The sequence below is a fragment of the Gossypium hirsutum genome, chromosome A02, assembly GCF_007990345.1.
Source record: "Gossypium hirsutum isolate 1008001.06 chromosome A02, Gossypium_hirsutum_v2.1, whole genome shotgun sequence".
In the NCBI taxonomy this organism is placed as follows: domain Eukaryota; kingdom Viridiplantae; phylum Streptophyta; class Magnoliopsida; order Malvales; family Malvaceae; genus Gossypium; species Gossypium hirsutum.
The window spans coordinates 17,215,001-17,287,089 of record NC_053425.1 but is presented as its reverse complement, the minus strand read 5'-3'; the positions used below and the strand labels follow the sequence as shown (position 1 = coordinate 17,287,089).

Here is a 72,089-nt window from a genome sequence, read left to right as displayed (position 1 = left end):
AATGGTGAGTTCATGATTAGCTGGAAACAATTTTATGATAGTTATCATTGTATTGCACTAAAACAGTTTTGGCCGGCAACAATAGTTCGACTTCAAAAATCCACAAAAAATTATGGAAGTTGAATTAGAGGCTGAATAAAATATGAAATTAAATCTTATTGAGCCTAGTTTCACATAGAAGAAATGGTATAACCAAAAGAATTTCATATTGTGAGATATTTGAACTTTCGTGATATAGGGTCATAATGATTTTGGATTCCCCTGTTCTGATTTTGGAAAATCATTAAAATTTGTATGAAAATAAATATGGATTAGAATTCATTAGTCAAATTTCAAGATAAATAGACGGGAACATTACCTGAATCCAGTACTATGAGATAATTAATTTTTAGTAAAGAAAAGTTGAAGCTGTCAAATAGCAGAACAGGGGTAAATTTAAAGAATAAACTGTACTTATTGGCTAAACCAAAAATTTTGCAAATTTTATGGTAAGAATATATGCGAGTCTAGTTTCTGTAGAAATTAGTAGATCTTAATTTGGAGTTTGTAGCTCTAGATATAAATAATTTAGTAACTATGACTGGAGAAAATAGCTTGACCAAAACATAAGTAAAAGTGTAATTATGATTGTATTACCTTGAGAAGCATGTTAACATATTGTTTATTATTTTCATATGGACTTGCTAAGCTATAAAGCTTACTCCCTCTCCTTTCTATTTCTTTTAATGTTGTTAGGTTAGCTCGAGGTTGGAGATCATCGGAGTCAGTATCACACTATCAAATTATCAAGCCGGGGTATTAATAAACCTTAAGTGTTTTCAAGTGAGTGGCATGTATAGAGACTTAGGACTTTATGATATGTGTTTCATGATTTGGCCAATCGAGTTGGCTTATAATGATTCATTTGTATGGAGCCAGGAGATATGGCTTATATTTGATCATTGGCTTGTGAACCTAATTGATTTTGCTCGACTGTTCTAATGTATTGACGATGTGCATGATGTGATGGCTTGATATCTATGGATGTATGATATGGTATGTATATTTGATGGATGAACTTCGATTAATAGATGTGACCATATGCTTAGTATAAAAGTGTAAATTTAAAGTAAGTTAATGATGTTAATGAAGATGACAAGGCTAAATGAATATGGTTTGGTATGTCTAGACTTGATATAAAATGAGTATGAGAAACACAAGTATGATGACATGCAAATGTTATGCTTGTAACTTAATTGAGGATGTTTAATCTTTAATTGGATATCGTGTTCTATGCCTTTGATGTTGTATAGCTGTGTGAGGGATTAAGGTTGACCAAGGCTTGGAAAATAGCCTAAGTGTTGGCCACACGGAAAGAGACATGGCCATGTGTCTTAGCCGTGTGGGGAACACGGCCTTAGCAGACGAGCGTGTGACTTGGCCCTGTGACCCCATTTCATTGTTGATGTCATAAACAGAGAGTTACACGGGTTGAGGACACGGGCGTGTCCCAAGCCACACGGGCGTGTGACTCTCTAAACATGAAAAATTCCTTAAGTGTTGTAAAATTTCCAGAAGTTCTCAATTTAGTCCTGAACCACCCCTGATGTATGTTTTGGGCCTTGTAGGCTCGTATAAGGGACGATATGAATGTGTTTTAATGTTTTTGAATTGGTTGAAATTTTATGGCCCAATTTTACATATATGTGTATGATTAAGTTTGGTAATGCCTCATATCCTGTCCCGGTGTCGGACACGGGTAAGAGGTGTTACACCAACACTTAAGCACATTCACAAACCATATCAAAGCATTTAAAACAAGTTCGAATCATGTCTTAAACATGACATAATATTACATACAACTAATGTATCCTTAGGTACCTCAGATGACAATTTATTATCATGTTAATCTATCATTCATACTTACCTATTTACCAAATGCATATATGCATGATCACATTCAATCTTCAAACATGATAGATCCACTTATAAATATATCAAAATATGCCAAACACAAGTCATTCCAATGGCTAGTTTCATTCAAAACATTTACATGTCAATATTAGTCAATTAACCTATACATGCCATTATAACCATAATTGATTTACCCTATATATATACCAAAATGGGCAAATGGATAGTGTGAGTGATCTTTGCCAAGCTTCCAATCCAATGAGCTTCCGAATTACTATAGAATAGGGGAACATAACATAGAGTAAGCATGAAATGCTTAGTAAGTTCTTACAACATGGTATATAACTTACCATTCATTTAAATTCAAGATAAACATGCAAGCCAAAATCAATCAATTTGATCACGAACTCTAACACATATCCTCATCACCCTTGCTAGTCACATATTTCATATAAATATTAAGAAACATGTATACTCAACAATAATTAGATTTCCATGTACATATACTTTCCACATCATGCATTTATATAAAATATACAAATCATATCCCTGTATTTCAAGTACATTTTCATAATAATTCGTCTCGATTTTAGATTATTTCATGTTGGAACTTTTCCTATTAAATCATTTGAAATATCAATGTCACACGGGTAGTGTACTCAAGGTGTACAAATCTATAATCATGGATGAACATATTCAATAAACAAATTCCATGTTCCTATATCAACATCTCATATTCCATATATCATGTATCATTATTTTCATGTATTTCAGGCAGAAACGTGTAATAATTTATTTCGTGTTCATATTTTCTCATGTTAGGATTATGACGTTGAATCATTGAAAACATCGATGGATACACAGGTAGTACACTCGAAATGTACAAATCAGAAATCCGTCAATTCATATTTGGGGGTGCTCATTAAAGCACATGATCGGGAAGTCCTTTCTCCAGCCATATAACAGGAAACTCACAAAGAGCCATAAATCAGGAAGCTCACAAAGAGCATATCGGGAAGCTTATCCGGGCTATATAACGGGAAGCTCATAAGAGCCATAATCTGGAAGTTCACAAAGAAATTTTAATCAGGAAGCTCACAAAGAGCCTTTAATTAAGAGCTCTGGATAGCCACATATCGGGAAGTTCAAGCGAGCCGTATCAGGACACTCACAAAGAGCTGCATTTCTGTCTGCAACATATGCAGAATCACAACTGATCATAAAACAAGACGCTCACAAAGAGCGGCGGTATATACGCAACACATGCAGAATCAATATCGATCAGGATGCTCATAGGAACCATGTAACATGAAGCTCAAGAGGGCTTATAACGAGATGCTCGTAGGAGCTGTGGTGTGTCCACAACATATGCAGGACTACAACCAATTCAGGAAATCCTGTATCCATCGAATTTCATTATTCAAACAAGATTTAACATTTATCAGGCTTTGTCAGATATGTGATCAATTTCATGTATTCATAGCATTTATACAATTCAAGCATATAAATATACGCAATTTAGTTACACGAACTTACCTCGAAAAATGTTTGTGTACGTAAAATCTACTAACCCGGCACTTTCTCTTTTCCCCATTCTAACTCTAAATTTGGCCTATCCGGATCTATATGAATGAATTTAGCATCAATTCATGTTCATTTCAATTCAATTCACATCTTTGAAAGAATTACCTTTTTATCCCTAAACTTTTAATTAATTCCAAGTTAGTCACTAGGCTTAGAAAATGAAATTATGCAATTTAATCCTTATTCCATGCCTAACCAAAATTTTCATATCATATTTACAGCCCATGTATTTCAAAAAATTTAGAAATTTTCCATGAATTTTACATCTTTACAATTTAGTCCCTAAATCACAATTTCATCAAAATTCACTTAACAAAAGTTGTTTATCTTTCAACAACCTTTCATTTTCTACCATAAAACTTCATAATTCATCTATATTTGTCCATGGAAAAACCTTAATACTTTGATATCTTTACAAATTAATTCCTGAGATAGCTAAATTAAGCTATTATGATCTCAGAAACATAAAAATTACTAAAAACGGGACAAGAATACTTACCCAACTGATCAAAATAAGCTTGTCTATCTTCAAACTTTCAAACTAGGGTTTCCATGGCTTTTCATTTTGGCAAAGATGATAATATGATAATATGATGATATTTTTATTTATTTTTATCATTTATCATATTTTATTATTTCACTTTCCAATTTCATCCTTTTTCTTTATTTTATTTTCCATGGATGATTCATCATCCTTAACCACTAAGCATTTTTAATGGCCTATTTGCCATATAAGGACCTCAAATTTTGAATTCCATAGCTATTTAATCCCTTTAACTATTAGAACTCAACTTTTGCACTTTGTGCAATTTGGTCATTTATCAAATTAAATATGTAGTCGGTAAAATTTCTTTACGAAATTTTTATATGACATTACTATCATATTATAGACCATAAAATAATATAAAAATAATTTTTTCTGAAATCAGATTTGTGGTCCTGAAACCACTATTCCGATTTCACTGAAAACAGGTTGTTACAGGAAGCGCATGTAAGTATTAAATAAAATATATATACATAACATAGTCATTTCATATTTAGTATTTAGTATTATGTATATAACTATATTTTTATCACGTTCATATAGTTTCAATGGATAGCATACGAGGATCTGGTAATTCGGGCAGTAATTCCAGATGAATTCTTTCAAAATCTGAACATTTGGCATGTTAAGGTCCTATTGGTCAACTATGCTACTGTAGAGATGCACGAAACGAATAGAGTGTTGTGGTAATTTTGATTCCAACAATCGATTCCCGTGACACCTGAGTGCTTGATGATGAGCACAAACTCGACTTACAACAATCGAATATGCATTGGCTGGTATTCTTCTCAGAATATATCGAAATTTTGAAAAAAATCCGTATGATCATATACCTACTCGCGAACCAATCATCATTCTAACGTTAGCATGCGCGCTGGATTACTTGTCATGGTTTAGGATCCATGGCAAGCCATATTTGCTCTCGGATGAGTAGAGGTATCGACAAATTCGTGTCGAAAGGAAACGACGAGGCCTTTTAAATCCAATGAGAAGGGATGATGGCCCATCAACAGCGACCACACAATCACCAGCCCAACACCTCAAGCGACGATACCCACACCACAGCCCCTTCAAATTATGTCAGGTGCGTATCCTAACCCTTATATATTTCCTTTTCCCAATCCTTTGCCAGGTTGGAATGCATGGCCCGGTACATCTTCTTTCCCAATGACTCTGACTCAACCGATGATATATAGGCCATCATCGCAGGAGGGATCGTACGAGGCACTGTCAGGGAGCCCATCTCATTTCCAATCCCCATCACCTTATAGGATTCAAGCACCTCCACTGTGGGTGATACAAACACCTTTGTATTCTTTATTCTATCAAGGTGGGTCATCCTCCAAACACCCACAACCACAACCCCCGCCAGAGCAACCACAACCCCGCCGAGAGCTGAACCAATAAGGAATCCAACGTGTAACCATCGACCACCTCGATGTGGCACTAATTCTGACCGACAAATACATTGATTTTTTTAATATATTTGTACAAACAGTTTTTATATTGTTTCATTTAACAAAATAAATTTTTTTGAATATTTTAATATTAAATTATTTTTATATTTTGTCCTATTTAAAAAAATAGAAGTTCTTTTGAATAAGACAATAGAAATAATGAAACATAGTTTCATTTAAGCAATTATCAACTATTTCGATTTGGACATGTTCGAATTGTATGACCTGGGTTCATACACCATCCACACAACTTCTATTGGTTCGTTCTTTCCCAGATATCCATATTATTACATATTCTACTCGAGTAAGGACAACCTTTTGGTTTGCGACGCAATTCTCTATCTGGTAACAATTTAAACGGAGCAAGCGACACAGACGGCCACTTACGTTTATCAGGGACCGGTGGGAATACGTGTCTCCACACAATGTACATGCATTCTATCATAGCTCATGGGATCCAAACGGAGATTCTGACAAGCTGCAATTGCATGAGCGCATGGATAACAAAGTGCATCAAACGTCCCACAGTTGCAAGTCCTATTTCTCAGGTGTACATGATATTACCCGCTGATAATACCTTGGTTCAGTCTATCGAACTTTGTCACACAAAACCATAGGTTGTCGTGATCATGACACATTATGTGCATGGTGTTGGCCCGCGCCTTTGCCTTGTTAATTTCTTGCAATATCTTTCGGCACTATACATGGTATCACTGCGTTTGCCCTTTATAACTTACTGCTCACTTTAGAAATAGTGCTGCCAAATGAAAATATGTCTCTTACACAACCGAGGTTATCGACAAATGATGCACTCATTTTAGAATAGAATTTATACATTCAACCAAGTTTGAGGTCATATGACCATATCGTAAGCCACCGTCGTATGCTTGTGTCCACTGATCGAAAGGTATGTTACAATGGTATTCTAAGCCTTGATCGTTAAATGACCACAAAATTGCCAACATCTCATAAAAACAATCCTTATTGATCTCGAACCCTGTCAATATAAGTTGTTAACGAAAATTACATACCACTTTTCCATTCAGAATAAATTGAATATTACAAACAAAATTATATTAATAGAGATTAAATACCCATGTTGGTCACTTGCCGTCATTCCGTGGTAGACCGATATTGCATGTAGTAGTTGGACGTAACGTACCTTAGACAATACTGATGGTGTGTACAATCCTATAGGCTTCACTGTCACTCAATTACGGCTAGTATTCCAGTGCCCCAATCTGATATAACGCAGATATCAGGTTAGGGGTAGACATGCCTCTTTAACCTAGAAAGAAAGAAATCTCAGTTATCACCTAACTCCCTCGGTGTTATTGCAAATGCAATTGGAAGGGTTCTCTCACCGCCATCCTGTGCCACAGCTAGCAATAGCCGAATGGTATATCTACCATATATAAATGTACTGTCAATTTGTACCAATGGCTTGCAGTACACAAATGTGTCCCGACATTGCTTAAAGCTCCAAAACATATGCTTGAACACTTGGTATCCACGGAGCAAGCAGTCATTGTTGTTCACAGAGCCCATTTCAAGGTCTGTTATACAATTTAGGACGTATCTCTCTAGCACCTGACACTACTGCCGCACCTCATTATATGAAGCGTCCTACCCACTATACATATTTTCCAATGCCTTCTGCTTAGCTATCCAAGCCTTGCGATAAGAGGGCGTGTACCTCAATTGGCTACAAATATTAGCAATTAAGACCGACATAAAAGTCCTGGGATCGGCCTTCACCATCGATAGTATTAAGATAGCTATCATATATAAATCCATCTTGTGATGATCTTGTGAAACACCTGTCAGCGAAGTACGTTAAATAATGCAACATTAAGTAATAACACTATTATTCAAAAACCCTAAACACCCAGTGATACTGTCCTGGCAACACAGGTATGTGGACCTTTGTCTTTTTTTATCTCCCACAAGCCTGTGTTTTTCCTAACCGAAGCCATGATTTTCTACGAACATGTATCGTTTTACAATGCACTCTTGGCCTCAAACTTCTCGGATTTGGATTTAACCACATGGTAGTTAACCCAGTTCATGATGCTATGTTGTTTCAATGCACCAAGTAAACTATCCTTACTGGAAAACTCCTTACCAACTTCCAATTCTCCCGAATCCAATGATGAACTTGTACGATCATGCATTCTGTGTGGTAGATCTAGAAATTCCAACGCATCATCTGTCGATAGATCGACATTATGCATGTGGGCTGGAGGCGAGCACACTATGAATCACTGATCTTCTTCTTCTTCATCTGAACCCCTCACCGTCTTTACATTCGATTGGAGCAGGCTCCAGTTCAAAAAATAATGCAACTTCTGCACTATCAAGGTTGAGCTCTCGAGGTGGATCCACATCAGACTCATCATCCAACACACTATCATTTGTAACATACGAGGTCCCCTTATCGGTGGATGTCGTAGGGAGCACATCATCCCTTCTTGTGGACGTTTTGTAACGTCCCCAATCAGATATAGATTGCCAACCACTAGAAGTTGATGTCATTCCCTAGTACGTATTTCCAACATCGAACATCAACCCACCGGGGTACATTCCCCATCTACTAACCGAGTGTCGTACAGGAGTTGTGTATTTCATACTGCCACCAAACACGGGCGCTTTTGTGTTCTGCCTCCCACTAACGAAGTGTCAAGTAGGGGTCGTGTATTCCTCTCGAATAACAGTAGATTTTTAAGTCACAAATGCTTCATTTGGCAATGAAAATTGTACATATAACTCAAGATAAAGTGATCCACTAGCGAGATGAGTCTACACCATCGCCTCCAAGCTACGACCATCTTTGATATCAAATGAGTCATATGTCACGAGATCAACCGGAGTACAAAATCGATACTTAATAGACAAAACTCTCATTGGCCTTGTTCTGAATATTTTGCGCCTAAATCTTTTACAAAGTTCTGTCAAATCTATGTTTTAGTAAAAAACCAGTTGCGTTTTTTTTCTCATATAAAAAAACAACGCCATTCTCGGTGTCACAGACCTCACCATCATAGTAAATAACAACACTAATACATTCACTCATCTTCAATTTCTATTCTGCTTAGCCTTTCTTATTGTAACTTATTTAACATGAGAATGAAATTTGGTCATTTATAGCCTAAGGCCAAGCAGGAACTATTGTAGAAAAAGAGCGTTCACGTGAGACCTTTTTTTTGCTAATTTTGCTGACAGTGCATCCTGCATGAAGCATTTTTTAAACTATTTTTTCAGAACCGTCTTCTCAAAATTATTTTTTCAGGAACTACTGCAGAAAAAGAGCGTCCATGTGGGAGCTTTTTTCAGTAATTTTGCTTATAGTGCATCCTGCTTGAAGCGTTTTTGACACTATTTTTTTAGAATCATCTTCATAAAAATATTTTTTCAGGAACTACTATAGAAAAAAAGCATCCACGTGAGAGCTTTTTTTAGTAATTTTGCTGACAGTGCATCCTACTTTAAGCATTTTTTACACTATTTTTTCAGAACCGTCTTCTCAAAATTATTTTTTCAGGAACTATTGTTGAAAAAGAGCGTCCACGTGGGAGCTTATTTTCAGTAATTTTGGTGACAGTGTATCCTGCTTGAAGCGTTTTTGACATTATCTTTTCAAAATCGTCTTCTCAAAATTAATTTTTTTGAAACTACTATAGAAAAAAACAAAATCCTTCTTCTCGATATAATTTTTTCTAAACCCTTAACCTAAACCCTTTTACAAAAACCCTAAAAGCTAAACACAAAATCATTTAAAAAAAACTAAGCCCTTATTTAATTAATTTTTTTAAAAACTCTAAACCTTGATTTATTTTTAAAATTCTTAAACCCTAAATAAATAAAACCCTAAATTATTTTAACAAACACTAACACTACAACCTTAAAACCTTAAACCCACAAACCCTAGGCACCAAACATGCAAATAGCCCTAACCCTAGAAAAACACAGGCTAAAATATGTCCCTGAGAGAGAGATTTTACCACGTCAGCCAAGCGCGTCCACATCAACGTGTTTTGTGTTGACATGGCAAAATCGCTCCCTCAGGGATGCATTTTGCTGGAATTTCCCCTTAAAACGTTCCTATGTAGACGCGTTTTAGTGTTTTCGGCCCATTCCAGTAAATAATAAAGAAAAGTGGCCCATTTCCGTAAATAAAGTTGGAAATAGGCCTTTATTAGTAAAATAGTCGAGAAATATGAAAATATTATATAAATAAAATAAAAATTTAGAAATTATAAAAAAAATTTAAAATATATAAATACTATAAAAAGCTATAAAAAATATAAAATTTATTTAAAAAGTTATAAAAACTTATTAAAAGTATTAAAAATTTATAAAAATTGCAAAAAAAAAAACTATAATTTTTTTTTTGCTATTTTGAAGGTTTGGATTTGGTTTTAGCGAGAAGTTTAAAGTGCAATGGTGATCAGACTTTTATGGGTTCCAAGAACGGTCTAAGAGACAATATATTTAATATTTGGTGACTTAAGGTCAGTGATAGGTAATGCTTTTAATTGAGGAGAGGTGATGTGAGGGAAGTTGATAAGTATGAATTGAGATATGATGTAGGCACCGAGTAAGGGAAAACAAAAAAAAAGTTATAATTTTAATTATTTTTTTAAAAACTATTAAATATTATAAAATTTTAGAAAATTATAAAAAATAAGAAATCATAAAAAAATATAAGTTGTTAATTATTGTATGTTATGAATATCTTAATAAGTGGATGTTCATCATGATCAGATAAAGTTTTAATTTATTTTAAATTCTAGTAGTTATTAGAATTAGATCTCTACTTCTATTATACTTCTTATGCCTATAAATAAAGACTCTGATCAAGCATTGTAATTACCCTTTTTGATCAACAAATTACATTATCTATTACTTTCATATTTTTTTTGTTCTTTATTCTTTCCATCTCTCTTTATTTTATAACACGTTATCAACACGATAATTCTCTATTTTCTCAAAATCTTTCGAAGTTGTCCCACAAATCAATCTTTAGGATGTTGAAAGATTCAATCTCAAAATGGATGCTCATGATAATAGTCAAGGTGATGACGATGATGTTAAAGATCTTCAGATATACTTTACTATGTTTTATTTATTATATCATATTTATTATAATTGGACAATAATCATGACAACATGAATGGATAGATTCTGATTTAAAATCCACGTATGTTTACAATGTTGATTATGAAATAAAAATCAATAAAGACGTTTAGAAGCCTGTCTTACCAGATTTGTTGCATTCCTCGAAGTGAAGGTAAACATAAAGAAAATAAAAGATATACTCATGGACCACTAAAAGAGGGAATATAGTAATAAATAAGAGAACAATAAGAGTTCTCAAGGTAACTCTTCAAAGGGTAAAGATAACTTATGTTATCAATGTGATATGAAATATTATTAGCCAAATATGATATTTTGTTTTTGTTAATATTCTTTGAGGAAGGATATGAGAATGTAGTAATAAATTCTATCATTTTAGATAGAAAGTATTTATCTTATTTGGTACTAAAAAAAATAAATATTATTTCAATATTTGATAGTACAAAATTAGTTGAAAGCTCTAGAAGAGCTAATATATTAATATCTTGTGATGGCTAATCCATTGGTTTTAAAAGATATTTATAATGGTTCTTATATTGAGATTTTGAATGAGAAAAATATTATATTTCATATTAATCAGTATTGCTATAAATATCTATTTTGAAAGGATGAAAAAGGGAGGATTGAGTTATTAATTACTCTTGTTATTAAATTGAATTGATTGTGATTATCTTTGTGATATTCTTTTGTCATCATCCCCATTAAGGGGTTGGAAGCAAAATATTTGATTATGAAAGATCTATTTATGAGCAATAAAAAATGATAATTTTATCTAAAGCTCATTATGGTTGGATGCACCTGGAGTTGAATTTTTTTTTTTAGATATTTGAAGATTTTGGTATATTCCCTGAAGCGAATATTGTATATAATTGTTTGGAAGTTATATTTATTTTGTTGACTTAGTGACATTATAATATTCACATTGATTTAGATATTTCCAGTAGTAAATGTCACAATAGCACTTATATGTGGATACAAAGTAAAAAGAATGATAGTAAAATTATTAATTTGTTACAATTTAGTACAATTGAACCACATGTTAAAGTAAACCAGAAGTTTACTGATACAAATGTGTTTACTACTTGGCGTGACCAATTAGACCATCATGGATCATAAATGATGCGAAAATTAATTGAGAATTTATATGGACATTCATTAAAGAACTAAAAGGTTTTTTAATTTAAAGTATTCTTATTTGTTATTTGTTCTCAATAAAAATTGATTCTTAGAAACTCACTAGTTAAAGTTGAGATTTAATGTCTTACATTTCTAAAATGAATATGGGTCCATTCATCCACCATGTGGATGGTTTTGATATTATATGATTTTAGTAGATGCATATACAAAATAACCACATATGTGTTATCAATTTGTAACTTGTTGTTTGCAAGATTGATTATTTAAATAATTAATTTCAATTCATGAAATTAAGACAATTCATCTTGCTAATACTGATAAGTTTATATCTCAATCTTTTATTGATTGAGTTTGAAAAACTTTTGTAAAAGTTTGCGCATAATGGTTTAGAGAAATTATTGATTGAACACCTCTAATTAATGTCTAAACAATTACTTATGAGAACTAAACTTCCTATTTCAACATGAGATTATGTTGATTTACGTGTTATACGCATCAAGCTAATAAGTTATAAATACTCCCCATTACAGTTGGTTTTTTATCAAGAGCTAAATATTTCTCATCTTTGAATTTTTGTATGTGCTATATGTTTCAATTGCTCCACCACAACGCACAAAGATGAGTGAATCTTCAAAGAAAGTTGGGAATATAAATTAATTACAAGTTTTTTTTATATTATTAGATATTTTGAATGTATTGGAGATTCAATTATGATATGATTTGTGAGTACAATTTTGATTCAATAGTTTTCCCGACATTAGGGGAAGAGAAATAATAACTTGTAATGAGTAGGGGGAGAGTAATTTGAACCAAAAGTTCAATAAGAATAACTCATTACAAGTTAATTGTTAGATATATTTACAAACTTAATAAGAATAACCAAGTGTTATATACCATCTAATATTTTTATTTCAATCAAAGTCCCAATAGGACAACCAGTTGGAATAAAATAATAGATTGATCGGTTCCAAATATGAAAATTCTTCTAGGTGGTCATATAGTGGAGGCGGGTGCTCCAGAAGAGATCCAAGACATAACTAATAAGTAAAACTTCAGAAGAGATTCAGATACCTGAAACTAATTTTTAAAATAATGAAATTAAGAGATCTCGATAAGTTATGTCAAATTGAGAAAATGTGGAACCGATTAATAAAAGTGGTCGATAATAATTTTGCATGCAATATTATTATTGAAATAATGAAATAAAAGGAGGATCCTGAATAAATCTATTGAGAAATATAGATATAGATTAAATTGATCAAAATAGAAAGACGCAACTCAAGTATAATTAAATTTATGGAGTTTTTAGACCAGTAGTCCAAATATCTAAAGGTATAAAGGCAGTAAGGGTGCAATTAAAGTAGTTTTGCAAAAGCAGAATAAAAATATGAAGTATTTCACTAAGTCTTGGCATTGATTATGAAAAGATATAACATTTTTTTGTGGTGAATGCAATAACCTTTAGATATATTATTAAATTGACAATTCATAAAAGATTTAACTTGCGTCTAATGGTTATTGTTACAACCTTTTATGAATCACTATATAGTAAAGTTTATATTAAAATTTTTGAAGGACTTAGGATGCTAGAAGTATATTGAAATTCTCGAGAAATTGCTCATTTATATGAATTGAAATAATTTGAATATATGTGGTAAATTTGACTTAGTGAATAGTAGTTGAAAGAGGATTATAAAATGATCCAAAATACCTATTTGTGTTTTTATAAAAGAATCATGATTAAAGTTTGTTATGATTATTATTGAATCTCCTGAAAATATCAAAATATATTTCCCCAAATTTCTCTCACTCATGACTTTTAAAAGAATGGTGATATAAATGGTTAGCAATACATTCAAATAGTCATTTGAAAAACTAAATTCAAATAGTCATTTGAAAAACTAAATTCAAATAGTCATTTGAAAAACTAGTATTCAAGATTGAATACGTAGAATATGAGAAAGTATGTAATGTTTTCATGAAGGGGAGTAAATACGCATTGTACTCTATTTCCCTTAACCGAGGTTTTGTCCAATTCGGTTTTCCTGGTAAGGTTTTTAATGAGGTAGCATATTATGTGTATTATAGATCGTGTACCCTTTTTCCTTCATTAGATTTTTATCCCATAAGGTTTTTCTTAATAAGGTTTTAATGAGGCACATTATCTACCAATGGACATCCAAAGGGAGTGTTATGAATATCTTATTAAGTGGATGTCCATCATTATCAAGATAAAGTTTTAATGTACTTTAAATTCTAATAGTTATTAGAATTAGATCTCTACTTCTATTATACTTTTTATGCCTATAAATAGAGACTCTGATCAAACATTGTAATTACCCTTTTTATCAATAAATTACATTCTCTATTACTTTCATATTTTCTTTTTTCTTTTTTCTTTACATCTCTTTTTATTTTATAACACTACAACATTTTTAAAACTACCATTCCTTTTAAATATATATTTTTTAAAAATGTTTATATAATCCTTAAAAATCAATAAATCCCTCCTAAAATAATTAAAAAAATAGATTATGCCCTCATAAGACAATTAAAAAAATTATTAAGTTTCTCATGTCAGATATTTTTCCACATCGAATGTCACATGAGCCACCACATCATCATTTTTTTCATTCCAATTGTTACATCACCTACCTCGTTAGCATTAACGGGTCATAAGGGGCTTCAATGAAAATCCATAATATAAGGGTACGATTGATTGTTAACTTTTGATTAAAGACTCAATTAATTACACTTTCAACTATGGACTATATTGATTTTTTAAAATTATATTATAAAGATTTTTTAGTACTTAATCCAAAATTTATTTATCTAAATTAAACTTAAAAATCAATAGATAAATTTAATATATTTAGACATATACCATTAATCTATGTATATTTTTGTTTAATTGTATTATAAGTTATTTGATTTAATCTAAACATTTTCATAAAATATATTATTTATCTTAACATTTTTATTATTTAATTTAAATTTAAGATAATAACGCATATAGATTTAGTAATTTTTAAAAGTCTAAAAAATCTATATAAATGATCACAACTATTATATAAAAATTATTTTAAATAATAACATCTCAAGTTATTCAATTTTTAATATATCATTTTTTATGTTATTACTTTTATGTTATTACTGTCAATTTTTTTTGTTACTTTTTAAAGAAAATTATTGTTGATTTCTTGACTTTAATTTGTTTATATCTCTAATATGTATCTTTACTGATGCATCTATATTTTTGTCACCTTAGGCATAATTTTATATAATATTAAAATTAACTAAATCCTTTAGAAAATGGTATATGATTTTTTTAGTTTTTTATTAATATTTTTATTTTTATTTTAATATATGTTTTCCTTAATTTTTACTAATACTATTTATCTTTTTTTACAGAATTTCACATCTTTTTTTTTTCAATCTAGGTGTGGAATTGTCGTTAAAAATTTTAAACTTGTTAGTATTAAATTAAAAATAAATTATATAATTGGCTAGTGCATGGCATGGGAAAGAAACTAATTTATTCTATATGCAATTAGGAGAGTTTTTAGACTTTAAATATAAAATTAAAAGGATAATATTTGTTCCATTTTTTTAAAGAGAAAATTTATTAATACATTCCATGGATCGACCATACAATTTGGTAAGAAAAAAAAAAATTTCTGTCTTTGACGGTGTAGGACATGCTCTACCAACATGACAAAAACTTTAGCCTCAATATTAGGAGAACTTAACACATGTTGACAATTGACTTTGTCACAACTCAAGTACGACATATCTAGAGTGATCGTAAGCAACTATCACGATAAGGAAACCAGCTGCGAATGGTCCTAAGCGATGGGAAAAATCGGCAAAATAACCGAGCATTCACTAAACTAGAGAGGACGACAACAAAACCATCTTAAAATCACTTGCAAAAGCAAGACTAAAAAATATGCTACAAAAATAAGAAAAAACTTTTAAAAGTGAAGATCCATTAAACAATGAAAAACAAGCAAAAAAAAACATATAGAGGGAGTTTTAGCGATAACAAACTACATCATCTGTCTATCATAACTTGTGAAGACAGTAAAATACCCACAAAATATATTTGTAAATTGAAAGAAAAAAGAAGACGCATGGAATGGATGAAGAAAAAAAATAAAGTGAGGATTAATAGGAGGAAAAAAGAGAGGCAAATATTAACTAGCCCAGAGGTTGATACCATCGCTAGGTAAAACAAGAGAGAAAAAACAAACAACTTAGAAAAAAATTAATTTTTTTCATTTGTCCCATTTTATATAATTAATTTTTTATTACACTATATTCGAATATAGAATAATTTTCATATTAAAATTATTATATTATTCAACGAATCGTGGAAAATATTTTCAAGATACGGCATCAATTATAAAATTATATGTTCAAATAGGATAATTACATTGTTAAACTAATGGTTATTTATTAAAAATTATTTTATATTTAATGTAAGTGAATTTTAAAAAATTAGTTACATAAAATGGTTTGAACGAGAATATGTGCTATAGACATGTTAATGTGTAATATTTTGTAACACTCCTAACTCGTAACCATCGCCGGAATAGGGTTACAGAGAGTATTACCGGACTTATTTTATAATCACTCATACATTTCACATACATTTTCCAATTCCAAATGTAAATCATTCACAAACATTCATAATGTCCCTAATACGAGCCTACGAGACCCAAAACATGTTTTAGAAGTGGTTCGGGACTAAACCGATATCTTAGGAAATTTTAGAACACTTAGAAAATTTCACAAAATACAATGGACACACGCCCGTGTGGCCCGACCGTGTGTCTCACACGGCTAAAGACACGCCCGTGCCACAAGTCGTGTAGACATTCAAAATTGGATCACATGGTCGTGTCCCAGCCCATGTCCGACCCTATGTAACTCTCTAACTTTGGTCACACGGCCAACACACACGTCCGTGTGACTAGCCTGTGTGCCATTCAAAATGGCCTCACACGCCCGTGTGCCAGGTTGTGTGCTAGGTCGTACCAAGCCTGGAGGGTATATTAACTTATGCCAAAAGGCCAAGTCACGGGCCCGTGTGTTGGGCCATGTAGAGCATACTGACTTGATTTCTATTTAAACAGTAGAGGACACACAGCCATGTCACCTGATCGTGTGTCACACACGGCTGAGACACACTCCCATGTCTCTACTCATGTGGATAAAAATAGGCTATTTGCGCTATCTTTTTCACCCAATTTTCATTCACCTACATCAACCAAATTTGCATATAACCACAACTTCAAATGGCATTTAAATTCATCCAAACCAAGTTCAATTCATACTATATCAATACCAACAACTACAAGGCACACAAGTACCACAATATGATATTCAATTTCATACCAATTTCACATTCTTAAATCACCTAAATGTTCACATTCAATTCTGCACTATTTTGCTTAAAGCCACAAGCATATCAACTTCAAATTTCAACCATTTGACATCTATAAATACTAACTCACAACGAGCATATAAATGTCAATATTACACCACATATTAAAAGGTCTTTCTTGCATATATACATACATCATCAAACATACCAAAATAAGCCAATTCACATGGCATATACATAACAAACCATTCATCATTTACAAGCCAACTCAATGGTTAAATCCATTACTAACATATACTAAAATGACCACAATTCTTATACATGCCATATAATCAAATTCATAGGTTCAAAAGTACCAAAGAGAAAATTTGATAATGTGATGAGATCGCTAACAACACCCAATCCGAGCTAGCTTCGATAAACACTATAAAATACGGAAAAGTAAACAGAGTAAGCTATAAAGCTTAGTAATCTCGTATAGTTAATAAGTAAAGCTCACCATTCATTCACAAATCAAGTATTATGAACATAATATACTAAAAAATCATTAATTCATAAGATTTACATATATTCAATCACATAAGTAATCATGAACTCACAACTTTCATAGGTTCAATACTCATAAAGTTTCCGTACATACCTGTACTGATACGTATCTATTTCTCACCATTTCGTATCTTAAATATACATGTTAAACCATTTGAAATACTATCAGATACTCAGTAATCTCGCACCCTAAGTGCCAATTCATAGCTGAAGCTATCTCAATCTCATATAATTCTCATTCTTGAGCTATCAATGGGTCTGCTTGTAACAACTTGATTTTGGGCCTAGTCGAAATAGTGGTTTTGAGACCATTAATCTGAACTCAGTGAAAGTATTTTATTATTATTTTAAGACTATAACATGTTTATATTAGTGCAAGAAAAATTTGGTGAAGTAATTTTAGCGTTTATGAGCTTAATTACAAAAAATGACTAAATCGCATAAAGTGCAAAAGTCCTATTTTGATAGCTAAAGGTGTCAAATAGCTAGAGAACCTAAATTGGAGGTCTTTAAAGGGAAATTATACCCTTTAGATTAGCATGGCCGGCATAGGAGACAAAGGTGGTCAAAAGTCAAAAAGATTTGGTGAAATTAGGTGTTGAAATTGAATAAAATAAAATAAATAGTAAAAGTAGTTATTTTTATTCATCTCTCTCTTTCTTTTCCACCGATTTTTCTTCAAGAAAGTGGCCATGGAAGCTTGAAAAATTTTCAGCAACTAAAAGCCTTGGCAAGTAAGTGATTTGAGGGTCTTTCTTGAATATTTTTGTACTTTTGAGGTCCTTGCAGCATGAGCTTTCTAACAAGGGGACTATTTTGCAAAATGGTTGAAAGGTTAGGGTTTTTTCATGATAGTATACATATTTTTTTTTCTTAAATTTTATGGAAGTAAATGAACCATGGTTGTGAAATAAACAACTTTTGTGAAGAGATTTCTCATGAAAACCCTAAAAAAGACCATTTAGCATAAGTTGTAAAATATGTGATAAAGGTGTGAAATATTGAGAATTTTGGACTGATTCTAGTGTAAAAATTAATCAAATAGGCTTAAGATATGAAGAAATTCGATAAAAATTAATTTTTGGACCTAAGGGTAAAATGGTCATTTTGCAAAAGTCTAGGGGCAAAATGGTTATTTTGCCTAATTTTAAGTTATTGAGCATATAGATTAATAAAATGATTAAATTTGTAAATTTCTATCATTCTAGATCAAGAATTGTAAAATTCGAGCCTAGACTAGGGAAAAACGAAGCAAGTGGACTAAACCGAACTAGCAGTCTACATTTGAGACCAGGGAAAAATGAGAGCCAGTGTAAGACCATGTCTGGGACATGGCATCGACATTGAGACGAGAGCTAGTGTAAGACATGTCTAGGGCATGCATCGGCCTCTTGATGTAAGCTAGTGTAAGACATGTCTGGGACATGCATCGGCTATATGATGTGTCAGTATAAGACCATGTTTGGGACATGGAAATGGAACGGATACGTGGGAGTCAGTGTAAGACCATGTCTGGGACATGGCATTAACTTAACGTGAGAGCTAATGTAAGACCATGTCTGGGACATGGTGATAAATGCCAAATTATACATGTTTTTACCCCAAATACTTAGCATATTTATGGATGTTTACTATTAGATTTATGGATTTTGGTGCTCTTAATCCGGTTATTTCATGTTTTGTACTCAGGAGAGAACCAAGGGTCAAAAGGAGCCAAAAACGAGCTAAAAAGGGACAAAACAGACCAAATCGAGAAGACCACATGGCCTAAGCCTTGCCACACGGGCAGCTCACACACCCGTGCCTTTCGAGGGTGTCGACCAAGGTTTACACGACTCACACAGCCTGGCCATTGAGCCCACACGACCGTGGCAATTTAACGATTGTACACAGCCTGACAACCACGTCACACGGCCATGGCATACGGGCTTGTCTCTTTTTCAAGGAGTTGTATTTTACACTGAAAAAGGATACTTAGGGGGGCAAGAAAGCCAATCAAAAGACTATATAAACACCCTAAGTATGACCTAGAAAGGGGCCTCTCTCTTTAGAACTTTTCTGGAACACAGAACCACACGCCGGGAATTACTTGAAGGAAGCCAGACGATCCATCTCAAAAGTCGGAGCTACTCCAAGATTGAAGATCTCTCTCAGAATTCCTTTAGGGGTTTTAGAGTTTTCTTTATGTTTTGCTATTTTTATACTTTTGAGATGTACTTTATTTTATTATGAACTAAACCCCTTAGATACCTAAGGGGGATAAAACCTATGATGGATCTTGTTATTATTATTTGAACTGTATGATAAATACTTGATTTATTCTTAATTATGTGTTCTTAATGCTTGAGTTAATATTTTGGGTATTAATTCATGATTTGATGTGCTTATGTAGAGGAGGAATAGACCCTGCCTAAGAGTAGATTTGGCATAATTAAGCAGAGTTGATCGGGTGCCTAAAAATAGGGTTACGAGATTTTTCTGGATTAGGGTGAAACCTAATATGGGAGTCCATAGATCGAGCTAATGCAATCCTAGAGTGTTAATTAGAGAAAAGTCCCGGTTATTCAATCTAGGGGTTAGACGTTATTAGTCTTGAATACAGATAATAACATAGGTTAGGAAGTCTCACGGATCAAGTCAAGTGAATAAATGGCCCGGTTCAGAGTTAGATAACAAGTGAAATCTAGGTGGATTCCTCCTTGGGTGTCGTCTTTATCAATTGTTTTTCTTCAAGTCTTTTTCCAAACTTTCTCTTTGCTTTGATTAAATTAGTTAATTAGTTTAGATAATTAGTTTAATAAACAAACCCTTTTATTCTTAGGCTAGATAATAAAAAGATAGTTATTACTAGTACTTTTGGTTCCCTTGGGTACGGCATCCCGGTCTTGCCATTACTATACTATTGTTTAATAGGTGCGCTTGCCTTTTCATCGTGATAATAGTTAGTCTAGGATTGATCTTCATTATAAAAATTTGTTACTTGTTACGAATCACTGTGATCAAGTTTTTGGCGCTGTTGCCGGGGAACTGAAATATTAGGAACACTAAATTTTTATTACTTTAGCCATTTATTTTTCTTGCAATTTTATTTTATTTTACTATTTATTAATTTACTTTTTCTTTCTCTTGGCAGGTTTTTATAGTTTTTGACTAGAAGAAACCCGTCAAGACCCTTACTTTTTGATGAAGAAATTAATCGAACAGTTCGTGGAAATCAAAGAGAAATAAGGCGTAGTTTACGATACATAGAAAATGAACAAGAAGACAATACTCAACCTCCAACCGACGAGATGGCTGAAAATCAAGATAATCAGCTGTCTCCTGCCATTGCAGCTAATCAAAATCCGGCTCCACATACTATGTATGACTATGCTAAACCCTCTTTAATAAGAACTGAATCAAGTATAGTTAGACCTGCTATTGCTGTGAATAATTTTGAAGTAAAACCTACACTATTCAGATGATACAGCAGTTTGTTCAGTTTCATGGTTTGCAGGATGAAGATCCCAACACTCACTTAGTAAATTTCCTGGAATTTTGCGATACATTCAAAATCAATGGCATTTCTGATTATGCAATCCGTCTTCGGTTATTTCCCTTCTCACTGAGAAACAAAGCTAAACTGTGGTTAAACTCGTTACCACGAGGGTCTATCACTACTTGGGAACAAATGACCGAGAAATTTTTACTAAAATATTTTCCATAAGCTAAAACGACTAAATTACGCAATGATATCTCTTCTTTTGTGCAGATGGACTTAGAAACACTTTACGATGCATGGGAGAGATACAAGGATCTATTGAGAAGGTGCCTTTACCATGGGCTACCTCTATGGCTGCAAGTTCAAATGTTCTACAATGGTGTGAATCCCTCGACAAGACAAATGATTGACGCTGCTGGTGGCGGAACTATCATCAATAAAACACCGGAAGATGCCTACAAATTCATAGAGGAGATGTCACTGAACGACTATCAGTGGCAAGTCATGAGGACTAAGCCAACAAAAACAGCCGGCGTTTATAACATCGATTCAGTCACCATGCTCTCTAATCAGGTAGAACTTCTCAATAAAAAGATTGATAGTTTTCTTGGTTCTACGTAGGTACATCCAGTAATGAGGTGTAACTCAAGTGGAGGAGGTGTGCATACAGAATATCAATCCTTCAATCCCACAACCGAAGAGGAACAAGTCAACTATATGGGTAACAATAACGTTAGACCTAAAAAAAACCCATACAGTAATACCTATAATGCAGGTTGGAGGAACCACCTAAATTTTTCCTGGGGAGGTCAAGGGAATCAAAAGCCACAAAATCCTCAGGATTTTCAACAGCCACCTTATCAACAAGAGAAGAAGTCGAACCTTGAAGAGATGCTCTCTAAATTCATCTCGGTGTCGAAACCCGTTTCTAAAATACTGAGACAGCACTTAAGAATCAACAATCATCGATCCAAGGACTCGAAACTCAAATAGGCCAGCTATCCAAACTAATCTCCGAGCGACCACAAGGTAGCTTACCAAGTAATACGGAACCTAATCCGAGGGAACACCTTAATGCAATTAGTGCCCAAGATAAGAAGGATTCATTGCACCTGAGCCAGAAATACAACAAAACAATGCAATGAACAAAGGACGAGAAGAGGTAAACGATAATGATCTCAAACAAGTAAGTACGAATCATGAACCTCGCGTGCCATATCCTAAAGCGATGATGAAAGATAGAACAGAAGAACAATTCAGTAAGTTTGTCAAACTCTTAAAAAAATTACATATAACTTAATTACATATAACTTACCCTTTATTGAAGTTCTTTCGCAGATGCCCAACTCAGCAAAATTCTTGAAGGAACTTCTGGCTAATAAAAGAAAATTAGACGCTACATCGCATGTAGAACTCAATGCAGTCTGCTCAGCTATTCTGAAGAATAAGCTACCTAACAAATTGAAAGATCTAGGGAGTTTTACAATTCATTGTTTAATTGGTAGTTTATCTGTGAATAATGCTTTAGCTGATCTAGGGGCAAGTATAAATGTTATGCTGTATAAAATGTTTAAATGACTAGGTCTCGGTAAACCCAAACAGTCTAGGATGAGCATACAATTGGCTGACAAAATAGTTAGATTTCCTAAGGGTATTATTGAAGATGTTCTCGTTAAAATTGATAAATTTATTTACCCAGTAAACCTTGTCGTCTTAGATATGGATAAGGATAACGAGGTACCTTTAATTTAGGATGACCCTTTTTAGCAACTACCAGAACCATTATTAATGTAGGCACAGAGGAGCTAACACTTTGTCCAGGTGACGACGCAGTAACACTCCAAGCACGCGACTCAGTCAAAACCCCTAAGACTCAGGATAATGCTGTAAAACCTGTCAATGATAAAACTAATATTCAATCGTCCTTGTAAGAACCTTTTCAAACCAAGACAACAGAGACAGTGCGCTACTATCATGAAATGAACAAAGACGTCTATGAAGAACGAAGGCTACGAATAGAGGAGCTAGACGAATGGTGATAACACAAACCGAGAACACATGATAAACTGAAACTACGCCAAAACAAGCACGATACCTCTCCTAATCAACTTAAGGTAGGCGATAAAGTCTTACTAGATGTCGTCGATCCTCACATTGTCACTACCACACCGAATGATGAAATCTCTCTTACGGTACTCAGTATTTTTCCATTCAGTATAGTGAAGGTGAGTCATCCCAAGTTCGGCACTTTTAAGGTAAACAACACTCGTTTAAAACCTTATTTTAAGATTGACAGCAGGAACGAGGAGTATGAACTCCTCAAACCATCATGATAAATTAACGGAGAGGTAAGTCGAGCTTAGACTATAAATAAGCGCTTCTCGAGAGGCAACCCGAGCACTAACATATTTTGATTTCTTTCTTTTTAATTAATTTCTAACACTTCAAATCATTAACTTTATATTTGAATTGCAAAGTTTTTTAGCACACACAGCTAGGCACACGGGCGTTCCTGAAGCCATGGCCAAACAGGGGAAGAGACACGGTCGTGCGAGACGGCCGTGTTAAAGCAGGACACGATTTCCCCAAAACACGGGGTGCAATAAATCCCCACGTCCGTGTGACATGGTCGTGGGTGAACTTGATAAGAAGAACACGGACGTGGGATAGAAAACCACGGGTGTGCCAGGGACAAGGCTCGATTCTGTTTTTTTGACATGGGTGTGCGACACGTCCGTGCCATTCAGCATGTACAATAATACACGTGTAGACACTCAATTTTGCCCAGGCCCAGAAATAATTTCAAAAAAAAAAACAAAGTCCAAGTCCAGTAGAAAATTACAAACATATAATTTGGCCCAATCGAAATGGCCCATTACTTGAAAAGATTGAAGGTCCATCTATGAGCTTGACTCATATGGAAATATAATCTTTAAGGATATGCAATCTTAGATATGATACAATCTTAGATATGATATGCAATCTTGAAGATATGATCTTGTAATCTTAGAGATTTAACTTGTAGATATCCTTTAATCTTAACCGTTAATGTAATTGATCTGTACCGTTGGATTTGGGGAGGCTCAACTATAAATAGAGGCCTCTCCCTTCATTGTAAATCACTTGAGTTTTGGGAAGCAATAAGAATTCTTGAGAGCATTCACTCAAATTTCTCTCCCTCTTGCGTTCTTACTCTCTATGGTTTGTTCTTATTTTATTCTTCGTCTATCTTAGTTTTTCAACCCTTTTTTATTTTAATTTCTTCATTTTTCAAATATGTATATTTATTCCTATCGTTTATACATTTGATTATGTATTTTATATATTATAATATTTAACCTTTTTATATAGTTTATTTTCAAATATATATTTTCTATGCATGTATATATATTATATTATCATTTCAAGTATTTTGAACTATTGCATTATATTTTTATAATTTGTAAATGTTCTATTTATTCATTTTTTTAGTGTATGTCATTTATCTTATTTGTGCATAGTTTCATTTTTTTATGTGCTATGTTTAATTATTTCTTTCATGTGCTATTTTATGATATATATTGTTGTATAATTTTTACATGTATTATATTTTTCTTTTAGTTTACTCATGTTTTTATTTGTTTATTATCTTATATTTACCCTAGTATGATTTTTTTTATTAAACGTATGTTCATGTTATTTAGTTTTGTCATAATGATATTATTTATGTTTGTATGGAAATGTTAGAATATTTTGTACATCTATGCTTTATGATGCATTAATATGTCATCCTAAAACATCATTTAAAAATAATATTCCAAGGTTTTTTTAAAAAAAATTTAAAAGTCAATGCTTGATGTTTGGAAACTTCGAGAAAGGTAGTGCCCGAACTTACTGGGTTGCGACTTTTCTCGTTGAATTCGAATAGTCAAGCACCCTTCTAAGTGATTTTAAGTTTTCAAAACTTAAACAATTATTTTGAGATTTCAAAACACAGTGTCCTAACTTACTGGATATGGCGTTTTGTTGTTTTGAGATAGAAATTTTCGAAAGACGAGCTTAGTTTCGAAGGTTTTAAAATGTTGGGTCCTAACTTACTGGATGTGATGTTTTGACTCGTTTGAAATAAGTGAGCCTTAATTTTCAAAATTGAGACATTCTAATTAAAAGAGGTTTGCATCTTAAAACTTTCAAATTTTCGACATTAAAGACACTTGATAATCAATTAGGTACCAATTTTTGGGCGTTACGAGGGTACTAAACCTTCCTCGTACGTAACCGAATCCCGAATCTGTTTTCTCAACTTTCGTAGACCAAAATTAATATTTTAAAACAAAACAGTTTATAAGGTGATCCAATCACACCTAAAAAGATTGGTGGCGACTCCCATTTTCGTTTTTCTTAAAGTCGATTCCCATTTTCCTAAAACTCGATTTAAAAATGGTTTCGACAGCTTGGTGACTGCACTAGGGACCAATAAGAGAGTCAAGCCGTGTAATTGATTATCTCTTGTCTTAATGTCGAAAATTAAAAATTTTAAAATTTAATCCTCTTTGCATTACATGTGTTTCTCTTATTACATGTGTTGCTATATTCTGATACGCATTACATTTGCATGACCATTGTGGTCACACCCTTAAGTGGGAGTGAGAAGTTACGCCTTTGTGAGGTTTTCGCCTTCGTGTAGGATAGTGGATCACTTTCGGGATACATCCGTACCTATGGTTTCGTGAGATTTTCATCTCCATGTAGCCATAGGGAAATGCATTCCCCTGAACTGAACTCGATTCAAATGAGCCTATAATGGGTGAGGATCGAGGAATCTGCTGGTTCGGGTACCTCAAACTTTAGAAACAAACCATATATAGAAAAACCGTAAGAGCTCAATATAGATAGAATTATACTTAGGTTATCTTTGTATTTGTTAATATCATATGATACTGATTGTTTTCTTTCTTTTGTGCATGTCATTTTACATTTAAAAGGTATCGATTCACGGTCAGTTTCTAAGATAGAAAGTTTTATTATGGAGAACGGACTTCTTGATAGAATGGAGGGAAATGCTAACGTCCATAAATGGTCAAAGGAAACGCTGAAGGATACACATCAGAATTATGGGGTTACACTCGCATCAGCGTGGCACAAAATAGTCTCTAAGAGTTAAAGGAAATATGAGATCAATTGAGTAATGAAGCCAAGTAGTTGTTCTATAATAACTAAGGGGACTTGCAGTATTTGCTTGACAGGAGGATAGATGAGCAATTCAAAGTGAGTGTGGGAGTATTGATGGACACTTCTACCATTATAGCATTTCTCTTTCATATGAAGACGGTTGCCATGTGGATAGTAAGGGTATTGGAAGGAAAGTGATTGATAGAGTGCATGAGACCTACAAAAATGAGTTGGATGGAAAGAATTTTTCCTATGATGGTAAAAAGCTCGTTTACTATAGGACCGCTACCAAACAACAAGCTTGAGTTTACTATTGTACTTATCAGAAATAATGGAAATGCAAGCCCCGATGGCCTGGATAGCTCAAGTAAGTGTGAAAGAAAGCGATTAAAGAAGACTGTATCATACAAAGACCTTTAGAGATTAGCTATGCTGTGAAGGTATCGAGGCAGGATGCTCTGCGTGGGTAGAAATCTGAAAGCTCTCAAGAAACATTGAGGATATAGGATATTATTTTAAGGTAGCACATTGCAAAACGGGATACCTACTTGTTCGCTAATCTATCTCAAAATAATCAGAACAACTTCACAGGTATTGGAGGAGGTGCCCTTAGCTGCACGGATTACCCCACAGGTGAGGTCGTAGCTCAAACTCAGGAGGCAGCTGATTATTTACAGATATTGGCGGCACAGGCTGACATATTGAGCACCAATATGAGCTACAATCTGATCGTGGCCAAAGGTTTGTTTTGTTGTTAAAACTTTAGGCATTAGGGCGAAAGCGTATTTGTAATCCATTTATATGTAAAGATATTCTTTTTCTAAATAAAGTTTTCTAAATGAGATTGAATCGAGATCAATATCTTTTGCATTCATTTGCATCTTATAGCATTTCATTGCATCATTTGCATTCAAAATTATAAAAAGACCCTAATTAGTTAAAGTTATTAAAAAGAGAAAGAAAAAGAGAGAGAGAGAAGAGGGTCACGACTGAGTGAAAAAGAAGTTGAATGGGAATTAACGACATTCCTTTACATATCCTCGACTTTTGTGTCAGGAGGGATAGCTTACCCAGAGAACGGGGTGTTTGGAAATGAAAATCATCCCATCAATGTCATACATGAGGAAGGGACTGAACAAAGAAACCTTGTGGGCATTTGCCCTTACAAACTGGGAAGTTCTTTAAATAATTGGACTGCAGAAGAACTTCCTGTAATCTTTAGGAATTTTACGGAGTAATATTCAGAACACTCTTGTTGCTCTAAAGCTTAGGAGTAATGAGATTTCTTTTGAGAAGTGGGCTCATGTTCAGACATTTTATTTTCAATAAAACATACTTTTATTATTTATCCGAGTAAATATTCTTTCATTCTGATTCTTTTGACCTTTAATATTCTTTATAAATTTTCATTGTATTCATAACATGTAAATAGTCATTCTTGAATTCATTTATTCCTTGTATATTCTTTTGTGTGCCTATCATAGATCCCTAGATATCAATGACATGGGCAATGATGCTACAGATTCAGAGTTCCTTTTGAGTGCGATATGTGCTTAGAGGAATCTCAGTACTTTGAAGGTGACAGAAATTGTGACTTTTTTCTGAATTTGTTGAAAATGGTTTTTACCCCATGAAGTGGTGGTAGGAAATATAGCCTTAGAGGAAGGAAAGATTGCGAAATTGGAATTTGCTGAGGAGACAAAACAAGACCTTGTTGAGACTATTATGGGAATTCAAAAATGTGGTCCAAAGACGCATGCAGAAGGATTTGCAATTGCCAGGATAAACATGAGGTTTTGGGGCACTGTTGGTCCACCATGGAAAGGGATCGTATCAGTTGTACAATGAATGCCAAATTTAAAGGAGTCAAGACTTATGGGGCATGTATGTTATGGGCCCGAGCCCGTCAAAAGTTTCAAGCTGACAACGATTCATCTTTGTGGTTGTTGACTGTTTCGTTAAGAGGATGGAGATAGCTTCATATGCCAATATTACAAAGTGAATAGTCATCGAGTTTCAAAAAAAAAGAAGAAGGAAAAAAAAGATCATATCCAACTGCACAATGTCAAAGGTTTGCAGTTTGTTCAAAGAGTAGGTGCCATGCCACAATACATCAAAGGTTGCCAAAAGAAAGAAAGAAAAAACAACAAAAGTTACAGAAGATGACCGAGACTTGGTAAAAATTAGCATAAAAAGCTACTACCTACTTTCTATGTTTCTGCTGGGGCAAACGGCTTTAAGGATTCCAATTATCATCCTTGGAATGAATGCAACGCATAGATCTCCTAGGGAGTCTGATATGCTGTCAATAGCTGCATTGGATAGATCAACGTAATAGCTATCGATTTCCCGCTATAGAGCATCAGACTATACACAGTCTCTGAAGCTTGAAATGATAGATTCTCTCTTCAAACTAGTTTCTGATAAAGTAGATCATGAGAGAAACTCTCTTAGACTTCTATACAAGTTTAGAGAAGATGAAGCCTGATAAAGTCATGGAGATAGCAAGTCTCAGTTCAGTCAAATGATGAACAAATGATTTGATCAAGTATGCCATCCAAAGAACAATGATTTTTACCTTGGTACCCATGCTGGAATGATTGGAATCACGAGGCAGACCCACTATCATGTTCTCTTAGACCAGGCCGGGTTTTCGGCTAATGATCTGCAATAGTTTGTTCATTCTCTATCCTATATGTATCAAAGGAGCACCACAGCCATATTTGTTGTGGCTCCTATTTTCTACGCTCATTTGGCAGCTTCACAGTTGGGGGCAATTTATGAAGATTAGGGATGCTTCAGAAACATCATCGAGTCATGGTGGGATGTATGTTCCGGGAGTAATCCCTGTACCTCAGCTTTCCAGGTTGAAGGATAAAGTCAGCAACTTCATTCTTGTCTGCTGAGAATCATTGAACCATCTTTTTGTAGGGTTTGACAAACAACAACCAGGACTACTGCTGGGGCAATCCCTTTCTCATGGTTTTATGAATCAAGATTTTTCCTCCAAGCTTTGATGGAGTCAAGAATTGAATACCTCTAGTAAATTTAACTTGAAAGTATTCATCCTAAGAAAATGTACCAAGAATGGATGACACAGACTTATGACAAAGAAGGTTCAACCAAAAGAATTTCATAAAGGAAACCTTGTGCTGAAAGAGATCCTTCCCATGCAAAAGGATGCTGAATTGGGAAGGGTCATATGTTGCGAAGAGGGCGTTCTCTAGAGGTGCATTGATTTTGACAAGAAATGGATAGGAAGAATTTATCTGATCCAGTGAATTCGAACTCGGTCAATGAGTACTTTTTCTGAAGGAGGAGGGAAGCCAAGGTGAAAACCCGCAAAGGGCACTTTGGGACTTCTATTTCAAAAGAAAAGGAAAAAATAAAAAAAAAGAAAAAAGAGAAAAATGAAAAAAGAAAAATGGAGAGGCCAAGGTGAAAACCCGCAAAGAGCACCTTGAGACCAAAGGGGTTTTGAGTTGAAAACCCGAAAGGACAGCTCAAATTTTGAAGAGCACACGATAATCTTGCTATATCTGATTCAACGAAGAGTGAAACGCATTGTATATCAGGGCATCAACAAAGTACTTTGGATCTTTTAAACACATGTTGAATTCAAGAAAGTCTTCATGGAGCTGGCATATAAACGCTCAAGTGGCGATATCTAGGGCATCTAACTTTTGTCCTGTTTGCTATCTTTAGATTCTTTTTCTTCTCAAAGATAGGCTTTCAGATTAATTTCCTTTGTATTTTTGACAAATGTATTCAAATCTAATTATTCTCAAGATTAAATTCATCTTTCATTATCCTTAAAGTATGTTGCATTAAAATAATGATAGATGAACTAAATATCTTTACAAATGAAGTTTTGCATATTACTCTGAAATTTTCTAGATAATACAAGAAACTGAAACAAGACAATTGTTTAAAGAATTTCCATATTTGAGGGTCGGATGTACTCAGGGAAATTTCTTCTTCAGTCTAAAAGGTGGTTGGACGTTTTAAACAATATTGATCTTAAGAAAGGATCATTCCATAAACATCTCCAGCGGGTCACAACATTTGGAGAATGGTACAATAGGACTAAGTTGATTCATCAAGATAAAACTTCGATGAGGGAATAAGTGATGACGTCTGAAATAGGGGTCATATTCATAATATTTTGCATTAGGAGAATTTGACTCACTTCGATCATAGCATCCTAATTATTAGACATGAACTCATATGCATTCTACAGGTTATGTCTTTTATGGGGCAATGTAGATCAAAGAAACAAGATTTGGCATCCCTGTGTTTATAGGGAACAAATCGAAGATAGCAGATCTGACACTCCTGTGCTTACAGCAAAGCAGATCGAAGATTTCAGCATGGCATCCCTGTGTTTATAGGGAACAAGTTGAAGATTTCAGCATGGCATCCCTGTGTTTATAGGGAACAAGTTGAAGATAGCAGATTTGGCATCCCTGTGTTTATAGGGAACAAATCGAAGATAGCAGATCTGACATTCCTGTGCTTACAGCGAAGCAGATTGAATATTTCAGCATGGCATCCCTATGTTTATAGGGAACAAGTTGAAGATAGCAGATTTGGCATCCCTGTGTTTATAGGGAACAAATCAAAGATAGCAGAACTGAAATTCCTGTGCTTACAGCGAAACAGATCGAAGATTTCAGCACGGCATCCCTGTGTTTATAGGGAACAAGTTGAAGATAGCAGATTTGGCATCCTTGTGCTTACAAGGAACAAATCGAAGACATAGCTGATTCGGCTTTCATGGTTTACGCTGAAGCAAATCTAAGATAATTTGGCATCTCTGTATTGTCAGAGAACGAATCAAAGTTTGGTGTCTCCATATTCGACGGAGAGCAGACACATAGCAGATCTGGCCTTCATATGTTTATACTGAAGCAGATCCAAGGTGATTTGGCATCATTGTACTTACAAGGAACAAATCGAGGACATAGCTGATTTGGCTTTCACGTGCTTACGATGAAGCAAATCTAAGATGATTTGGCATCTCTGTACTGTCATAGAACAAAACAAAGTTTGGCGTCTCCATATTCGACGGAGAGCAGACACATAGCAGATCTGGCCTTTATATGTTTATACTGAAGCAGATCCAAGGTGATTTGGCATCCTTGTGCTTACAAGGAACAAATCGAAGACATAGCTGATTTGGCTTTCACGTGCTTACGATGAAGCAAATCTAAGATGATTTGGCATCTCTGTATTGTCAGAGAACAAATTGAAGTTTGGCGTCTCCATATTCGATGGAAAACAGACACATAGCAGATCTAGCCTTCATATGTTTATACTGAAGCAGACCCAAGGTGATTTGGCATCCTTTTGCTTACAAGGAACAAATCGAAGACATAGTTGATTTGGCTTTCACGTGCTTACGATGAAGCAAATCTAAGATGATTTGCCATCTCTGTATTGTTAGAGAACAAATCGAAGTTTGGCGTTTCCATATTCGACGGAGGGCAGGCACATAGTAGATTTGGCCTTCATCTGTTTATATTGAAGCAGATCCTAGGTGATTTGGCATCCTTGTGCTTACAAGGAACAAATCGAAGACATAGTTGATTTGGCTTTCACGTGCTTACGATGAAGCAAATCTAAGATGATTTGGCATCTCTGTATTGTCAGAGAACAAATCAAAGTTTGGCATCTCCATATTTGAAGGAGAGCAGACACATAGTAGATCTAATCTTCAGATGTTTATACTGAAGCAGATCCAAGATGATTTGGCATTCTTGTGCTTACAAAGAAAAAATCGAAGACATAGCTGATTTGGCTTTCACGTGCTTACGATGAAGCAAATCTAAGATGATTTGGAATCTCTGTATTGTTAGAGAACAAATTGAAGTTTGGCGTCTCCATATTCGATGGAGGGCAGACACATAGCAGATCTAACCTTCAGATGATTAGACTGAAGCAGATCCAAGATGGTTTGGTATTCTTGTTCTTACAAGGAGCAAATCGAAGACATAGTTGATTTGGTTTTCACGTGCTTATGATGAAGCAAATCTAAGATGATTTGGCATCTCTGTATTGTCAGAAAATAGATCGAAGATAACAGATTTGGCGTCTCTGTATTAGACGGGGAGCAGATCAAAGATAGCAGATATCACCTTCCTAAGTTGCAGTGAAGCAGATTGAAGCCATCAAGAGGCCATTTAAAGAAGAACAAGGATCAAGAACTCAAGACTCGGCGAGCCCGGGCAAAATTCGTCCTTTTATAGTCTTTGCTCTATTCCTATTATACAGCAATGAGCAAAGAGGGGCAGCTGTAGACACTCAATTTTGCACGGGCCCAGAAATAATGTAAAAAAAAAAAACCAAAGTCCAAGTCCAGTACAAAATTACAAACATATAATTTGGCCCAATCGAAATGGCCCATTACTTGAAAAGATTGAAGGTCCATCTATGAGCTTGACTCATATGGAAATATAATCTTTAAGGATATGAAATCTTAGATATGATATGCAATCTTGAAGATATGATCTTGTAATTTTGGAGATTTAATCTGTAGATATCCTTTAATCTTAGCCGTTGATGTAATTGATCTGTACCGTTGGATTTGGGGAGGCTCAACTATAAATAGAGGCCTCTCCCTTCATTGTAAATCACTTGAGTTTTGGGAAGCAATAAGAATTCTTGAGAGCATTCACTCAAATTTCTCTCCCTCTTGCGTTCTTACTCTCTATGATTTGTTCTTATTTTATTCTTCGTCTATCTTAGTTTTTCAACCATTTTTTTATTTTAATTTCTTCATTTTTCAAATATGTATATTTATTCCTATCTTTTATACATTTGATTATGTATTTTATATATTATAATATTTAACCTTTTTATATAGTTTATTTTCAAATATATATTTTCTATCCATGTATATATATTATATTATCATTTCAGGTATTTTGAACTATTGCATTATATTTTTATAATTTGTAAATGTTCTATTTATTCATTTTTTTAGTGTATGTCATTTATCTTATTTGTGCATAGTTTCATTTTTTATGTGCTATGTTTAATTATTTCTTTCATGTGCTATTTTATGATATATATTGTTGTATAATTTTTGCATGTATTATGTTTTTCTTTTAGTTTACTCATGTTTTTATTTGTTTATTATCTTATATTTACCCTAGTATGAGTTTTTTCATTAAACGTATGTTCATGTTAATTAGTTTTGTCATAATGATATTATTTATGTCTGTATGGAAATGTTAGAATATTTTGTACATCTATGCTTCATGATGCATTAATATGTCATCCTAAAACGTCATTTAAAAATAATATTCCAAGGTTTTTTTAAAAAAAAATTAAAAGGCAATGCTTGATGTTTGGAAACTTCGAGAAAGGTAGTGCCCTAACTTACTGGGTTGCGACTTTTCTCGTTGAATTCGAATAGTCAAGCATCCTTCTAAGTGATTTTGAGTTTTCAAAACTTAAACAATTATTTTGAGATTTCAAAACATAGTATCCTAACTTACTGGATATGGCGTTTTGTTGTTTTGAGATAGAAATTTTCGAAAGACGAGCTTAGTTTCGAAGGTTTTAAAATGTTGGGTCCTAACTTACTGGATGTGATGTTTTGACTCGTTTGAAATAAGTGAGCCTTAATTTTCAAAATTGAGACATTCTAATTAAAAGAGGTTTGCATCTTAAAACTTTCAAATTTCCGACATTAAAGACACTTGATAATCAATTAGGTACCAATTTTTGGGCGTTACGAGGGTGCTAAACCTTCCTTGTACGTAACCAAATCCCAAATCCATTTTCTCGACTTTCGTAGACCAAAATTAATCTTTTAAAACAAAACATTTTATATGGTGATCGAATCACACGTAAAAAGATTGGTGGTGACTCCCATTTTCATTTTTCTTAAAGTCGATTCCCATTTTCCTAAAACTCAATTTAAAAATGGTTTCGACAACACGGGCATGGTACCATACCACATAGGCACGGGAGAAGCGAACAACGTGAGGCACGGCCGTGCGACATGGCCGTGTGCCACACACGCCCAAGACACACGGGAGTGTGATAATAGTTGGGCACGACCACATTTGAAAAATTCAAAAAACACGGGCTATCCTCATAGCACACGGGCGTGGCCCTAGGCCGTGTGCCCCTCCCTTATATAAACAAACCACTATTCATCTTCTTCCTCCTTTCAAAACCCTAGCCGAAATCCACCCTTCCCCAACCCCTACTCCTTATTCCAGCCACCATTCCCTAGATTCTCACTTCCCCAACCCCCAAACCACCCTCAAAGTCACTCCACTTGCATTAATCCCCATTTTCCCCTCCCTATACCCTTCATTTTCCCACCACATGATTTCCTCTCTGCGTCACACGGCCGTGCTTGCCATCACACGACCATGCACCGCCTTACAACAGCCCTTGGTTCACTTTCTTAACCTTGTTTTTCCAATTTGTGTTGTTACATTAGTATTTTTCATGCTTTACATAGATATTGTTACTATAACAAATATGTTTTAGACAAGTTAAGAATTTGCTTTAGAATTTTCTATATTTGACTTATTTAAAACACTAAATAGCATATCCTAGTTTTAGGCCTATTGCTTAACTATTGATGTATCTTAGATTCTATCAATGCTCATATATTTTCAGGTACATTATGTCGTCATCGAGAGGAAAGAAGGCCGCGGTCCCATCCTCAAAGAGACGTAAGGGACTGGGTTCTTCCTCAGTACAAGCTACAGCCGAAGTTCGACACCTGTTCCTTGAATTCCCATAAGCTTCACAGAAGGAGCTATTTCAAATACTACGCGCACGACCCATCACCACAAGTCGTTGCATCGACTGGGCTGCTGTAGAGCAAGTCCAGCTCACTGATGCCATCCGCGCCCTTCTGTCTACAGACCCATGTGAATGGTTCTTTGCTATTACCGAGCCCACTTATTTAGAGCTAACCTTAGAATTATGCTCTACTTTTCATTTACAGGTGGTGATGACGAACAATGATGACCCAGGCACCATTCACTTCCAGTTAGGCGGTCTAGTTCGTGCGATGAGTGTCCTAGAGTTTGGAGTTGCTCTGGGACTTTACACCGATGAGTTTATGAAGGAGGAGGACATGAATGGACTCTCACGCAATATCCACATCTCCCCCTCCTTGTGCTGGAAGGCTTTGGCACCACTCTCTTCTGCCAACGACCCCAGCCGCTCGAAGGCCTCAGCTCTTCCCCCTTCCCTCCGCTATCTCTATGCCATATTGGCTCACACATTGACCAGGAGGAGAGAAAGCATCGGCATCATCAACACCCACAATGGCTACTATCTATGGTGTATGGCGAATGCACACGTGACCAACTTGGCATATTTCATTACTTTCGCCATTCGCCATCAGACCGAGCGGCATAGGAAGGGAGTGATCTCCATCGGCCCCTACGTGACGTGCCCTACCAGACACTTCGGCCTCCTCAACACTGCGGCTCAGTCATCAGCACTTACCCTAATAGGTCAGATGTCCCCACAAGGCATCACGACTATGTTACACATACGGATGATCGAGCGCGATGTGGGACCGATCCTCCTCAGTATCGTCTCTCGTATGCCATTGACGAGGAGGATCTTGAGGACATTCCTGATGATGTTCCCCCACAGCACGAGGAGCCTTCGACCGAACCACCTAGGGAACAACCAGTTCCTGCGCCTGCTTCATTGGCACATCTTCCGACTGACTCGGCCACTTCGAGCAGTACTGTACTACGTAGTTCGAGATGATCCACGAGCGAGATCGACGACGGGACCTACAGATGGACGATATGCAGGCCATGATGCAGCAGCTGTGCCAGCATTTCCACATCGCCACTCCAGAACCACCACCTGAGGGCCCACTGACGAGGACCATTTAATCCTCCTATTTTATTTTTATTTTTATTTATTCTTATTTTTATTCTTATTTTATTTATTTATTCTTATTTTTCTTTTGATTTTTATTTTTCAATTTTCTTATTTTGAAAGACATATCTATATTAGTAAATTTTTATTTTCCATTTTCTGGTATTTCTAACAAGTAATTCCACTACACTCTTTTCCACACCAACTCTTAATAAGCTCTTCATGATTCTACAGACTTCCAAGCAAAGCTTCTAGGAATATTTTACGCAATGAGGAAACAAATAGGGAACAATACCTAGCGAGTGCCATGCTCAACGACCCAATTTCTTCATCTAGCCAAGAACAGTGGCCGCTACCATTTTCCCCAAACACTCCATCCTCAGAATCGAGCTCCGCATCCTTCCAACAGGGAGTTTCACCTCTTTCCCTCTTATGATTTTCATTATGTTGAATAGTCTATCTTTGTACATTGAGGGCAATGTACATCTTAAGTGTGGGGGGGTGAACATGAAACCTAACTTTTTGCATTATTCTCAAATCCCTGAATTTGGTCCTGTGTTTAAGTGATGTTCTCATAATCCTGATCGAGTGAATTCTGATTTATCTATAATTATTATTGATATGTCATAAATTAGACCAAGGGAATTATGTATGATTATTTAATTATAGGACATTAGAGAATCAAGCATGATAAGTTGATAATTTGAGAACTAAAATTTTTAGGTTATTTTCCTGAATTGAGGTATTATCTTGAAATCTTAAGTATACAGGAATGACATCAAAAACCCAAATTTTTGGTGAGATTTTTGAGCCTTTTGCGCATATAGCTTTCTTTCTTGCTCACTTCTTTTGTGGTTTGAGTGTGTCAACATTGAGCTGTTATTCTAGAACTTGCTTCAATTATACATGTCAAGATCACACGTATGATTTGATATACTGAGATGATAAAGGCACTTAGGATTTAACCCACTTACTCCATAAAAAGCCTTCCCACATAATTAAACCCTTAGTGAACCCTCGTTGAGCCTACTAACCCTTTTTCATTGATTAACCCTCGTCATTAACCCATTAACCCATTATTGTTGAAATCCTCTTACTTAATTTGACCCTTTTTATCGAGATTGAATTTAATATTGTTACCTCACTATGTTCACCATTTTTTGTTACTGAATCATGAAGTATAATTTCTATATTGTATTAACTTGATTCGTTCTTAAAAAAAAGTGTGTGTAATTCTCAGCAAGCTAAAGTTGTCATGAACTCATGTAAAATAGTTCTAGCTATTTGTTTGTGATTCAGTGATTAAGTTTTTAATAGTAGGGTAACATATTGAAATTATCTCGATTCTAACCCCTGTTCTTCAACCCGTATCCATACCTATAACCTAAACCCCATTACAACCATGCAAAGACCTTTTGATTAGTGTATAATATCATTTACAAGAGGTGGAGATTTGATTTTCATGCAAGCCTATGGTAATAACTTTTCATGTTAGACAATCAAGTGCTTAATCTTGACCCTTAAAACACTTTGAGTGATTTGAGTGAATCTTTAGTGAGGATGTCATCTCTTGTGTATTTAGGACTAAAGTTAATTACTTAAAGGAATGAGCTTACCTATAATTTTAATATCGATATATCTGATTTTGATTGTTTAAGGCTTTTAATGCCCCTATAGTTAAATTCTCACTGTATAAATTTCCGCGGAATAGTTGTAACATTATCAGTAATGATTATGTGATTGAAAAGAATGAATTCCAGTAGTAAGTGAGAATTTTGTTTGAGGACAAGCAAATTCTTAAGTGTAGGGGTATTTGATAAATGCCAAATTATACATGTTTTTGCCCCAAATACTTAGCATATTTATGGATGTTTACTATTAGATTTGTGGATTTTGGTGCTCTTAATCCGGTTATTTCATGTTTTGTACTCAGGAGAGCACCAAGGGTCAAAAGGAGCCAAAAACGACCTAAAAAGGGACAAAACAGACCAAATCGAAAAGACCACACGGCCTAAGCCTTGCCACACGGGCAGCTCACATGCCCGTGACTTTCGAGGGTGTCGACCAAGGTTTACACAACTCATACGGCCTGGCCATTGAGCCCACACGGCTGTGGCAATTTAATGAATCGTACACGGCCTGGCAACCACGTCACACGGCCGTGGCACACGGGCGTGTCCCTTTTTCAAGGAGTTGTATTTTACACGGAAAAAGGATACTTAGGGGGCAAGAAAGCCAATAAAAAAGCCTATATAAGTATGACCTAGAAAGGGGTTTCTCTCTCTAGAACTTTTCTGGAACACAGAACCACACGCCAGGAATTACTTGAAGGAAGCCAGAGGATCCATCTCAAAAGCTGGAGCTATTCCAAGACTGAAGATCTCTCTCAGAATTCCTTCACGGGTTTTAGAGTTTTCTTTATGTTTTGCTATTTTTATAATTTTGAAAGTACTCTTATTTTATTATGAACTAAACCCCTTAGATACCTAAGGGGGATAAAACCTATGATGGATCTTGTTATTATTATCTGAACTGTATGATAAATACTTGATTTGTTCTTAATTATGTGTTCTTAATGCTTGAGTTAATATTCCGGGTATTAATTCATGATTTGATGTGCTTATGCAGAGAGGAATAGACCCTGCTTAAGTGTAGATTTGGCATAATTAAGTGGAGTTGATCGGGTGCCTAGAAATATGGTTACAAGATTTTGCCAAATTAGGGTGAAACCTAATATGGGAGTCCATAGATCGAGCTAATGCAACCCTAGAGTGTTAATTAGAGAAAATTCTCAGTTATTCAATCTAGGGGTTAGACGTTATTAGTATTGAATACGAATAATAACATAGGTTAGGGAGTCTCACGGATCAAGTCAAGTAAATAAATCGTCCAGTTCAGAGTCAGATAACAAGTGAAATCTAGGTGGATTCCTCCTTAGGTGTCGTCTTTATCAATTGATTTTCTTCAAGTCTTTTTCCAAACTTTCTCTTTGCTTTGATTAAATTAGTTAATTAGTTTAGATAATTAGTTTAATAAACAAACCCTTCTATTCTTAGGCTAGATAATAAAAAGATAGTTATTACTAGTACTTTTGGTTCCCTTGGGTACGACATCTCGGTCTTGTCATTACTATGCTATTATTCGATAGGTGCGCTTGCCTTTTCGTCGTGATAATAGTTAGTCTAGGTTTAATCTTCATTATAAAAAATTATTACTTGTTATAAATCACTGTGATCACATGGCATAGGCATTATACCTTATGTTTGAGGTGTAGTGAATATTCGATAGCGTTCCAAATGGTTCAATGGTGAGGGTTACAGTTTAAGTTAAATGAGAAACGTATAACCATGTTGTGAGTGATACAGGTACCTAAATGAAATACATGAGATGTGAGCTTAGTATATGTTATGTGAATTGTGTTGGACAGTGACGAGTAAGTTGCGCTTATGCCTATTTTAGTGTTATGAGCATGATGATGAATGGTAAAGATGTCGTTATATTTATTTTCATGCAACTTACTAAGCTTCATGCTTACCCTATTTCTTTCCATTTTCTTATAGTGCCAACATAGTAGTTCGAGGATCATCTCTACGTCGGATAAACCAGTCACACTATCAACCGAAGCACTTGGTATAGTTAGATCTTTTATTTTGATTATGGCATGTATAAGACCCTAACTTTTGAGTTTTATGTCATTGTTAATTGGCCAAATGTATTGGCTTACTTTAGCTTTTGATTCATTTTGTATAAGGCCATAGAAAGATGGCTAAAATTGAAAGTTATTATGTGAATGTAAGTTAATCTTTCATGAATGTGAAATTGTTGGCATGGTTGAATATATGTAATGTATATAGGTCCTGATTATGGTTGTTTGGTTGTGAAAATCATATTAAGTTAAACCTTGATATGTTGGTTGTTGTTATGTTGTGTTTCAGGGTGGTAAAAGGGCTTGGTACATAGCCCTATCTTGTCCACATGGGTAGACACACGGGCGTGTGTCTAGGCTATGTGCGACACACGGTCAACCCTACGGGCGTGATGTTTAGCCGCATGTCCCTTGTACATAAAATTTGAAAGTCAGTATGCATGGTAGTAAACACACGAGTACAGACACAGCCGTGTGTCTCAGCTGTGTGAAGGACACGGCCTAGCACACTGGTGTGTGGTGACCCTTAAGAATTGCTAACATCAAAAATAGAATGTCTAGGTTTTTACACACGGGCTAAGACACGGGCGTGTCATGGCCGTGTGAGGGACACGGGCGTGTGCCAAGCCATGTGAAAACCTCTGTAGGTTCGACTTTGAAATTAATTCCACACGGGTAAAGGACACGGGGGGCCCCTGTATGCTTAGGTCGTGTGAGCCACACGGGCCAACAGCACAACCATGTTGAATTGGTCACACGGGCGTGTTGCCCCTCCCATACGGGCGTGTGCCTTTGTGTCTAGTGTTATTTTTTAGAGTTCGTTGGAAAACCTGAATTGGTCCTGATTGGTTTTTATATGAATGTTTGGAGACTCGTAGGCCATATTGAGGAAGTTTAGACAAAGTTTTAAATTTGACCAGGTCTTGATGATTCAGAAACATGGGAATGTATGTATTCAAGACAGGTAACGCCTCGTATTCCATCCCGGCGTAGGGTACTAGCATGGGGTGTTACACTGCTCACACAAGCTGACGATCATGACGTAGCTGCACGGTGCTGCTCACACAAGCTAATGAGAATCAGCAACACATGCCGAAAAACTCAGCCACCGGTAGGACGTAAGGACTAACACCCAAGTCACATAACCCCTAATGACTTGTCATTTGTATCCTAATCTATTCCTAAGGTTCAACCGGGATTCCTCATTACCTAATCTTCGTCAAACAATTCCATACAATCATATTCATCAACAATTCAGATATAAAACATTTAAAATACAATTACAATAATGCTTATTAACATACAAACTTACCTCGATCGCAAAAATGATGAAATGGATCGACTAGTCCAATAATTTTTTCCCCCAATCTAGATTTGAATTTCACTTTTCTTGATCTATATGTAATCAAAATTAACTTATTCAATTATCAATTAGCCCAAAAAGCATATTATGGAAACTTTACTCTTTTTCCCCAAATATTTTAACATTCTTACAATTTAGTCCTTAGCTCATAAAAAACAAATTCATGCAATTAGGTCCCACCCATGCTAGCCGAATTTCCATTATTACCATAGTAGCCCATGTTTTTAATTATTTCACACATTTACCATACAATTTATCACATTTCTCAATTTAATGCCTAATTGGAAATTTTACCAAAAAATCATTTTACAAATGTTGTTTATCTAACAACAACCAAACATTTTCTATCATCAAAGATCAAAATACATGTACATTCATCAATGGAAAAACCCTAAATCTTTAACAATTTTGTAAATTAGTCCCTAGGCTAGCTAGATTAACCTGTAACGACTCCAGAAACATAGAAATCATCAAAAATAGATTAAAAATGCATACCTAATTGAAGGAGATAAGATTGCAGAAAGTTAAGCACAAAAATGGCTTTCTTCTTTGTGAAATTCGATTGAAGAAAGGTGATACAAAATGGTGTTTAATGTGGTTTTCTTTATTATCAACTTTAATTATTGTAACATCCCGAAATAGGGCTTGGTAGGAATAGTGGTTTAGAAACCACAAATTTGAGGTCAATAAATTATTTTAATATTATTTTCGATGTTATAGCATGATTATATGAGTGCATAAAAATTTTGGTGAATTAATTTTAGCATTTGTGAGTTTAATTGCGAAAAGAACTAAATCACATAAAGGGTAAAAGTTTTGTTTTACTACCCAAATATGTTAAATAGCTAGAGAAACAAAATTGGAGGTCTTTAAAGTGTAAATAGGCCATTTGGGGAGTGATGGCCGGTCATAGGGGACAAGAAAGTTTCAAAAGTCAAATTTGGTGGGCATTAGGTGACTTTTTTTGGTAATAAAATAAAATAAAGAAAAAGTTGTCATCTTTTTCATTTCTTCTTCTTCCACCGAAAATGGCAGGAAACATGGGGGTTTTGAGAGCTTAAATTTTCAGCCACTTAGTTCCCTTGCAAGTAAGTGATTTTTATGGTCATTTTTGATGATTTTTGTATTTTTGGAACCCTTGTAGCTTAATCTAGCTAATGAGGGATTATTTTACAAAATGGTTGAAAGTCTAGGGTTTTTCAATGTGAATATTTATGTTGTTTTCTGAATTTTTATGGAAGAAAATAAGTCATGGTGATGTAATAAACAACTTTTATGAATTGGTGTTCATGAAAAACACCTAAAGGGATTATTTTGTAAAGTCTCTAAAATAGGTTGAAAATGTGTGAAATAATTAAAATTTTGAGTTGCTATAGTTATAAAAAGAATTCAGTTAGGCTTGGTAAGGGAGGAAACTCGATAAAAATTGATTTACGAGCCTAGGGGTAAAATCGTAATTTTTGTGAAAGTCTAGGGGCAAAATGGTCATTTTTCTAAAGTATAAAATATGGAATGTATTGGTTAATATGATGATTAAAGTAGTGAATTTTATCATTATAGATTAATAAAATCGAGATTCAGGCTTAAATAAGAAAGTAGGAGGTTATGGACTAAAATGGAGTAATTAGCCGAAATTGCATTCGAGGTAAGTTCGTGTGACTAAATAAACATGTTATCCATGTTATTGTTAATATACTTGAAAACTATTTTGCTATGATTGTATTGAATTATATGTTGATGGAGTTGTGTATGAGAAAGTGATTCCAAATGTTAATAACATTTTTGTGATATTGAATACATTGGAAATTTGATGGGTTATGATACTCCATTGAAACGAGTAAGTTTTATGTAAATAATGCAACTTATTCATATTTATGCATTGAATATTTGATTATGTATATAATGCTTGAATGTACCTATGAGTAATATACGATGAGATTTAATGTGGTAAAAAATCCCGGTTGAACCCTAGGAATAGATTGGAGATCCTTGCCATGGCATTTGGGTGTTATGGATGTGTGCTAGTGTAAGATATGTCTGGGACATGGCATCGACATTAAGACGAGAGCTAGTGTAAGACATGTCTAGGACATGCATCTGCTTCGAGATATGCAAGCTAGTGTAAGACTTATCTGGGACATGGTATCGGCTTGACATTTGTTAGTGTAAGACTTGTCTGGGGCATGGCATCAACACCGATAGATGAGAGCCAGTGTAAGACCTGTCTGAGACATGGCATCGGCCTCGATATATGAAACTCAGTGTAAGACTTTTCTGGGACATGCCATCGACTTAGATGTGTGAGCCAGTGTAAAACCATGTTTGGAACATGGCATCGCATCGTACCCTATGTTTGAAGGTTAAAGATTATCCAATAGTATTCCAAATGGTTCAACGGGAAATTTACGGTTTAAGTCGAAATGATAGAGCTTATGGCTATGTTGTGAGTGGTACAGGTACTTACATGAAATTGATGAGATTTGAACTCAATTCATGTTGTATGATTAGTAAGGAATGAATATGAGCATGTTGAGTAACACAGGTATGTATGCCAAGCTCATAAGAAATGATTACGATTTATGACATGCCAAGCTCATAAGAAATGATTACGATTTATGACGCACATTTGATGAACATGTACATAGGTAATTCATGCCTATGAGAATGATTTTATGATGAACTTGTGATTTTAGGTCTATACTTATGATGTATAAATATGTATTTTTACCAATAAGGTGAAAATGAATTAATAAGGTGTGATAAACTTAGTATCATTAATTTACACTAAAACTGTTTTGGACAGCAGCAGTCTGATTATGAAAATCCACCATAAACTGTGGAAATTGAGTTATAGCTGAATAAAATATGGAATTAAATCTTAATAAGTCTAGTTTCACATAGAGGAAGCAGTGCATGCAAGAGAATTTCATATTATGAGATATTTGAAATTTTGTGAGACAGAGTCAAAATGATTTCGAAATTCCCTGTTCCGATTTGGGAGAATCATTAAAAATTATACAAAAATAGTTATTGATTATAATTTATGTGATTAGAATCCTTAATTAGTCTATTTTCAAAAGAAATAAACAAAAACATCATCCGAATCTCGTATGGAGAGATAATTAATTTTTAGTGAAGAGAGATCAGAACTATCAGACAGCGAAACAGGGGTGAATTTAAAGAATAAACCATTACTGTTTGACGAAGAAATCGATCACACAAATTGTAGAAACCAAAGCGAAATAAGGCGAAGCTTAAGATACACGGAGAATGAGCAAGAAGATGATACTCAACCGCCAACCGAAGAGATGGCTGAAAATCAAGGCAATCAGGTACCTCCTGCAATTCCGGCTAATCAAAATCCTGCTCCACGTACTATGTATGACTATGCTAAACCTTCTTTAACAGGTACTGAGTCAAGTATAGTTAGACCTACTATTGTGGCGAATAATTTTGAACCGAAACCTAACACAATTCAGATGATACAACAGTTTGTTCAGTTTGATGGTTTGCAGGATAAGGATCCCAACACTCACTTGGCGAATTTTCTGGAGTTTTGCAACACTTTCAAAATTAATGGCGTTTCGATGATGCCATTTGCCGTCGGTTATTCCCTTTGTCAATGAGAAACAAGGCTAAACAGTAGATGAACTCGTTACCACGAGGGTCCATCACTACTTGGGAACAAATGACCGAAAAATTTCTACTAAAATATTTTCTGCCGGCTAAAATGGTTAAGTTACATAATGATATCTCTTCTTTTGTGCAGATGAACTTAGAAACACTTTACGATGCATGGGAGAGATACAAGGATCTATTGCGAAGGTGCCCTCACCATGGGTTACCTCTATGGCTGCAAGTTCAAACGTTTTACAATGGTGCAAATCCCTCAACAAGACAGATGATTAACACAGCTGCTGGAGGAACCATCAACAATGAAACACCTGAAGAGGCTTATGAATTCATTGAAGAAATGTCACTGAATAATCATCAGTGGCAAGTCATGAGGACTAAGCCAACAAAAACTGCCAGCGTTTATAACGTCAACTTAGTTACTATGCTGTCAAATCAAGTAGAACTTCTCAATAAAAAGATTGATGGTTTACTTGGTTCTACGTAGGTACATCCAGTAATGAGGTATGACTCATGTGGAGGAGGTGTGCATACAGAATATCAATCCTTCAATCCTACAACCGAAGAGGAACAAGTCAACTATATGGGTAACAATAACTTTCGATCTCAAAATAACCCATACAGTAATACTTATAATGCAGGTTGGAGGAACCACCCAATTTCTCTTGGGGTGGTCAAAGGAATCAAAAGCCACAAAATCCTCAGGGTTTTCAACAACCACCTTATCAACAAGAGAAGAAACCAAACCTTAAAGAGATTCTCTCTAAATTCATCTCAGTATCAGAAACTCGTTTCCAAAATACCGAGACAGCACTTAAGAATCAACCAGCATCGATCCAAGGGCTCGAAACTCAGATAGGCCAACTATCCAAACTAATCTCCGAACAACCACAAGGTAGCTTACCAAGTAATACTGAACCTAATCCAAGGGAACACCTCAACGCAATTAGTACTCAAGATAAGGAAGGATTCATTGCGCCTGAGCCAGAATTGATGCAAGAAACTATGGTGAGCAAAGGTAAAAGTGAGGTAAGTCATAACAAAACAGTGAATGAAGAATACAGACCTCGTGTCCCATACCCTAACGCGACAAGGAAAGACCGCTCAGACGAACAATTCAGTAGATTCCTCAAACTTTTGAAAAAAAAATTACATATTAACTTATCGTTTATTGAAGCTTTGTCGCAGATGCCAAATGCAATGAAATTTTTAAAAGAGCTTTTAGTAAATAAGCAGAAGTTGGACAAAGCGTCGCATGTGGAGCTAAACGCAGTCTGCTCAGCTATTCTACAGAATAAGCTACCTCACAAATTGAAAGATCTAGGGAGTTTTGCAATTCCTTGCTTAATTGGTAGTTTATATATAAGTCATGCATGAGGTGATTTAGGGGCCAGTATTAACGTCATGCCTTACAAAATGTTTAAGCATCTAGGTCTTGGGAAACCTAAACAAACTAGGATGAGCATTCAATTGGCAGATAAAACTATAAGATTTCCTAGGGGCATTATTGAAGATGTACTAGTGAAAGTAGATAAGTTCATATTTCCCATTGATTTCATTGTTCTAGATATAGAGGAGGATAATAACACCCCTTTGATTTTAGGGAGGCCCTTTTTAGCAACTGCTAAAAAAATTATTGATGTTGGCACAGGTGAGCTTACACTTCGTGTGGGAGATGAAACGATCACTCTTCAAGCTCGTAATTGTGGCATCACATCAAACATTGAAGGTAATAGTCCATACCAATCTACTAAAACTGAAAATATGACTTTGCAGAAATTGAGCTTCAAAGAAGTTCACAAGCCATGTTTCAGAAATGATAGAGGACACATTTATGAAGAACGAAGGCTACGGATAGAGGAGCTAGACAAATGGCGAGCACATAAATCGAGAACACACGATAAACCAAAACTATGCCAAAATGAGCCCGATACCTCTCCAAATCAACTTAAGGTTGGTGATAAAGTCTTACTAGATGCCGCAGATCCCCACATTGTCACTACCATACCGAATGAGGAAATCCCTCTTACGGTACTCAGTATTTTTCCATTTGATACTGTGGAGGTGAGTCATCCCAAGTTCGGCACTTTTAAGGTAAGCAACACCCGATTAAAATCTTATTTTGATGAGATTGATAGCAGGAATGAGGAGTATAAACTCCTCAAACCGCCATGACCATTAACTGAAGAGGTAAGTCGAGCTTAGACTATAAATAAGTGCTTCTCGGGAGGCAACGCGAGCACTAACATTATTAATTTCTTTAAATTTTGGTATTTAACTCCTAACCTACTAATAGAGATCTTCAATGCAGGTGTTTCCACACCAAGCACACAGGCGTGCTTAAGGCCATGTGAAAACAAGGCAAAAGATTTCCCCAACACGGGCTACGATAAAACACCACGGCCATGCAATATAGTCGTGGTCGAGCCTGCCAAAACAATACGGGCGTGTGACACACCCGTGTGGAAGACCCATGGTTGAAACTGAGAAACTAGCACGAGCGTACGGCACGCCCGTGTCTAACACTCCGTGGTCGAACCTGTTAAATTAACACGGGCGTGGAGCTTGCGTGGGAGAAGCGAACGAAGCTAGACACAGCTGTGTGAACCCACACAACCTAGGAACACGGGTGTGTACTAAATGTCAGACACACCCAAATTTAAAATTCGCGAATCACGCGGGCTGAAATTGGGGGACACGGGTGTGTGCCATGGCCGTGTGCCCCAAAATCTATAAATACCTAGAACTATTCACTTTCTTACCCATTCAAAAACCCTAACCCTAGCCGCTACAACTCCACACGGCCCCCTGCCACGCCCATGCGCCTCCTTCAACTTCGTTTTTGGCACCCAATCTCTCTCCCTTAGTGTTTGTTTACTCTCTTCACTTCTATTTTACTTATTACTAATGCTTATTATTACAATAATTTCCATTTCTTTTGAACTATCTTCCATTTCTGTTCATTACTTTATCATTTAGTTTGCATTTTTTGTTAGTTACTATACATTGCATGTTAAATCAAGTGATTAGGAAACTTCATACCCATGATTTTACCATGCTCATTCTCATGATATTCCCATGGCCAATATCTCTCATGTAATTTGCATTTTTCAATTATTTCTTATACATTTCATGTTGTTAGGAAAGCTTCATTCTTTTACACATGCCATTACTACACACAATGACAAAGTCACGAAATTATTATATTAGTTATGTTTGGTTGTGGCTGAAAGTTTGCTTTTTAGTTGGAAATTGTATTCCTTTTACTTCGACCACTCATCAAAATGACTTGATGATTCTAATCGCAGGTACCATGTCATCGTCAAGAGGACAGAAAACCGCCGTACCTACTTCGAGGAAGAGGAAGGGAGCGTCCTCTTCTACGGGTCCAATCGTAAAAATCTGTCACCCTCTCCTACAGTTTCCCCGAGGGCCCCAGGAAGAACTGTTCCAAATACTTCGGGCCCGACCCTTAATTACGGGCCGCTGCATCGACTAGGCTACTGTAGAACAAGTCTAGATGGCTGACGCGATTCGAGCTCTCCTAACCACCGACCCTTGGGAGCTGTTCTTTAGGATTATCGAGATGACATACCTAAAGCTCAAGATGGAACTATGCTCAACGTTCCATCTCCAGACCGTAATGTCAAGGTATGATGATCTCGGTACGGTCCAGTTTCGCCTAGGCAGATTAATCTGCCAGCTAAGTGTCCCAGAGTTTGGTGCTACTGTAGGCCTATATACGGAGGAGTTTTGAGAGGAGAATGAACTACATGCTCTCAGTCACCACATACATTTCTTTCCCTTGAAGTGCTGGCACACTTTGGCCCCTAGCACGGCCTCGTACAATCCTAGCCGTTCCAAGGCATCAGTTCTCCCACCATCCCTGAGGTACTTACATGCTATTTTAGCTCACACAATTATAAGGAGGCGAGAGAGCACTGGCGTCGTCAACACCCACGACGTCTACTTCTTATGGTGCATGTCACAAGGGCACGTCATCGACCTTGCCTATCTCATCGCCCTTGCGATTCAGCACCAGATAGAGTGGCATCGGAAGGGGGTCATCTCCATTGGCCCCTATGTGACTAGGCTGGCACGACACTTCGGGCTCCTCAAATACCGCGGCCTAAGAATCATCCCTCACCCTCATCAACCAGATGTCTCCACAAGGTATCTCGAGCATGCTTAGCATGAGGATGATCGAGAGGCACCGAGGAACCTACCCTCCCCAGTATTGTCTCGCTCAATCTACCGAGGAGGAGGCCTACGAGGACATTCCTGATGATGTCCCCCCACAGCACGAAGACCCACCGACTCAGCCACCACCACCCTCTCGTCTAGTTCATGCGGCGGCTTCATATACTGTCATCTCTGAGGGCCTTACCCGATTCGAGCATCAGTGTTTTCAACGATTTGACAACATTGATGCTACCCTACAGCAGATTTGTCAGCACCTCCACATCTCATCGCCAATCCCACCTCGCGAACCATCCAGCGATGAAGATGTTTAGAAATATTTATTTATTATTTTATGTTTTTAATTTTTATTGAAACTACTCTTTATTTTTATTAGATTTTAGAAATTTTATTTTAATTATCAAATTTGGTTTTTCTTTTTGAGTAATTATTTTTCCTAATATCCCCTAAAAAGTTCCTGATTTTATCACGGTTATATAGAGCTCTTAAGCTCATCATCATATGGGAACTAAAACTCCACTGGGAAGGTTCTCCACGACTGCCATGTCCTGCTCGACCACGACCATAGCTACCACTAGATATAATATTCTTTTGGCATAGGACTTATGGCCTAATAAAACTCTACGACCTCCGGAGTATCCTCCTCCACTCTCGAACCGATCACTCTCTAAAACTCTAGTTTAAAGAATTCATCATACAGGAAGTTTTACTTCTCTCCTATCTTATTTTTATACTCTAATATCTATCTTTGTACATTGAGGGCAATGTACATCTTAAGTGTGGGGGGGCATTCATTTATTATCAGAAAAATCCCTAAATAATCACCTTGTTCTCTTGAAAAACTCTCATATCATATTTAGGATAAATTTTAATTGATTTATGATTTTGATTGATATTTCTTGAATTAAAATATAGCCATTTATGCATTGATTGTTTAAACTTTAAGACATTAGACAATCAAGCATGATAAGTTGATTTTTAAGAATTTAAAATTATAGGTTGTTTCCCCAAGTCTAGGTATTACTTTGAATTGGAATTCATGAGTCTAAACATCAAAAAGCCATAATTTTTGTGAGATTTTTTAGCCTTTTGAGCATCTATTAATTCTTTCATGCTCACTTTTGTTATTGCTTTGAGTGCGTCAGTATTGAATTGTTATTCTAGAACTTGCTTGATTATGCATGTCAAGACCACACCATTTGATTTGATATGTCAAAATGATTAAGGCACTTAAGATTAACCCACTCATGCCATGAAAAGCCTACCTCCACGGTTAACCCCTAGTAAACCCCATTGAGCCTAACAAGCCATTTCTTATATTACCCTTAATATTAACCTGTAACCCATTATTGTTGAAATCCCCTAAATTAATCCATATTTTTCTCGAGATTTGAGTTGAATGGATTGCCTAGCTATGTTTTGTTCTTAATAGTTAGTCTATATTATTTAACTTGTTCTTAAAAAAAACAACTATGTATACATATCTGTAATTTCATATTCTGAGAAGAAGCTCTGTTGTACGCAAGTGAAGATTAACTCTTTTTCTAGTTAGGCAATTTTTCAATTCAATCTCGATTCTAACCCTTTCTTTCAGCTTGTGACCACACCCCCTAACCAAGCTCATTACAACCCTCTAAAGACTTTTTGATTGATGTATCATCTTAAATTATAGTGGTGGAGATTTGATTTTCATGCAAGACTATGGTAATGACTTTTCATTATTGACTATTGAGTGCTTCATTTATTGTCCTTGAACACCTCGAGTGATTTGAGTGAATCTTTAGTGAGGATGTGAAACTCTGTAATATTCTGAATCAAAGGTAATTACTTAGATGCGGAGAGACACCTATGTTTGCATGATTAAATACTCAACTTGGACTGTTTGAAACTTTTATGTTCTTTTAGTTGAATTCTCAATGTATGATTATATATGGATTATTCTGAGATATTATCAATAGAAATTATAAGTTGAGAAGAATTTATTTTGATTATGAGTTGAGAATTTTGCTTGAGGACAAGCAAATGCCTAAGTGTGGGGGTATTTGATAAACCGTAAATTATACATATTTTGACCCCATGTTTAATGCATTTTATGGATGATTTCTCATTAGAATTGGTGAATTTGATGCTCCTAATGCTTTAATTTCATTTTTTATACTTAGGAGAGCATAGGAGAGCGAAAGGAACGAGAAATGGGTCAAAAATAGAGAAAATGGGCCAAAGTACGAAATCAACACGGCCTGGACCTCTTCACACGGGTAGACCACACGGCCGTGTCAATCTGGCAGAATTGAAGCACGATTCACACGGGTATAGCACACGCCCGTGTCATTTTAACAGGCTCGAACATGGCTTGAAGTAATTGCACACGGGTGTGTCCCTGCCAAGCCCAAGTTGAGCCTAATTTGGAAAAGGTCACTGTTGAGGGCTTATAGGCATTCCAAAGCCTATAAATACACCCTAGAATAGGAGAAAAGGGGTGACGGAGAAGAGAGGGTAAGGAATTACTCCAAGAAAGCTGATTGATCCATCTCGGAAGCAGGATTCATCATCAAGACTGAAGATCTCTCCTCAATTTCCCTTCAGGAGTTTTGGGTTTTCTTTCTGTTTTGTATTCATTATTCTTCTGAGATGTTTTCTTATTTAGTTATGAACTAAAACCCCTAAATACCTAAGGGGAATGAAACCTAAGACGAATCTTGTTATTATTTTCTAAATCGTATGATAAATATTTAACTTTTTCTTAATTATGTGTTCTTAATTCTTGTTTTGATATCTCAGGATACTGATTCAAGACATGCTCTTATTCAGAGGAGGAACAGACCTTGTCTAAGAATACTTTTGTCATAATTAAGCGGAGTTGATTGTGCGCTAGAAATAGGGTGACAAGATTTTGTCGGTTTAGGGTGAAACCTAATAAGAGGATCCATAGATTAAGTTAATGCAACCCTAGAGTGTTAATTAGAGAAAAGTCTCGGTTATTCAATCTAGGGATTAGATGTTATTAGTCTTGAATAGGGATAATAACATAACTTAGGGATCTCTACGGAACAAGTTGAATGAATAAATCGTCCGATTCGGAGCCAGAATAACAAGTAAAGTCTAGGTGGATTTTTCCTTAGGTATTGTCTTTATTTAATCGATTTTCGCAAGAGCAATTCCCCAATTCTTTTTTCCGTGAGTTCTTAGTTTAGATAATTAGTTAATTAAAATAAAACCTCTTTATTCTTAGCTAGATAATAAAACGACAGTCATTACTAGTACTTTTAGTTCCTTTGGGTTCGACAATCCGGTCTTGCTAAAACTATACTACTGTTCGATAGGTATACTTGCCCACATCGCGATAATAGTTAGTTCAAGAACGAATAATTATAAGTATTTAAACCTATCATAAAACCTCATGATCAAGAGCGTGGAGTTCATTCTCCTCCATGAAATCCTCAGTCTAAAGGCCGAGTGCGGTTCCAAACTCTGGGACTTTCAACTGACGGACTAGACTGCCGAGGTGAAATTGGATTGTTCCCGGGTCATCAAAGCGGGCCATCACAGTCTGAAGATGGAACATTGAGCAGAGTTCCATTGTGAGTTCGAGATATGTCGGCTAGACAATCTCAAAGAAAAGGCCCCAAGGATCAGTGATGAGGAGGGCTCGAATTGCATCTGCGAGTTGGACTTGTTCTCGCATGACCTAGTCTATACAGCGGCCCACTTTCAAGGGTCAGGCCCGTAGAATCTGGAAGAGTTCTTCTTGAGGCCCAATGGGGAACTGCAGGAAAGGGTGACAAATTTTTGCAATAGGACTCGAGGAAGATGACGATCCCTTCCTTTTCTTCGAAGCAAGGACGGCGGCTTTCTTTCCTCGTGAAGACGACATGGTATACCTGTAAGCAAAAACATTATTTCATTGTGATTAATGTTCAAGGTAAGACGAAAATAAATTTAAAAAGGCAAAAGTCATAAATTAAAACTAATAATCTCAGACACAACTACTAGCAAACTTAATCAACAACAATTAATTTTATGGTGTATCATTAGCATGATAATAGTATAAGTTTCATAAAAAAATGGAAAATAATTCTATGTAGCATATTTTATTGACAGAAAATGCCAACCCAAAGGTATGAGTATTTCTATTATCCTAACCATAAATATTCACTTTAAACTAGTCAAATGGAGCAGATAGATAATGTAATGAGTAAGAACTTCAACATGAAAAAGATGATAACTACTCTAGATACGAAATTTGAGTGATAGAAAGATGAAAATAACACGAAAAGTGCAGATTACTATGATAAATAGCATTAGAAATCAGTAAAATAAAAGAGAAAAGAGTAAACAAACGCTAGAAAGAGGATAATGAGAGTTAAAAATGGGGTTGGAAGCGGTGCACGGGCATGATAGGGAGGCCGTGTGGACTTACTGTGGCTAGGTTTAGGGATTTTGGGTGAAGAAGATGATGAATAGTCAAGGGTATTTATAGATTTTGGGACACACGGCCAGGGAACACGACCGTGTTCCCCAATTTTTGCCCGTGTGATTCGCAAATTTTGAATTTGGGTGCTCTGACATTTGGCCCATGCCCGTGTTTTTTAGGCGTATGGGTCTACTCGGCCGTGTCACACGGCTGTGTCTGTCTTCTTTCACTTCTCCCACACCCGTGTATGTAGGCCCACGCCCGTGTTAGTCTGACAGGTTTGTCCACAGTTGCTCGGCATGGGCGTGTTGCACGCCCGTGTTAATTTGACAGGTTTAGCCACTGTTTCAAGGCACGGGCGTGTCGCACGCTCGTGTTGTTTTGGTAGGTTCACCCATAGCCATGTCGCACGGCAGTGGCGATTTATCGTAGCCCGTGCTGGGGAAATCTTTTCCTTATTTCCACACGGTCCTAAGCACGCCCGTGTGCTTGGCCGTGTCTATCTGGTAAACCTGGATTCAAGAGTTCCATTAGTAAATTAGCTGTTAAACACTAAAATTTAAAGAAGTTAATACAGTTAGTGCTCAGGTTGCATCTTGAAAAGCGCTTATTTATAGTCTAAGCTCGACTTACCTTTCCATTGAATGGTCATGGTGGTTTGAGGAGTTTATACTCCTCATTCCTTCTGTGAATCTCATGAAAATAAGGTTTTAGGCAGGTATTGTTTACCTTAAAAGTGCCGAACTTGGAATGACTTACCTTGACTGTACCGAATGGGAAAATGCTAAGTACCGTAAGAGGGATTTCTTCATTCGGTTTGTCAGTGACAATGTGAGGATTTACGGCTTCTAATAAAACCTTATCTCCAACCTTAAGTTGATTTGGAAAGGTATTGAGCTTGTTATGGCATAGTTTTGGTTTATCGTGTGTTCTCGATTTATGTGTCCGCCATTCATCTAGCTCCTCGATTTGTAGCCTTTGTTCTTCATGAATAGGTCCTCTACTATTGCTTGAAAATAGCTCATGTACTTCCTTGAAACTTATTTCCTACAAAGTAGGTTGCACCATATTGTCAGTTTTAGTAGAATGGTTTAGACAATCACCTTCAATTTTTGATATGTTGTTAGAATTGTAAGCTTGAAGGGTGATTGTTTTGTCTCCCACACGAAGTGTGAGCTCACCTGTGCCAACATTAATAATCGTTCTAGCAGTTGCTAAAAAGGGCCTTCCTAAAATCAAAGGATTGTTGCTATACTCCTTTATGTCTAGAACAATGAAGTCAACGGGAAATATAAATTTATCGATTTTAACTAGCACATCTTCAATAATAGCCCTAGGAAATCTTATAGTTTTATCTGCTAATTGAATGCTCATCCTAGTCTGTTTGGGTTTCCCAAGACCTAGTTGTTTAAACATTTTGTAAGGCATGACTGTAATACTAGCCCCTAAATCAACTAATGCATTATTAACATCTAAACTACCAATTAAGCAAGAAATTGTAAAACTCCCTAGATCTTTCAATTTGTTGGTTATTTTATTTTGTAGAATAGCTGAGCAAATTGCGTTTAGCTTCACATGTGAAGCCTAGTCCAACTTCCGCTTATTTCCTAAAAGCTCCTTTAAAAATTTCATTGCGTTTGGCATCTGGGATAAAGCTTTAAAAAACGGTAAGTTAATATGTAACTTTTTTAAGAGTTTAAGGAATTTACAAAATTGTTCGTCTGAGCGGTCTTTCCTTGTCGCATTGGGGTATGGTACACGAGGTTTGTATTCTGTACTTACCAGATTTCGGTCATTTTGGCCGACCTTATCTTTACCTTTTCTTATCTCAGTTTCTTGCCTTGGTTCTGGTTCAAGTGTGACTAACCCTTCCTCATCTTGCCTAGTAATCGTGTTGAGTTGCTCCCTTGGGTTAGATTCTGTGTTGCTTGGCAAGCTACCTTGTGGTCGTTCAGAAATCAACTTGGTAACCTGTCCAATCTGAGTTTCGAGCCCTTGGATCGATGCTTGTTGATTCTTAAGTTCTGTCTCGGTATTTTGAAAATGAGTTTCTGACACTGATATAAACTTTGAGCATCTCTTCATGGTTTGGCTTCTTTTCCTATTGGTAGGGTGGTTGTTGAAAACCCGGAGGATGTTGTGGCCTTTGATTTCCTTGACCACCCCATGAGAAATTGTGATGGTTCCTCCAACCTGCATTATAAGTGTTACTATATGGGTTATTTTGGGATCTAGAGTTATTGTTACCCATATATTGGACTTGTTCCTCCTCAATGCTAGGGTTAAAGGGTTGATATTCTGTGCATGCTCCTCCTCTAGTCGAATCGAACCTCATCACTGGATGTACCCGAGTAGAACCAAACAAACCGTCAATCTTTTTATTTAAGAGTTCTACTTGGTTAGATAGCATAGTAACCGCGTCGAGGTTGAAAACACCGGCTGCTTTCATCGGCTTTGTTCTCATAACTTGCCATTGATAGTTATTCAGTGGCATCTCCTCTATAAATTCGTAAGCCACCTCAGGTGTCTTATTATTGGTAGTTTCTCTAGTGGCTACATCAATCATCTGCTAAGTCGAAGGATTCAGTCCATTATGGAATGTTTGAACCTGTAGCCAAAGCGGTAACCCATGGTGAGGGCATCTTCGTAAAAGGTCCTTGTATCTCTCCCATGCATCGTAGAGTGTTTCTAAATCCATCTGCACAAAAGAAGAGATATCATTATGTAATTTGGCTATTTTAGCCGATGCAAAATATTTTAATAAAAAAATTTTCGGTCATTTTTTCCCAAGTAGTGATTAACCCTTGTGGTAACGAGTTCAACCATTGTTTAGCCTTATTCCTTAAAAAAAAGGGAAACACCCGAAGGCGAATGGAGTCATAAGAAACACCATTAATTTTAAAGGTATCGCAAAATTCTAGGAAATTTGCCAAGTGAGCGTTGGGATCCTCGTCCTGCAAACCATCAAACTAAACAAACTGTTGTATCATTTGAATTGTGTTAGGTTTCAGATCAAAATTATTTGCAGCAATAGCAGGTCTAACTATACTTGACTCAGTTCCTATTAAATTAGGTTTAAGATAATCATACATAGTGCGCGGAGTAGGATTTTGATTAACAGCAATTGCAGGAGGTAGCGAATTTTCTTGGTTTTCAGCCATCTCCTCGGTTGTGGTTTGAATATTATCCTCTTGCTCGTTTTCTGTGTATCTTAGGCTTTACCTTATTTCTTTTTGGTTTCTGCGAACTGTGCAATCGATCTCACTGTCAAAAAGTAACGGTCCTAACGGGTTTCTTCTAGTCATAAACTATAAGAACCTGCCAGAAAAAGGGAAAAAGAAGAATTAGTAATAAAAATTAGAATAAAATTTAAATTACAGTAAAAGTAAATGGCTAAAGTAATAAAAATCGAGTGTTCCTAATATCTTAGTTCCCCAAAAACGACGCCAAAAACTTGATACGTGATATTCGTGATAGGTTTTAAATATTTATAATGAATCGTTCTTGAAACTAACTATTATCATGATGAAGGCAAGTGTACCTATCGAATAGTAGTATAGCTTTAGCAAGACCGGATTGTCGGACCCAAAGAAACTAAAAGTACTAGTAATGACTGTCTTTTTATCATCTAGCCTAAGAATAATGGGGTTTGTTTTAACTAACTAATTAACTAAACTAAGAATTCACAGAAAATAGAATTGGGGAATTACTTTTGGAAGAACTCGATTGATTAAGACAATACCTAAAGAAAAATCCACCTAGACTTCACTTATTATTTGACTCTGAATCGGACGATTTATTCATTTGACTTGATCCGTAGAAATCCCTAAGTTATATTATTATACCTCTCGAGACTAACAACGTCTAACCCTAGGTTGAATAATTGAAATCTTTTTCTAATTAACTCCCTAAGGTTGCATTAACTCGATCTATGGATCCCCTTATTAGGTTTCACCCTAATCCGAAAAAATCTTGTCACCCTATCTTTAGGCGCGCAATCAACTCCGCTTAATTATGACAAATATACTCTTAGACAGGGTCTATTTCTCCTCTGAATAAGAGCTTAACTTGAATCAATATCCTGGAATATCAAGACAAGAATTAAGAACACATAATTAAGAACAAGTCAAATATTTATCATACAATTCAGATAATAATAACCAGATTTGTCTTAGGTTTCATTCCCCTTAGGTATTTAGGGGTTTTAGTTCATAATTAAAAAGGTAAACATCTCAGAAGAATAATGAATACAAAACATAAAGAAAACCCCAAAACTCCTAAAGGGAAATTGAGGGGAGATCTTCAGTCTTGATGATGAATCCAACTTCTGAAATGGATCAATCGGCTTTCCTTGAGTAGTTCCCTACTTCTTTCTCTGTGTCCCCTTTTTTCCTCCTCCTCTAGGGTGTATTTATAGGATACAAAATGCCTAATAACCCTCAAAATTGGTTTTTTTTAATTGGACTAAATTTGGGCTTGGCAGGGACACGTCTGTGTGACACGCCCATGTGACACGCCCGTGTGTGATTACTTCAGGCCGTGGTCAAGCTTGTTAAATAGGCACGGGCGTATGGTCCACCCGTGTGAGTCGTGTTTCGATTCTGCCAAATTGGCACGGCTGTGTGGTCTGCCCGTGTGAGGAGGTCCAGGCCGTGTTGATTTCGTACGTTGACCTATTTTCTCCGTTTTTGGCCCGTTTCTCGTTCCTTTCTCTCTCCTATGCTCACCTAAGTATAAAACATGAAATTAAGGCATTAGGAGCATCAAATTCACCAATTTTAAGGAAAAATAATCCATAAAATGTGCTAAGCATGGGATAGAAATATGCATAAATTACGGTTTATCAAAGGCCTTATGACCTCACGCCCTTATCAGAGTGGTGTTTTGTAATGGAATTTCGTGAAATTTGCGTTGAGTAAACTCAAAAGTTTGTGAAACCAAAGAGTCCAGTGGAGGAATAACTATAAATATGATTAGAGATTGAGAATGAGTTGATAAGTAACCAAGAGCTAGAAAAGTGTTAGTTTGACAAAAAAAATTATTTGAGCATTGCACTGTCACAGTTAGAGAAGAAATTTACTTTGGTAAATCGAATTACTCAGGTACGAGGTCGAGAAAATGTAATGATTGAAATCTCCTCAGAACTGGTCTTCTTTAGTGAAAAGAATAATATGGGATTTGTGATGATAGAAATAATTGATGAGGGAAATATATGTGAAGCTATCATCCTGTTTCTTCTGGATGGTACTCTGTTTCAGTACATATGTATGAACAAGATGTGGTCCTTGTTGCATTTGATTCCAGTGAGTCTGTGTAGTATCCTCTTCTGGATTTCTTTTCTCTTGGGGATCGTTAAGATCTTTGTTATTTATTTCATCTGGACTATGATTTCAGAAATTTTGTATGTCTTCATATCTTGAAAGTAAATGTCTCGAATCTCTGGTCATTCATGTTTTTAATATGTGTCAAACATGGTTCATTGTATAGGATATTCTTAGGTTAGAGTTAAAAGTGTTTATTATGATTATGTCTTTAGCCTGATCACGAAAATATGGTGATTTTGATGTGACGTTTTCTAGATTTTGTAAAAAAAAAAGGTTGAAATTTGCCAGCGTATAGATTGTGGTAGCTCAAGTCCAGATTGTGTAATGAGTTTCATTTCCTGGTAACCTTGATTTCTATTGGGATTAGCAAGATACCATATGGTCTGGTTAAACGAAACCAATTCATAGAGAATTTTGATTTGTGTTATAACAAAATCATAAAAGGGTTGTATGTTCAACTTATTCTGTTATTAGCATGAAGGGATTTCTCGAACTATTAGTGATTGATGATTGAGGTTGATTCGGTTATTCAATCTATACGAATTACTTGCTCAAAAGGCTAAATGAGATATTTATGTCCGAGTCTATTTTCAAGTCTGGGAACGAAATTTTGTTTCTTCATGGTAAAAAAAAGGTAGTCTGAATAAAAAAAAATCCATATTTTAGAAGACCGTGATATGAGTTAAAATTGTTCGGATTGAAAAAGCTATCGCTTTATGGGAAATTAAAATAGTCTATTATATGCTAAGTAGAGTTTTAAATGGTTGGAAGTGTTGTTAACCGAGGTATTAAATTTAGTTCAGCTTAACTCTGGCAGAGAGTTCTCGATTTTTCAATGATGTGTCATTAAGTGGATTATAATGTGTTTTGAGACTATAAGACAATGTGATAGATTAAAATACCCAATGTCATGGATAAAGATCTGAGTCGGAGGTAGCAAAAGTGACTTGAGCTATTGAAAGATTTCGAGTTAGTCATTGTTGATCTTTGAGAAAGGTTAAAAGCAGTTACAAGTGTTTGGTTAAGAAAACCTTGTTTACTTTGAGAATGATGGTTACACGATTGAATTTGTTTGTTGACAAGATTGGTTTTAGCCGAATTCAAGACTGAAAACTAAAATTTCATTGCAAACCTGTGCAATTGAGAAAAGTGTTAGTGAATTGTAAGCTAAACGAGTATCGTGAGGGTCAACATCTGGTTGTAAATTTCAGGTCAGACTTGATGATTGATATTATATTAGAGTAAAGATTTGTGTAATAGAAAACCTAGAACTTATGCAGAAATGTTGCAAGAAAACTCATAGAAATAATGTATTAGTGATCAAGTTTGGGACTCGACATCTCTGATTTTGTGCATGAATATTTGGAGTAATAACAAAACTAAAGCCGAATATCGAGTGTCTTCAGTACTACTTCAGCCAGTGTTGGTACTAGAATGGAGTTGAGAAAGAGTACTATAGAATTCCTATCGAGATAATTCAAGACTCTAGAAAAGAGAAGTGTTATGTGGGTTTATGATTGAGTAATTGACGAGATCTGTAAATTATTTCAGCATGTACAGAATTCTCGTTTAATAGAGTAACTGAATTACTTATGTTTGACATTGTCAGATTTCATAGAAAGCTTTGAATGCGTGGTTGTGTTTTGGCACCGCGTTTCATTTTCGGTTTGATCGGTTCAGATTTTTGACAATATGTTTCCTTTCTGTATTTCAGAATTTAAGAGTAATTGAGAATTGAATTCGTTGAACTATTGGGCCGTACGAGGTAATAGAGTATAAGGCCAGTGATGTACTGACTAGCTTCGCCATGCGAATTTGAGAAGATTCAAGTGTGTTATGTGTATATGTGATATGATGGTATGGACCGTACCCTTTGCGTATATGAGTTCTCCGATATATATCAAGATTCAGTTGATATGTTGTAAGATGAAGAACTGCTCATGACTTTGGTACGAAAGATTGAAGTGTTAAGAACTAAAAGCTCAATCTTAGTAAAGGGGGTTCTCTAGTAATGTTGTGAATAATGGAGCCTATGCGAATTACCACCACATTTTCAGTAAGACTTTCGGGGACAAAAGTCCCTAAGGGGGGAGAATTGTAACATCTCAAAATAGGGCTTAGTTAGAAAAGTGGTTTTGAAACCACAAATCCATGGTCAAGAAATTTTTTTAATATTATTTTCTGTGTTATAGCATGATTATATGAGTGCATAAAAATTTTGGTGAATTAATTTTAGCGTTTGTGAGCTTAATTGCGAAAAGGACTAAATCGCATAAAGGGCAAAAGTTTTGTTTTACTACCCAAATATGTTAAATAGCTAGAGAAACAAAATTGGAGGTCTTTAAAGTGCAAATAGGCCATCTGGGGAGTGATGGCCGGCCATAGGGGAAAAGAAAGTTGAAAAGTCAAATTTGGTGGACATTAGGTGACTTTTTTTCATAATAAAATAAAATAAAGAAAAAGCTGTCATCTTTTTCATTTCTTATTCTTCTTCAACCAAAAATGGCAGCAAACATGGGGGTTTTGAGAGCTTAAATTTTCAGCCACTTAGTTCCCTTTCAAGTAAGTGATTTTGATGGTCATTTTTTGATGATTTTTGTATTTTTGGAACACATGTAACTTAATCTAGCTAATGGGGGGATTATTTTGCAAAATGGTTGAAAGTTTAGGGGTTTTCCATGTGAATATTTATGTTGTTTTCTGAATTTTTATGAAAGAAAATAAGTCATGGTGGTGTAATAAACAACTTTTGTGAAGTAGTGTTCATGAAAAACACCAAAAGGACTATTTTGTGAAGTCTCTAAAATAGGTTGAAAATGTGTGAAATGATTGAACATGTGAGTTGCTATATTTATAAAAAGAATTCGTCTAGGCTTGGTAAGGGAGAAAATTCGATAAAAATCAATTTACGAGCCTAGGGGTCAAATCATAATTTTTGTGAAAGTCTGGGGCAAAATGGTCATTTTTCCAAAGTATAAATTATGGAATGTATTGGTTAATATGATGATTAAAGTAGTGACTTTTATCATTATAGATCAATAAAACCAAGATTCGGGCTTAAATCAGAAATTTCGAGGTCATGGACTAAAATGGAGTAATTAGCCGGAATTGCATTTGAGGTAAGTCTGTGTGACTAAATAAACATGTTATACATGTTATTGTTAATATACTTGAAATCTATTTTGCTATGATTGTATTGAATTAAATGTTGATGGAGTTGTGTATAAGAAAGTGATGCCAAATATTAATAACATTTTTGTGATGATTGAATACATTGGAAATTTGATGGGATATGATATTTCATTGAAACGAGTAAGTCGTATGTAAATAATGCAACTTAGTCATATTTATGCATTGAATATTTGATTATGTATATAATGCTTGAATGTACCTATGAGTATTATACGGTGAGATTTAATGTGGTAAAAACTCTCAGTTGAACCCTAGGAATAGATCGAATATCCTTCCCATGGCAATTGGGAGTTATGGATGTGTGCTAGTGTAAGACATGTCTGAGACATGCATCGGCCACATTATGAGAGCTAGTGTAAGACCATGTCTTGGACATGGCATCGGCATTAAGACAAGACCTAGTATAAGACCTGTCTGGGACATGGCATAGGCTTGACATGTGTCAGTGTAAGACCTGTATGGGACATGGCATTGACACCGATAGATGAGAGCCAGTGTAAGACCTATTTGGGACATGGCATCGACCTCGGTATATGAAAGTCAGTGTAAGACCTATTTGGGACATGACATCGACTTAGATGTGTGAGCCAGTGTAAGACCATGTTTGTAACATGGCCTCTGCATCGTACCCTATGTTTGAGGCTCAGTGATTATCTTGTAGTATTCTAAATGGTTCAACTAGAAATTTATGGTTTAAGTTAAAATGATAGAGCTTATGGCTATGTTGTGAGTGGTACAGGTACTTACATGAAATTGATGAGATGTGAACTCAATTCATGTTGTATGACTAGTAAGGAATGAATATGAGCATGTTGAGTAACACAGATATGTATGCCAAGCTCATGAGAAATGATTTCAATTTATGATGCACATTTGATGAAAATGTACATAGGTAATTCATGCCTATAAGAATGATTCTGTGTTGACCTTGTGATTTTAGGTCTATACTTTTGATGTATAAATATGTATTTTTACCAATGTGGTGAAAATGAATTAATAAGGTGTGATAAACTTAGTATCATTAATTTACACTAAAACAGTTTTGGACAGTAGCATCAGTCTGACTATGAAAATTCACCATAAATTGTAGAAATTGAGTTAAAATATGAATTTAAAGCTTAATAAGTCTAGTTTCATATAGAGGAAACGGTGCATGCAAGAGAATTTCATATTATGAGATATTTGAAATTTTGTGAGACAGAGTCAGAATGATTTCGAAATCCCTTATTCCGATTGGGGAGAATCATTGCTTAGGATCCTTAATGAGTCTATTTTCAAAAGAAATAAACAAAAAAATCATCTGAATCCCGTATGGGGAGATAATTAATTTTTAGTAAAGAGGGGTTGGAACTGTCGGAGAGCAAAACATAGGTGACTTTAAAGAATAAACTATACTTATTGGCTAGATCAAAATTCTAAAAATTTTATGGTAAGAAGATATGTGAGTCTAGTTTTAGGGAAAATTAGCGGAACTTAATTTGGAGTTCATTAGCTCTAGATATAAATAATTTAATGACTGTGACTTGAGAAAACAACTTGACCTGTACATAAATAAAAGCAGAAATATGGTTGTATTACCTTGAGAAGCAAGTTGATAAATTGGTTATTATTTTCATATGGTCTTACTAGGCTATAAAGCTTACTCCCTTCCTTTCCTTTTCTTTAGTGTTTTCAGGTTAGCTCGGGATTTGAGATCGTCAGAGGCAACATCACACTATTAAGCCATCACCTTTGGAATATTGATATTTGTTAAGCATGTTTAAGTGAACGGCATGTATAGGGACTAGGTTTTTATGATATGTGTTATTATGATTAGTCTAATGTATTTGGTTTATATTGATTTATTGGTATATGGCCAAGAGGTGTGTCTCATATTGATTATGGTTTGTGAACCTATCTATCTATGCTATGTTCTAATGCTTGTGATGAGATGATGTGATTATGCTTGTTGGCCTTATATGGTTGGTGTTTGATCGCGTGATTTTGTGTGATAATTTTTAAATATTTATAATTAATCGTTCTTGAAACTAACTATTATTACGATGCAGGCAAGTGTACCTATCGAACAGTAGTATAGTTTTAGCAAGACTAGATTGTCAAACCCAAAGGAACTAAAAGTACTAATAATGACTGTCTTTTTATTATCTAGCCTAAAAATAAGGTGGTTTTTTTTAACTAACTAATTAACTAATCTAAGAATTCACAGAGAATTGAATTGGGGGATTAATTTTTGGAAAACAATTGAATTAAGACAATACCTAAGGAAAAATACACCTAGACTGTACTTGTTATTCTGGCTCCGAATCAGATGATTTATTCATTTAACTTGTTCTGTAGAGATCCCTAAGTTATGTTATTATCCCTATTCAAGACTAATAACGTCTAATCCCTAGATTGAATAATTGAGACTTTTCTCTAATTAACACCCTAGGGTTGCATTAACTCCATCTATGGATCCTCTTATCAGGTTACACCCTAATCCGGCAAAATCTTGTCACCCTATGTCTAGGCGCACAAACAACTCCACTTAATTATGACAAATGTACTCTTAGACAGGGTCTATTCCTCCTCTGAATAAGAGCTTATCTTGAATCAGTATCCTAGGATATCAAAATAATAATTAAGAACACATAATTAAGAACAAGTTAAATATTTATCATACAATTCAGAAAATAATAACAAGATTCGTCTTAAGTTTCATTCCCCTTAGGTATTTAGGGGATTTAGTTCATAACTAAAAAGGAAAACATCTCAGAAGAATAACGAATAGAAAACATAAAGAAAACCCAAAACTCCTGAAGGGAAATTGAGGGGAGATCTTCAGTCTTGATGGTGACTCCGACTTTTGAGATGGATCAATCGGCTTCCTTCGAGTAATTCCTTCCTTCCTCTCCGTGTCCCCCTTTCCCCTTCCAATAGGGCGTATTAATAGGCTTTAGAATGCCTAGAAGCCCTCAAAATTGGCATTTTCTGAATTGGACTCAACTTGGGCTCGGCAGGGAGACGTCCTGTGACACGCCCATGTGAATCGTACTTCAAATCTGCCAAATTGACACGACCGTGTGGTCTGTCCGTGTGAGGAGGTCCAGGCCGTGTTGATTTCTTACTTTGGCCCATTTTCTCCGTTTTTAGCCTATTTCTTGTTCCGTTCGCTCTCCTATGCTCTCCTAAGTATAAAACATGAAATGAAAGCATTAGGAGCATCGAATTCACCAATTCTAAGGGAAAATCATCCATAAAATACGTTAAGCATGGGGTAAAAATATGTATATATAATGGTTTATCAAATACCCCCACACTTAAGCATTTGCTTGTCCTCAAGCAAAATCCTCAACTCATAATCAAAATAAATCTTTCTCAACTTATAATCTCTATCGAAAATATCTCAAAATAATCCATAGGTAACCATACATTAAGAATTCAACTAAAAGAACATAACAGTTTCAAACATTCCAAGTTGAGTATTTAATCATGCAAACATAGGTGTCTCCCCTCATCTAAGTAATTACCTTTTATTCAAAATGTCACAGAGTTTCACATCCCCACTAAAGATTCACTCAAATCACTCGAGATGTTTAAGGACAATAAATGAAGCACTCAATAGTCAATAATGAAAAGTTATTACCATAGGCTTGCATGAAAATCAAATCTCCACCACTATAAATTGAGATGATACATCAATCAAAAGGTCTTTAGAGGGTTGTAATGAGGCTTGGTTAGGGGGTGTGGTCACGAGCTGAAAGCAAAAGTTAGAATCAAGATTGAATTGAAAATTCACTTAACTAGAAAAAGATTTAATATCACTTGCGTACAACAGCGCTTCTTCTCAGAATATGGAATTAAATACTTAAGCTCAAAAACAAAAGATTACTACTACTAATATGTTTACATTCTTTTTTGTTTTTTTAAGAACAAGTTAAATTAAAATATAGAATAAAACATAGTTAAGCAGCTATTTCAATTCAAATCTCGACAAAAATAGGGATCAAATTAATTTAGGGGATTTCAACAATAATGGGTTAAGGGTTAATATTAAGGGTAATACAAGAAATGGTTTGTTAGGCTCAAGCGGGTTTACTAGGGGTTAATTGTGGAGGTAGGCTTTTCATGGCATGAGTGGGTTAATCCTAAGTGCCTTTCTCATTTTGACATATCAAATCAAATAGTGTGGTCTTGACATGCATAATCAAGCAAGTTCTAGAATAACAATTCAATACTGACGCACTCAAAGCAATAATAAAAGTGAGCATGAAAGAATTAATAGATGCTCAAAGGCTCAAAAATCTCACAAAAATTATGGCTTTTTGATGTTTAAAACTTGTGAATTCCAACTCAAAGTAATACTTAAACTTTGGGGAAACCACCTAAGATTTGCAATTCTTAAAAATCAACTTATCATGCTTGATTCTCTAATGTCTTAAAGTTTAAACAATCAATGCACAAATGCCTATGTTTTAATTCAAGAAATATCAATCAAAATCATAAATCAGTCAAAATTTATCCTAAATACGATGTGAGAGCTTTTCAAGAGAACAAGGCAGTCATTCAGGGATTTTTCTGATAATGAAAAAAATATCCCCCCACACTTAAGATGTACACTGCCCTCAATGTACAAAGATAGATATAAGAATATAAAAATAAGATAGGGAGAGAAGTGAAACTTCCTGAGTTGAAAATGGATGAAATTCCTGGATTAGCGAGAGCGAGTTGTTGGAAATAAAGCTGGAGGACAAACATGATTCTGAAGAACAAAAGGAGAATTGGAGGGATTATTTGGTAGTAATCATAAAGATAAGTCGTGTTTAAAAACAAAAGAATATTCAAAAATTAATGAAAGAAAAATAAAAGAAGATAGATAATCTAAATTTTCAAGTGGCATGCTAGTTCACACGCCCGTGTGGATCGTCTCCCACCCGTGTTTATCGCGAAATGAGATTTCGTCACACGGCCTTCGGGAACGCCCGTGTGTCTAAGTCGTGTGGTTACATTATCATGTTACACGACCGTGTGTGATGTGGTTCGCTTCTCCCATGGTCGTGTAGCTCTGCACATGCCCGTGTTATTTTGACAGTGTTTTCCACGGGTGCTAGACACGGGCGTGTCGCACGCCCGTGTTCATTTGGCAGATTTGACCACAGTCAGGTTGCACGCCCGTGGCCACTTATCGCATCCTGTATTGGGAAAGATAACTTTTACCCTATTTTTTCATAGCCGTGTGATCGGCAGTATGGAGTTGGGAACCTGTGCTTCAAAGACTCTGTTAGTGACCTAGATGTTTAGAAATTGAAATTTAAATAATTTAAAACCGTTAGTACTCGGGTTTCCTCTCGAGAAGCTCTTGTTTATAGTCTAAGCTTGACTGTTACCTTGTTGGTTTATTCAGGGCGATTTGTGGAGTCGTAGCTCCTCTCCGTCGTCTTTAAAATTCTTATTGTTATAAAGTTTGAGACGATGTCCATTTACTTTGAAAGTACTGTGTAATGGGTGACTTACCTCTATTGTGCCATATGGCAAAACAGATTGAATTATGAAAGGTCCTGACCATCGTGATTTAAGTTTCCCAGGAAACAATTTGATTCTTGAGTTGTATAGGAGGACAAGATCTCCAACTTCAAATTGTTTTCGTTGCTTTAAACGAGTGTCATGGCGCCGCTTTGTTGCTTCCTTGTATAAGCGTGAGTTTTCGTATGCATTGGCTCGCCAATCATCAAGTTCGTTCAGCTGCATCAACTTGTTTTTTCCTGCAAGTTCGGGATCAAGGTTTAGAAATTTAATAGCCCAAAAAGCTTTATGCTCTAGTTCGAATGGTAGATGACAACTTTTTCCATAAACAAATTTGTACGGTGATATCGCTATGGAGGTTTTAAAAGCAGTTCTGTAAGCCCATAAGGCATCATCTACTTTCATTGCCCAACCTTTTCTTTTTGATTCTACTATTTTTTCAAGGATTCATTTGATTTCCCGGTTTGCCACTTCAACTTGTCCATTAGTTTGAGGATGGTATGGGATGGCTGTTCTATGATGAACTCCGTATTTCTTAAGAGTTTTTTCAAATTGGGTATTACAAAAATGAGTACCCCTGTCACTGATAATTACTCTAGGCGTTCTGAATCTTGAGAAGAGTTTCTTAAGGAAACGTACTACCACTCTAGCATCATTAGTAGGTAGAGCTTGGGCTTCCACCCATTTGGACATATAATCAACTGCCACTAAGATGTATTTATTCCCAAATGAACTGGGGAATGGGCCCATGAAATCGATACCCCAAATGTCAAATATTTCACATGAAAGCATATAGTTTTGAGGTATTTAACCACGTTTAGATATGTTACCTGTCCGTTGGCATTTGTCACATGAAGTAACGTACCTGTTAGCGTCTTTGAATAATGAGGGCCAGTAAAAACCTAATTCAAGTATTTTATGTGCAGTCTTAGTTCCACTGTAGTGTCCTCCAGTTGGCCCTAAGTTGCAATGTTCCAATATTTTTGATGTTTCTAATCTTGTAACGCATCTTCTAATGACTTGATCTGCACATCTGCGAAAAAGAAAGAGGTCGTCCCAAAAGTGCTTTTCACATCATTAAAGAATCGCTTCTTTTGTTGGTGTGTTAACCCTTTTGGGATAATGTTAGTTGCTAAAAAATTCACGATGTCTGCAAACCAGGGTACCTCGAAGTCAGATATAGTAAAAAATTGTTCTTCAGGAAACGAATCATTTATTTCAACTTCATCTAGTTCTTTGGTATTGGAGTTCTCAAGCCTGGAAAGATGATCAGCCGCGAAATTTTAGCTCCTTTCTTATCCTGAACTTCCAAGTCAAATTCCTGCAATAGGAGAATCCATCGAATAAGTCGAGGTTTTGCATCAATTTCAATTAAAAGGTAACGAAGGGCGGAATGGTCAGTGTAAACAACAACTTTAGACAATATGATATATGATCGAAATTTATCAAATGTAAAAACCACAGCTAGCAATTCTTTTTCCGTAGTAGTATAATTCTCTTGTGCAGCTGTCAAAGTTTTGCTACCATAATAGATAGGTTGAAAATGCTTGTCTCTCCGCTGTCCCAATATTACACCTACTACAAAATCACTCACATCACACATTAGTTCAAATGGTAAGTTCCAATCAGGTGCAATTATGATTGGACCATTAATTAATTTATCCTTTAAAGTATTAAATGCTTCTAAACACTCCTGATTGAAATTAAAAGGTATATCTTTTTCTAGCAATTTAGTCAAAGGCTTAGCTATTTTAGAAAAATCCTTAATAAATCTGCTATAAAAACCAGCATGTCCTAAAAAGCTTCTAATAGCCTTAACTGAACTAAGACGGGGTAATTTTTTTATTGTTTCTATTTTAGATTTGTCCACTTCAATCCCTTTACTAGAAATTTTATGCCCTTATACAATACCTTCTTGAACCATGAAGTGACATTTCTTCCAGTTAAGGACAAGGTTCGTTTCCTCATATCTTATTAAAAGTCGTTTTAGATTTTTAAGGTAGAGATGGAAAAAGTTACCGAATACCAAGAAATAATCCATAAATACTTCTATGATATCTTCCACGAATTCGTCAAAGTTGGCCATCATACAGTGCTGAAAAGTGGCAGGAGCATTAGATAATCCAAAAGGCATTCTATGATAAGAAAACGTACCATATGGGCATGTGAATGTCATTTTTTCTTGATTTTTATGAGCTATTGGGATCTGGAAGTAACCAGAGAGTCCGTCTAGAAAGCAGTAGTACATGTGCCCGGATAATCTTTCCAACATTTGGTCAATGAATGGCAATGGGAAGTGATCTTTTCTTGTGGCATCATTCAGTTTCCTGTAATCAATACAAACTCTCCATCCTATGATTGTCCTTGTTTGGATTAATTCATTCTTCTCGTTGGTCACAACCGCCATGCCTCCTTTCTTAGTGACAACCTGCATTGGACTTACCCAAGAACTGTCAGAAATAGGATAAATAATTTCAGCATCTAGAAGTTTGATTACCTCAGCTTTAACAACTTCCTTCATGTTGGGGTTTAGTCGCCTTTGAGCTTGCACACACGGTTTGTATTCATCTTCCATCAAAATTTTGTGGGTGCAAAAAGAAGGGCTCATTCCTTTAATGTCAGAAATTTTCCAAGCTATGGCCTTTTTATGTTCTTTTAATACTTGGATTAATTCCTCTTTCTCCTTGGCTTGCAAGTTAGAAGCAATAATAACTGGTAATGTAGAATTATTTCCAAGGAATGTGTATTCCAAGTGGTTTGGTAATTGTTTAAGTTCCAGTTTGGGAGGCTTCTCAATAAAGGGTTTTTGCTTAAGTTCATCATTTATCTTAATGCCCTTATATTCTACTTGTCTTGAAGAATGTTTATTAGGTTCATCATCTGTCTTCTCTTCTTGAGCTAGATACAGTTCCGTCGTCTCCTTCTGTATAATTTCCTGAAAAGAGTCTTAAGTAGTATGATCAATAGAGTCAATAAAATAACATGAATCATCCTGTTCCTTAGAGAACCTTATAGCATCATAAATTTTAAAGATAATCTCCTCGTCACCTACTCTAAGTACCAATTTACCGTCACCCACATTGATTACAGCCCGCCTAAAATTAAGGGCACTTCCACATCTTCATCCATGTCAAGTACAACAAAGTCAACAGGAAATATGAATTTTTCTACTTTCACAAGTACGTCTTCTATAATACCCCTAGGATATTTAACAAATCTATCGGCTAATTGAATACTCATCCTAGTAGGTTTAGGTTCCTCAAGACCAAGTTGTTTGAACATTTTATATGGCATCAAATTAATGCTAGCGCCTAAATCAGCTAGTGCTTTCTCAACATTTAGACTACCAATTAAGCAAGGGATAGTAAAACTTCCTGGATCTTTCAGTTTGGTTGGCAGCTTGTTTTGGAGTATGGCTAAACACTCCTCATTGAGTTCTACTGTAGATAAGTCATCGAACTTCCTTTTATTTGGTAGAAGCTCCTTCAAAAATTTTACGTATGTAGGCATCTGTGAGATGGCTTCAACAAAAGGTAAGTTGATATGTAATTGCTTAAAAAGTTCAAGAAACTTACCAAATTGTGCATCAATGTGGTATTTTTTCAATTTTGCTGGGTATGGAACTGATGGTTTATATTCCTTTGACATTGGTTTGTCACTATTTTCGAGTTTTTCTTCCCCCCTTTCGCTTACCACGACTTCTTGTGTTAGCTTATTTTCAGATTCCGCTAACACTTTCCCACTCCTTAGTGTAACTGCTTTTACATGCTCTTTTGATTTGGTGTTACTAAGTAAACTTCCTAGTGGTCTTTCCGAAATCAGTTTGGACAGCTGGCCTATCTGAGTTTCGAGCCCTTGGATCGATGTTTGTTGATTTTTAAGTGCTGTCTTTGTGTTCTGGAAATGGGATTCTGACACCGAGATAAATTTAAACAGTCTCTCTTCAAGGTTCAGCTTCTTCTCTTGTTGGTAGGGTGGTGGTTGAAAGCCTGGAGGATGTTGTGGTTTTTGACTTCCCTGACCGCCCCACGAGAAATTTGGGTCGTTCCTCCAACCTGCATTGTAAGTGTTACTACATAGATTGTTTTGAGATCGAGAATTATTACCCATGTAATTTAACTGGTCGTTATCCATGTTGTAGCCATAAGGTTGGTATTCCGAATTGCTTGATCCACCTCCACTTGCTTCGCACTACATTACTGGGTGAACCTGTGAAGAACTAAGAAAACCATCAATTTTCTTATTTAAGAGTTCTACCTGATTAAAAAGCATGGTTACCGAATCGACATTATAAATACTGGCTGTTTTTGTTGGTTTTGTCCTCATGACTTGCCACTGATAGTTATTCAGTGACATGTCCTTTATAAACTCATAAGCATCTTCAGGTGTTTTATTATTGATGGTTCCGCCAGCAGCTGCGTCAACCATTTGTCGAGTCGAAGGATTCAGGCCATTATGGAACATTTGAACATGAAGCCAAAGTGGTAACCCATGGTGAAGGCACCTTTTCAGTAAGTCCTTGTATCTCTCCCATGCATCGTAAAGAGTTTCTAAGCCCATCTGTACAAATGAAGAGATATCATTACGTAATTTGACCGTTTTAGCTGGCGGGAAATATTTT

General features: G+C 35.6%; 3 non-coding genes across 3 annotated transcripts; 2 read left to right on the top strand and 1 right to left on the bottom strand.

Annotated features, from left to right (window-relative positions):
* Positions 1–44,940: 44,940 nt before the first annotated feature.
* On the bottom strand, positions 44,941–45,046 carry LOC121217338 (small nucleolar RNA R71). The gene has a single exon (XR_005913412.1). It is a non-coding gene; the product is annotated as a small nucleolar RNA R71 (small nucleolar RNA).
* An 11,028-nt stretch (positions 45,047–56,074) lies between these two features.
* LOC121217062 (small nucleolar RNA R71) lies at positions 56,075–56,180 on the top strand. Its single transcript, XR_005913283.1, has one exon. It is a non-coding gene; the product is annotated as a small nucleolar RNA R71 (small nucleolar RNA).
* A 15,774-nt stretch (positions 56,181–71,954) lies between these two features.
* Positions 71,955–72,061, top strand: LOC121217327 (small nucleolar RNA R71). Its single transcript, XR_005913397.1, has one exon. It is a non-coding gene; the product is annotated as a small nucleolar RNA R71 (small nucleolar RNA).
* The last annotated feature ends 28 nt before the right edge of the window (positions 72,062–72,089 follow it).